The 68,392-nt window shown below is 46.4% G+C and overlaps 8 protein-coding genes across 10 annotated transcripts; 2 read left to right on the top strand and 6 right to left on the bottom strand.

Annotated features, from left to right (window-relative positions):
• The first annotated feature begins 8,525 nt into the window (after positions 1–8,525).
• On the top strand, positions 8,526–9,979 carry LOC100284907 (uncharacterized). Its single transcript, NM_001157802.1, has 3 exons — positions 8,526–8,997; positions 9,080–9,393; positions 9,485–9,979. Exons 1-3 carry the CDS (start codon positions 8,775–8,777, stop codon positions 9,725–9,727), a joined length of 780 nt encoding a protein of 259 aa, NP_001151274.1. The 5' UTR covers positions 8,526–8,774; the 3' UTR covers positions 9,728–9,979.
• LOC111589919 (uncharacterized) lies at positions 9,947–11,941 on the bottom strand. Its single transcript, XM_023300803.2, has 2 exons — positions 11,039–11,941; positions 9,947–10,927 (listed from the first exon to the last, which is right to left on the bottom strand). The coding sequence occupies exons 1-2, from the start codon at positions 11,719–11,721 to the stop codon at positions 10,846–10,848; spliced, it is 765 nt and encodes a 254-aa protein (XP_023156571.1). The 5' UTR covers positions 11,722–11,941; the 3' UTR covers positions 9,947–10,845.
• An 8,239-nt stretch (positions 11,942–20,180) lies between these two features.
• On the top strand, positions 20,181–21,213 carry LOC100275348 (uncharacterized). Its single transcript, NM_001349189.1, has 3 exons — positions 20,181–20,564; positions 20,677–20,741; positions 20,810–21,213. Exons 1-3 carry the CDS (start codon positions 20,228–20,230, stop codon positions 20,945–20,947), a joined length of 540 nt encoding a protein of 179 aa, NP_001336118.1. The 5' UTR covers positions 20,181–20,227; the 3' UTR covers positions 20,948–21,213.
• LOC103636333 (probable serine/threonine-protein kinase) lies at positions 21,188–26,265 on the bottom strand. Its single transcript, XM_008658688.4, has 7 exons — positions 25,854–26,265; positions 24,165–24,470; positions 22,774–23,091; positions 22,453–22,668; positions 22,129–22,229; positions 21,941–22,058; positions 21,188–21,722 (listed from the first exon to the last, which is right to left on the bottom strand). The coding sequence occupies exons 1-7, from the start codon at positions 26,097–26,099 to the stop codon at positions 21,348–21,350; spliced, it is 1,680 nt and encodes a 559-aa protein (XP_008656910.1). The 5' UTR covers positions 26,100–26,265; the 3' UTR covers positions 21,188–21,347.
• A 7,418-nt stretch (positions 26,266–33,683) lies between these two features.
• On the bottom strand, positions 33,684–38,422 carry LOC100283953 (ubiquitin-conjugating enzyme E2-22 kDa). 2 transcript variants are annotated; one of them, XM_035961478.1, is made up of 6 exons: positions 38,091–38,422; positions 35,588–35,636; positions 35,231–35,390; positions 34,769–34,804; positions 34,183–34,272; positions 33,684–34,091 (listed from the first exon to the last, which is right to left on the bottom strand). In XM_035961478.1, the coding sequence occupies exons 1-6, from the start codon at positions 38,269–38,271 to the stop codon at positions 33,978–33,980; spliced, it is 630 nt and encodes a 209-aa protein (XP_035817371.1). In that variant the 5' UTR covers positions 38,272–38,422; the 3' UTR covers positions 33,684–33,977.
• A 3,844-nt stretch (positions 38,423–42,266) lies between these two features.
• On the bottom strand, positions 42,267–44,926 carry LOC100284080 (uncharacterized). The gene is made up of 6 exons (NM_001156978.2): positions 44,725–44,926; positions 43,869–44,040; positions 43,438–43,788; positions 43,130–43,318; positions 42,855–43,037; positions 42,267–42,768 (listed from the first exon to the last, which is right to left on the bottom strand). Exons 1-6 carry the CDS (start codon positions 44,871–44,873, stop codon positions 42,523–42,525), a joined length of 1,290 nt encoding a protein of 429 aa, NP_001150450.1. The 5' UTR covers positions 44,874–44,926; the 3' UTR covers positions 42,267–42,522.
• A 1,799-nt stretch (positions 44,927–46,725) lies between these two features.
• LOC100384778 (putative beta-14-xylosyltransferase IRX10L) lies at positions 46,726–50,333 on the bottom strand. Of its 2 annotated transcripts, XM_008657129.4 has the most exons (4): positions 49,728–50,333; positions 49,151–49,387; positions 47,521–48,151; positions 46,726–47,439 (listed from the first exon to the last, which is right to left on the bottom strand). In XM_008657129.4, exons 2-4 carry the CDS (start codon positions 49,227–49,229, stop codon positions 46,926–46,928), a joined length of 1,224 nt encoding a protein of 407 aa, XP_008655351.1. In that variant the 5' UTR covers positions 49,230–49,387; positions 49,728–50,333; the 3' UTR covers positions 46,726–46,925.
• Positions 50,334–55,558: 5,225 nt separating this feature from the next.
• On the bottom strand, positions 55,559–63,907 carry LOC100281385 (ATP-dependent RNA helicase DHX8). Its single transcript, NM_001154303.1, has 12 exons — positions 63,593–63,907; positions 63,453–63,502; positions 63,285–63,365; positions 62,590–62,806; positions 61,438–61,813; positions 60,950–61,153; positions 59,370–59,530; positions 58,898–59,083; positions 58,283–58,514; positions 57,482–57,684; positions 56,387–56,521; positions 55,559–55,974 (listed from the first exon to the last, which is right to left on the bottom strand). Exons 1-12 carry the CDS (start codon positions 63,640–63,642, stop codon positions 55,791–55,793), a joined length of 2,079 nt encoding a protein of 692 aa, NP_001147775.1. The 5' UTR covers positions 63,643–63,907; the 3' UTR covers positions 55,559–55,790.
• Between the last annotated feature and the right edge of the window lie 4,485 nt (positions 63,908–68,392).

Genomic DNA, 68,392 nt, shown 5'->3' with positions numbered 1-68,392 from the left:
GGGTCTTCTCCTGGTCGGCTTCGATGCCCTGTTTGGAGATAATGAACTCCAAGACCATGCCCTGGGGCGCCCCGAGGACCCACCTTTCAGGGTTGAGTTTGACGCTTTTCGCTTCTTTTAGCTTGTGGATCTCCTCGCCTATCGCTCTGCGCTTCTCCCCGCTGAATCAGCGCGGAGGCTATTTGACGGGTCGGGCTCTGACCCGAATATCCAGCGAGTGCTCGGCGACATCCCTTGGTATGCCGGGCATGTCCGAGGGACTCCACGCGAAGACGTCGGCGTTCGCGCGGAGAAAGTCGACGAGCACTGCTTCCTATTTGGGGTCGAGCCCGGAACCGATCCGGATCTGCTTAGAGGCGTCGCCACTGGGGTCGAGGGGGATGGCCTTGACCGTCTCCACTGGCTCGAAGTTGCCGGCATGACGCTTCACGTCTGGCACCTCTTTGGAGAGGCTTTCCAGGTCGGCGATGAGGGCCTCAGAATCGGCGAGGGCCTCGGCGTACTCCACACACTCCACGTCGCATTCGAACGCGTGTTTGTACGTGGGGCCGACGGTGATGACCCCGTTGGGGCCCGGCATCTTGAGCTTCAGGTAGGTGTAGTTGGGGACGGCCATAAACTTCGCGTAGCATGGCCTCCCCAGTACCGCGTGGTAGGTTCCTCGGAACCCGACCACCTCGAACGTCAGAGTCTCCCTTCGGAAGTTGGAGGGCGTTCCGAAGCAGACGGGAAGGTCGAGCCGTCCGAGGGGCTGGACGCGCTTCCCGGGAATGATCCCGTGGAAGGGCGCAGCGCCTGCTCGGACGGAGGACAGATCGACGCACAGGAGCCTGAGGGTCTCGGCGTAGATGATGTTGAGGCTGCTGCCCCCGTCCATAAGGACCTTGGTGAGCCTGACGTCGCCGACGACGGGGTCGACGACGAGCGGGTATTTCCCCAGGCTCGGCACGTGGTCGGGGTGGTCAGCTTGGTCGAAGGTGATGGGCTTGTTGGACCAGTCTAGGTAGACTGGCGCTGCCACCTTCACCGAGCAGACCTCCCGGCGCTCTTGCTTGCGATGCCGAGCCGAGGCATTCGCCGCATGCCCACCGTAGATCATGAAGCAGTCGCGGACCTCGGGGAACTCTTCTGCTTGGTGATCTTCCTTTTTGTCGTCGTCGCGGGCCCTGCCACCCTCCGCGGGTGGCCCGGCCCTGTGGAAGTGGCGCCGAAGCATGACGCACTCCTCAAGGGTGTGCTTGACGGGCCCCTGATGATAGGGGCACGTCTCCTTGAGCATCTTGTCGAAGAGGTTGGCACCTCCGGGGGGCTTTCCGAGGGTTCTTGTACTCGGCGGCGGCGACAAGGTCCGCGTCGGCGGCGTCGCGTTTCGCTTGCGACTTCTTCTTGCCTTTCTTCTTGGCGCCGCGCGGAGTAGACGCCTCGGGAGCATCTTCCGATGGGCGGCCCTGGGGCTGCTTGTCCTTTCGGAAGATAGCCTCGACCGCCTCCTGGCCAGAGGCGAACTTGGTGGCGATGTCCATCAGCTCGCTCGCCCTGGTGGGGGTCTTGCGACCCAACTTACTCACCAGGTCGCGACACGTGGTGCCGTCAAGGAACGCGCCGATGACATCCGAGTCGGTGATGTTGGGAAGCTCGGTGCGCTGCTTCGAGAATCGCCGGATGTAGTCCCGGAGAGACTCTCCCGGCTGCTGCCGGCAGCTTCGGAGGTCCCAGGAATTCCCCGGGCGCACGTACGTGCCCTGGAAATTGCCGGCGAAGGCTTGGACCAGGTCATCCCAGTTGGAGATCTGCCCCGGAGGCAGGTGCTCCAACCAGGCGCGAGCGGTGTCGGAGAGGAACAGGGGGAGGTTGCGGATGATGAGGTTGTCGTCGTCCATTCCACCCAGTTGGCAGGCCAGGCGGTAGTCCGCGAGCCACAGTTCCGGTCTCGTTTCCCCCGAGTACTTTGTGATAGTAGTCGGGGGTCGGAACCGGGTCGGGAACGGCGCCCGTCGGATGGCCCGGCTGAAGGCCTGCGGACCGGGTGGTTCGGGCGAGGGACTCCGATCCTCCCCGCTGTCGTAGCGTCCCCCACGCCTGGGGTGGTAACCTCGGCGCACCCTCTCGTCGTGGTGGGCCCGACGGTCGCGATGATGGTGCTCGTTGCCGAGGTGACCCGGGGCCGCAGGCGCGGTGTTGCGCGTGCGCCCGGTGTAGACCGAGGCTTCCCGCATGAATCGGGAAGTCGCGGCATGAGGTTCCGAGGGGTACCCCTGCCTTCGGGAGGCAGAGCTCTCGGCCCGTCGGACCACTGCGCCTTCCAGGATATTCTTGAGCTCTCCCTGGATTCGCCGACCCTCGGTGGTTGATGGCTCCGGCATTGCGCGGAGAAGCATTGCTGCTGTAGCCAGGTTCTGACCGACCCCACTGGATGCGGGTGGCGGCCTGATCCTGACATCGTCGGCGACGCGGTGCTGGAGACCCTGGGGCAGGTGACGTATTTCTCCGGCCGGGGGTTGGCGCGCCCATGCCTGCCCGACGTCCCGGCAGACCGGCTCAAGCGCTCCTGCTCCCTCGTCGAGCCTGGCCTGCGCCCCGCGGACTTGCTCGAGCTGTGGGTCGTGACCCCCCGCCGGAACGGGGACCACAGCTAGCTCCCGTGGGATGTCAGCGTGAGGCACCGGCCTAGGGAGATCACCATCCTCCGGCATGCCGAGATGATTGCCTTCGGAGGGATCCCCTAGCTCGACGTGGAAACATTCGCGGCTTGGGCCGCAGTCCTCGTCGTCGAGGCTGCGGCTACCGTCGGAACAGTCGGAGAGGCAGTAGTCACATGCGGTCATGAAGTCCTGCATGGCACTGGGGTTTCCAAATCCAGAGAAACCCCAACAGACGTTGGGGTCGTCATCTTCTTCGGACCCAGAGGGCCCGTAGGTCAAGACGTCCGTCAGCCGGTCCCAAGGCGACCGCATGCGAAACCCCAGAGGGGTTGCACTCGCCTCTACGAGAGCGCCCGCCAAAGCAAGGTCGCTAGGCGGGTTGAGGCTGAGTCCAAATGACGTAGGATGGGAATCGGTCGGTACCTTTCGGTCGACGAGCAGCGACATAGTCACGTCGGGGACTGATTGCACCGTCGTCTCAGGTACGAGGGCGACGTCCTGCAAGCTCTCCGCGAGCGCACTGGCATCGTCCGCTTGCTTGCGATTGGCGTGTCGCGGGAGACGACGCTCGCCTTCGTCTCAAACGCGAGGTCGATGCCCGACGTGCCCCCCGTTGGAGCGCTGGGGACGTCGACTCGCTCGACAGCCGACGAGGCGCGGCCTCCCGCTTGGCCTTGGTTGCCCCGCCTCCTCCTCCGTTGGCGGGGGAGAGGACGGGGCGAGCTCGAATGTTGTTCTTCCACCACGCGGGGAAGACGTCGTCGATTCCGCCGCCGGCGGGCGGGCTGTCGGCCGCCATTGTCGTTGTCGCGCGGCGGTGGAAGGAGTATCATGTCATAGCTGCCGTCGAAGGACACGAATTCAAGACTCCCGAAACGGAGCACCGTCCCGGGTAGGAGAGGTTGCTGGAGACTGCCCATCTGGAGCTTGACGGGAAGCTGTTCGTCAACACGCAGCAGGCCCCTACCTGGCGCGCCAACTGTCGGCGTTTTGAGACCGGGGGGTCCCTAAGCCGACGAGTGAATGTCGCCGCGTGCCCCAGCCCAGATGGGTCGAGCGCGTGGGCGAGCGCGAAGGGGGAAGTGAGGTGGCCGGAGATGGGCGTGAGAGAGGTGGAAATCCCGCGGCCTTCGTGTTTGTCCCGCGCCCTGGTCGGGTGCGCTTGCAGTAGGGGGTTACAAGCGTCCACGCAGGAGAGGGAGCGAGCGGCCCCAAGAGAGCGCCTGTCTCGTCCTCGTCCCCGCGCGGCCAACCCTCTCTAAGAGGGCCCTGGTCCTTCCTTTTATAGGCGTAAGGAGAGGATCCAGGTGTACAATGGGGGTGTAGCAGAGCGCTACGTGTCTACGGGGGAGAGCTAGCGCCCTAAGTACATGCCGATGTGGCAGCCGGAGAGATCTTGACACCCAGTTAGTGTGATGTCGTGGCCGTCGGAGGAGCGGCGGAGCCTGGCGGAGGGACAGCTGTCGGAGCGGTTGGGTCCTTGCTGACGTCCCTCTGCTTCCGTAAGAGAGCTGAGAGCCGCCGTCGTCACAGAGCATGCGGGGCGCCATCATTGCCTATCTGGCGGAGCTAGCCAGATGGGACACCGGTCTTGTTCTCTACGGCCCGAGTCAGCTCGAGGTAGGGTGATGATGGCGCTTCCTGTTGACGTGGCTGGCCTGCGCCCTAGGTTGGGCGACGTGGAGGCTCCTCCGAAGCCGAGGTCGAGTCTGTCTTCCATGGCCGAGGCCGAGTCCGAGCCCCTGGGTCGGGCGAGGCGGAGGTCGTTCGGTAGAGGCCAGGGCGGAGTCCGAGCCCTGGGGTCGGGCGAAGCAGAGTTCGTCGTCTTCTGGGGCTGAGCCCGAGTCCGAGCCCTGGGTCGGACGGAGCGGAGTTCGCCGTCTTCCGGGACTTAGCCCGAGTCCGAGCCCTGGGTCGGGTGGAGCAGAGTTCGCCGTCTTCCGGGACTTAGCCCGAGTCCGAGCCCTGGGTCGGGCGGAGCGGAGTTCGCCGTCTTCCGGGGCTCCGAGTCCGAGCCCTGGGTCGGGCGGAGCGGAGTTCGCCGTCTTCCGGGACTTAGCCCGAGTCCGAGCCCTGGGTCGGGCGGAGCGGAGCTTCCTATGGTGCCTTTGGCAGGGCCTGACTGCCTGTCAGTCTCACTCTGTCAAGTGGCACTGCAGTCGGAGTGGCGCAGGCGGCACTATCCTTTTGTCAGGCCGGTCAGTGGAGCGACGAATTGACGGCGGTCACTTCGGCTCTGCCGGGGGGCGCGTGTCAGGATAAAGGTGTCAGGCCACCTTTGCGTTAAATGCTCCTGCGATTTGGTCGGTCGGTGCGGCGATTTAGTCAGGGTTGCTTCTTAGCGAAGGCAAGGCCTCGGGCGAGCCGGAGATGTGTCCGCCGTTGGAGGGGGGCCTCGGGCGAGACGGAAATCCCTCGGGGTCGGCTGCCCTTGTCCGAGGCTAGGCTCGAGCGAGGCATGATCGAGTCGCTCGTATGGATTGATCCCTGACTTAATCGCACCCATCAGGCCTTTGCAGCTTTATGCTGATGGGGGTTACCAGCTGAGAATTAGGAGCCTTGAGGGTACCCCTAATTATGGTCCCCGACAATACCCATACCCACTACCCATCATGGGTATAAAATTACGCCATACCCATACCCACCATGGGTAGCGGGTACCCATCGGGTACCCATACCCATTAACATTACGATAGACATGATCATTTGAATCGCAAAAATAAGTACTAGCATAATAAATGTATCGAACCCAACATAATTTTATCACATGTTCAACAATATTCAACATTAAATGACAATATCATGTCTTCAAATCACACAAAACATAGCATTGATTTTACCCGTGCCCTAATAGGGTTTTTACCCATCGGGAGCAAATTCATTTTATATGAGACATAAATCTGGACCCACATGTCATATATTAGCGGGTTCCCCATCGGGTAGCGGGTATGGGGCAACAGAGAACATACCCACGCCCACCATACCCGATGGACACAACAAATGACCCAATAAAATACTCATGGGTATCAAAATCCGCCATACCCGTGCCCTAATAGGGTTTTTACTCATCGGGTTTCGGGTACCCATTGCCATCACTAGTTGGAGCAGCTACTCGTCCTATAGTACACCGTATGTATTGTAGCCTGTAGGGTGGGAGCATACCATGCTTGCATGTAAAGCGAGGTTGACACGCGAGGGATGGGATGTACATTGGCTGGTGCCCGGTTCCCATGTAGACCGATTCAGCATCGTGAAAATAGTCGTCTACTCCTGACAGAAAGTGAGTAGCTAGGGTGGGTGCAGTTGGAGCGGCCCGGCCCGTCTCGTGCAGATACTGAACGATTGGTCAGGCTGGCCCAACACATGCGAAATGGACCCTTCGGCCTGGCTGGGAAGAAACGAGATCTGATTCCGTTTCATTATTTCATCGGGTTAATGTTATAAAAGGCCCCCAAAACATTTGTCTCTTCCCCTACCCTAGTGGAAAGTAAAGCTACCCCACTCGTGGACTGAAGCGGACCTGAGTGGAAAGTAAGCACTGTACTGTACGCAATATCCTTTCTGCGTGCCAGTCTCGCTCGACTTGGCATTCCCTACGATCCACGAAAGCCACAGGCCACAGCAAGGTGCGACGGCAACGAGACGGATTAGGGTGGCAGTACAGGCACGTCGTTCGCTTCCGTGCCAGCAAAGCAAGCAAACCACCCGGACGGACCCGAGCAGGTGCAGAGGCTTGGAGCCCTGGAGCCTGGAGGTGGAGGAGGAGGAGGCAACAAGACGTGCTCGATCTGCGTGCATGCAAACCGCGGCGTCGGGACGTGGTGGTGGCGCGCGCGGAAATGTCCATAGGCGCGTAGGAGTACGGTCTACGGACGATGCGTGCGTGCAGTGACGCGGGCGGGCATCCCTCGCCACGGCACCGTCCTCCGGCCGGGCGGCCATGCTCTGTAGCTTCCGCCACCGGACCACCCCCGCTGCCTTGCCCATGCATCCCAGCGGACAGAGCGCCACCGCCGGCGACGTGCGCCCGTGTGGGCGCTCCTGGCTCCGTATGTCGCGGGGCCGCGGGTAGCACTTGCCGGGACGGCACCGCGGTCTTGTTGGCACTTGGGCAGGAGGAGAGGATCGATCCGTCATCGGCGAGCGCAGTCAATGGGGATGGACGCACGCAGCGGCCACCGCCCAGGGCCACCAGCGCACGTGACGGCACCATGCAGTGACGGGCGGTAGTTGTCCGTCCGTCCGTGAGCGAGAACCGCAGCTGCTGCGCCTTCGCCGTTGGCCTGACGGTCGTGGCCGTGGGTGGCTTTCTTTCTGACGACGCCCGGATACGCCCACCACTAGTAGCGGAGCCAGGGCCCGGGCTCCGCCGGCGGCGGTAGGTAGTAGCGGAGCAGAGCGCGGCCGGCAGACTGAACGGGGTGGATTGGGGAGGTGGCGGGCCTAGGGGTGCAGCGACTGCCGGGGCGTGGGCGGAGGAGTCACGGAGAGCAGACTAGCAGCCAACAGGAGCGAGTCGTGGGGAGAAGACCAGCAAGCTCAGTCGCGTGGATGGCTGACAGGCTGAGCGGTGATTTCCCATCTTTTATTCCCCTCGTAAATGTAGTCAGTCACTGGTTCTTCCTCAATGACGACTTTTTTTATGTTATATCTTCTCGTGCAGAAACTAGAGGAAAAAAATTATGTACATACCGAATGTAAATATTATCTTTTACAGCTCCTCACACCCACCACTCAGAGGTCCACAAACACATATCAAAATTTACAAAATAACTCTTTAGTAATTTGTTTTTCTTCCATTTATATGAACCAGTAGCTGGTGTATATGAGGGGCTGTAAAAAAGATTCTTTATATCTAGTATGTAAATATTTTTTTTTCCAAACTAGAAAGGGGTGGAAAGCCACCCTTTCACTCTCACCCGTCGTGCCCAGGCTTCAGTTTTATCGAGGCTCTTTAGGATTTGTTTGGGTAATCTCAGATTAGAGTGTATTGAGGTGGTATGTGGTGTATTGAAGTGTAATATAAACTAAATTTTCTTTTAATCACCTTCAATACACCTTAATCAACTTCAATCCCTCTGTACCCAAACAAAGCCTTACAGTGCCGACCACGTTTCCCCGGTGGTCGGTGGACGAAGCTGCAGCTGCAGGTCAAACGCGCTGACATTTCACGGCGCGCACGCCTCGCTGTTCCTGTTCATACCGCCTGGCTTTGGCATTTCTTCATCGCTCTCGCGCGGCGTGCTAAACAAGCTTTGTAGCTAGTAGATCGCAGGGTGAAAAATGTGGGGATCCAATGTTGGTAGGCGGCGCGTCAGGTGATGGCTGAGGAGGAGGGGCGGTGGCCATGGCGTGGAAGCTTCTCCTTGTGCTTGCGAGCGAGGAAGAGAGAGAGAGAGAGACCCACGGACGAGAAGGAAAGGAATGTCGTCGGGGCGGAAAAGGCAGAGCGGACGCCGGACGGAGGCGCAGCGCTCGCGAGCAAGCAAAGCCCGGAAAGGAACCGCACCGTTGCCGTGCTTGCTGTGCCTTGGATCCCGAAACCGAGAGGGCTGGCACGGAACTCAACTCAACCACCGTCAGACACGAGACGTGACTGCCATGGATGCCCACTCCCTTTTTCGTTATCGTACTACTAGTACAGTAGAGATTCAAATTACTGCCGGTCAAACGCAAAGACAATAATTACTAGGAACAAAATTATTAATAAGTATTTGACTGGATCCAGAGTATTTGACTGCGGCCTTGTCGGAGCAGAGAAGACTGCTGGTGGTGCTAGTACTCCAGAGGCTCCACAAAGAGCGGAAAAAAGTTTTTATTTTGTGAGGAGGAGAAAAGCTGAATGAATAGGCCGGCGGGCACGAGCATGGCAGTTGATGAGAGTTTGGACGGGGTTGAGTCCATTTCACGCCACCGCCGCTGCACCTATAAAACGGCGGAGCCGACGCCCCCCTGTTTTCCGCTCCTCCCCACGACGACGAGAATCCCCCCATCCCCCACCAGGCCACAAAAACCAGGTCGCCGATGCCGCCTACCGTCTGACATCGATCACCCAGGCAGATCGCGCGCAAGCCACCCAAACAAATCCAAAACCGAATCCTGATCCGATCCCGTCGATCGGCGGCGGCGGCGATGGAGGCCCGGCCCGGCGCGTGGCGCCTGCAGCAGCGGGGCCCCGGCGCGCCCGTCGCGGGCCTGCCCATCGGCTTCCGCTTCCGCCCCACCGACGAGGAGCTGCTGCTGCACTACCTCCGCCGCAAGGCGCTGGCCTGCCCGCTCCCGGCGGGCGTCATCCCGGACGCCGACCTCGCGCGCCTCGACCCGTCGGACCTCCTCCTCCCCGCCGCCGCACCACGTACACCACCCATCCCCACCCCCACCCCCGCTCCATCCGCGTCCTTTACCTGAACGAGAGTATCGATTTCGAACCTGTGCAGCTGCGGGGGGAGCCGCCGACGACGCCAGCGGGGAGCACTTCTTCTTCCACCGCCCGGCGACGCGGTGCTGGCGCAGGGGAGGCGGCGCGGCCAGGGCGGCCGGCGCCGGCGTCTGGAGGCCGTCCGGGAAGGAGACCGTCGTCGTGTCGCCGCGCTGCAAGCGCCCCGTCGGCACCAAGCGGACGCTCGTCTTCTGCCCGCGCCGCCGTGGCGGCGGCGGCGCCCGCACCGACTGGGTCATGCACGAGTACCGCCTCCTCCCCGCCGGCCTCCACCTCCACGGCTGCGCCGCCAACGCGCCTCCGCCCACTAATGTATGTAAAGCTCGCGCTCACCGTAGCTCGTGCATCATGACCAGGCGGGCGGCTAATATGCTGTTTTGATGGTGATGAATCTGTAATCCAGGTGAGCTCCCATGGCGGTGGCGCGGCGGCGGCCGACTGGGTGGTCTGTCGCATTTTCAGGAGGGCCAGGCCAGCCCACCGCGCCCGCCTTGGTGACGCGCAAGAAGAAGAAGAAGAGCACGCGGCGGTGGAGAGCGCGTCGTCCACGTCGTCGTGCGTCACCGACGCCTCCGGGACCATCGGCCAGGACGATGACGGCGACGAAGGGATCAGTGGCAGCTGCAGCGTCGCCTCCTCTAATTGAGACCGACTAGAAGAAACAAGAGTTGGCTAGCCCGCCCGTCGACCAAATCACGGGCGCCGTGTCCTAATTGCCGTAGCACCCTCTCAGTCTCAGTCCCTAGTAGCAATCAATAGAGAGAAGAAGCTTGAGCTCCAACAAACCGACAACAACATCATAAAAAGGCTAAGCGCTTTGCTGCCATGTTATGTTGTTGCTGGAGCTCGTCGCGAATCCAGAGTGTTAATTAGCGAGAAAATCAATCAGTTCCCTTCCAGCAACCGACCGCCATTTCCTGCTGTGCCAAGGTTCTCCCACAAACGCGTTGCTCGTTCAAATCTTCTTCAATCTTGCTTTGAGAAGCAAAACACAGTCTCACTCGCTCAAACCATGTACTGTGCTTGTGATGCATTTCGCTTTGCTGATGCTCGAAACCAACCAAACCAAATGGCTTGTTGCCAACTGGCAGGCAGCGAGTGACGAAACCAAGCCAAGCAGAAACAGAAGCAAGCCAAGCTCCACAAGGAACTGATGCCCCAACAACCTGAGTGGCTTCAGCGACCGAGTGCAAGGAACAGCAGGGCAGGGCATGTACACAACGCAAGAATCACCCAGGCACGAAAGGGAAGGTCGAGCTGAGCAGTGAGCAGAGGCGTGAGGACGAGAGAAAGGCAGGCCAGAAAGAGCAGTGCACTTAGGAGGATGCAGAAAAAGGAGACGTCGATAAGGTTCCTCCTGATATACTCGCTCACTCATTGCTGCCAAGAGGGGCGGCGTAGTAGATGTAGAGCAGAGATGCCTCTCTTCTTCAGGGGCCTTTCTTCTTCCTCACCGGAATAAGGAACCTGCCGCGCGCCGCCACTGCCACTGCCAGGACTCTAGTCCATCCAAACAGACGTTCGTGCGAGAGGCATCTCGCCTGGGCTCTCGCTTTGCATCAAATCCCAGCGAATAATCCCTTCCGACGGGACGAAAGATTTGGTGGGAATTCCAATTCCACCCCGGCCGCCACGCCACTGTCCTTGAGCAAATAATAGCCGGAGGCGGATGCGTCGTTGCAGGCGTGATTCTCCGTTCCGTTACTGCTCCTCCATGTGCTGTGCGGCGAGACGCCGGCAAGTGGTCATGACGCACGGGTGAGATCACCTTTGTGTGTGCGCTGCGCACCACATGGAGGTAGCTGCTGCTCCAATTGCATTGCATCCACTAGTAGCACGTAAGCAGCTGGCGTCAAATAAACAAGAAAAAACACTGGTGGTTAGCAGCATCTGAAAAAGACTGAAGACTGGTTAGCTACCAGACAGCACCAGCAATTAGCATCGGAGGAACAGGAACCTCTCGCACTCTCGCTCCTGATTCCTGAATCCTGACAGCTCAGCTCGGAGAAACCAACCGCCGTCTCTGTTGAACGCAACCATGGAGGAGGAGGTGGTGGAGGAGGAGGAGGAGGAACTCAAAGAAGTTCGGAGTTCAGACTGGTCCCGTAGTAGAGTTGTTGGGGGGCACGGACCTTGGTGGCACGCACCGCAGCGCAGATGACAGTAACCGGACATGGTTTTATTACTAGTAGTCGCTAACAGCTCGTCAGCGTCGGGGAAGTCAAGGCCGTACTGAATGATTGGACAGTAGCAGAGCACCGTTCGTGAAGCCAAGACGCAGGGGTCGGCGTCGCCGTCGGGTCGGGCGGGGCGGGGCGGGACGGCACGGCGTCTAGGAGACAGCGGCGGCAATCGCAGTGGAGAGCAGAGAGAGAGAGAGATCGCGATCCATACCGGCCGCGGCCGGACGGGCTGATTCTGCACGCCTCCCCGGTTTGAATTGAATTGAATGCGTGTACAGCCGCGGACGCAACACGCATGGCTGGCGGGCGGCGGACGCAAAGCAAAGCAACCGGCCGGGTTGGCTGGCCTTGGCCGCCGGAGCAGATAGCAAAGCATGGACGTACGGACACGGACAGGCTTGCCTTTGCTCGCGAAGAGGAACAGCAAGCGCGGTGCCGGCTGCCGCCAGCTCGCCATGCCATGCGTGGCCGTACACCGGCCGGGGTGATGACCGCCTGGTCCTGCTGCCTGCTGGGACCTGGGAGGACGGATGGAGACATGTTGGTGACTGAGCCCCGCACGCAATTGTAAGACCGGCCGGCGGTGCGCATCGCGTCCGAGGAGGCGACACACGGGCAGATCACGTTTGCATATGCAGCAAGGCGAGATAGAAGGGTATTGAATGGAGAGGGCTTTCTCGTCAGCCAAGCTGGCAGCTAGCAAGTGTAACCATCCATGGATGGACGAAGAACGGAGAGCAGCACACGGCAGCAGCAGTGTTCTAAATACTCCATGTAGGTCACAAAAGTCAGCCGTCGTGCGTTGCGTTGGCGTTGCATTGGCTCGGTCAGTCCCTTTCCCTTCCGTGCCCAGCTAGGCCACCCCCAACCACAAAAGTCCATGGATCATGGGGCATGCATGGTCCTGCCTGCCTGCCTCCTGCTAGTCCCTGGCTAGCTTCTAGCTCTAGCTAGCTGCTGCCGCCTTGCCCAGCGACGAGTGCATTGCATTCAGCATTCAGCAACAGCAAGCAAGGGCGCCGTGTGTAGTATATATGTAGACAGACTGGAGAACTCCAGACTAGAAAACCAAAGAAGGGCTCCACCGGGAGTACAAACCAGGAAACGGCGCCGGCCAGCTGCTAGCCTGCTAGTCCTCCTCCCGGAGACGCTACCCACCGCATGGAGTAGTAGGACGGACAGATTGAAAATCTGTTGCGTAATCGATATCGATGGCCCAATGATAGGATAGGATATACATATAGCAGCAGTCTGTACGTACGTGCTTCGTCAGGTCATCAGCTGCTGCAGCACACGGCACTGTATTGTTAGTAGTATTTCCTCCCTCCGTTCATAAATATAATATATACTATTATTTTTTTTAAAAAAACGTTGATTACTCATCTTATTCAAAAAATAATATATCTGAGATGAGTGGTAAAAGTTTAAAAAAAATCAAAGGTGTGATACATCTGAGAGAACCGGATGTAGTAGTCTGTAATGCCTGGTGATGGCCATCGCATACGCATCGTTACCACTGTCCTATTCTACACTACCTATGATTAGGTGAACGAACAAACAAAAAGGAAAAGAAACACATTCGCTTCGCAAGCTATACATGGTTGGCATCAAGCAGCGGAAGCAACTCTCCCCCCGGGGGGTTGGGCTGGGTTTATTATCCTGAAGCCATGATGCAGATATCTAGCCATGAGACAGGCGGCCATACCTCTTGCATATTTGCCCCTCTTCTTCGTCTTGTTGGATCAACTCCATCCTGCCGTAGAACAAAACAAAAGATAGCTATATGGATTTGACACGCTGTTACTCCTTTCAAGTGCATCGGTTTCAACATCAACCGTAGACAACATATGTTTCATTCAGGAGCCATGCCTTCATCCTCTCGTTTGGGACAGCTTGATCGGTGTTTTCTTCACTTGTTATTGTTGAATAAATTAGACAAATTCTAAATTAAATTCCGAATATAAATCATGACCAAATCAGAAGAACTGAAATAAAAGCCAAATCAGATGATGCGTACTGATTAGACTTACTGATAGTTGGCGCGCGCCAGAATCAGCTGGGTCGACGATGTCGAAGTAGCGAATCAACAGGGTCGACGAGGTCAGAAGATCACGAGCAGTCGCGTGAAGACGCTTCCCAAAAACCTTATTCGCCCTCTCCCGGTGCAGGATCTAGAAGACGAAGGGTTCCGGAGACCTGCTCTCCTGATCGCAGATGCACCTTTGCGGTCGGGACAAAGGGAACTAAAAGGCGGCTCAGCTATGAAGAGAGGCGAAAGCGAACTGGGATCTGGGATAATTTGGAGGCTGGCTGCCGGGCTCCTTTTATAGGGCCGAGTCCGCGACCCCCCGTGCTTATCCGCCCACGAAAATCTCGCAATCAGTTGAGATTTTATAGCGATCGGTTAGGATAAGCGTAACAGCCAAGAAACCAAAAAATCAAACGGCAAAAGGTAGCCGCGCCCCCGCAAGGCGAGGGGCCGGATTTCGGCGGACCATTCACGCGCATGTCGTGCGCCCGCGCCCTTCGCCCCGCCCCGCCCCGGCCCGGCCTGGCCAGGCGAGGCGAGCGAGCGCGCGCGCGCGTGTGGCTCTCCACACTCTCTCCTCTCATCCATGACTTGGTGAGTGAGTGTGGCTTCCATATTTAAGTTAGCTCTACTCCACAAGAGCTAGCAATATGGTGCTATTGGTTCCACCTATCCCTTTGCCATCCACTTATATGGGCTTTTGAGATTTTCCTGGAATTATTAGAAATTCTTAATTGGGCCAAGCCCATAAATCCTAACAATCCCCCACCAGATCTCAAATGCCCATCTGCAGTTTTCGCCACTGTTCACTACTGTTTAATATACTAGTTTTTCAGCAGAGACTGTTAAGTTGAACTTCCGCCTAGAACTCCAAGTTACACCAACCCACAACTTGGACAATGGACTATGCCTTGAATTGCAAGTTTTGCGTGGATGGGTTTCACTTGAAGTCATGACCAGTACTTGGCTACCAGTAGTCCCCTTCTCGGGTGGAGCATATACGTCGTACTCCAAGGTCTCTTCATGAGTTTACTAGAGATCACCCAAATCTCATAGACTGCGACGTTAGACAGTCTAACTCATATAGGTGTGTTCTTTCAAAGAATGTTCTGCAGGACAACATCTTCGCTAATACAAGCCAACAGAACACATTAAGGCACAAAGCCAACCTGCCTTACAGCATTTGAGAGTATTGCATCTTTACTTAGAGAGGGTCAAAGGTTACTCTCCTCAGTTCACCAATGGCTTGTTCTTCCCAGGACCTAATTCACGGGATCTCCGATCACATAGACTGGGTTTCCACCATGGCAACTTTATTCGGGTCTCATACCCATCTCTCTCGATGCGATTTCTATCACATTACGTGGTAGTCCCTTGGTAAAAGGATCTGCCAGATTTTTATCTGTTGAAATATAAGTCACACTTATAACTCCGGAGTTTCTCAACTTTCTGACAGACTTCAATCGTCTTTTGACATGTCTTGATGACTTTCCATTATCCTTAGAACTCGTCACTTTAGCAATCACTGTCTGATTGTCACAGTTCATAAGGATAGCTGGTATTGGTTTCTCAACCACCGGCAAGTCCATCAAGAGTTCACGCAACCATTCTGCCTCAACGGTTGCTGTGTCAAGTGCAGCTAGCTCGGCTTCCATGGTTGACCTCGTCAAAATGGTCTGCTTGCATGACCTCCATGATACCGCACCTCCACCAATAGTAAAGACATAACCACTGGTGGCATAAAGCTCGTCTGCATCAGATATCCAGTTCGAATCACTATATCCTTCAAGTACTGCATGCTGACCAGAATAGTGAATTCCATAACTCATTGTACCTTGCAGGTAGCGCATAACCCGCTCAAGTGCATGCCAATGATCAGTCCCGGGGTTTGACATGAACCTACTCAATTTGCTCACAGCAAACGAGATATCGGGCCTTGTTGCACCAGCAAGATACATGAGTGAACCGACAATCTGAGAGTATCTCAATTGGTCTAAACCAATTCTCTTGTTCTTTCGCAGTGTCACACTGGGATCATAAGGTGTTGGAGAAGGTTTGCACTCAGAGAAGCCGAATCGCTTCAAAACCTTTTCAACATAGTGAGATTGCGAGAGAGTAATCCCACCATCTGCCTTAATCAGCTTGATGTTTAGAATCACATCAGCTTCTCCCAGATCTTTCATATCAAAACTCTTTGATAGAAAAGACTTGACTTCATTGATCACATCAATGTTTGTGCCAAATATCAATATATCATCAACATATAAGCACAATATAACTCCTTCTCCCCCACCACAACGATAATATACACACCTGTCTGCCTCATTAATGGCAAAGCCTGCAGACGTTAGAGTAGTGTCAAACTTCTCATGCCACTGCTTTGGTGCTTGCTTCAGACCATACAAAGATTTCAATAACTTGCACACCTTGCTTTCTTGACCCTTTACTACAAATCCATCATGTTGTTCCATATAGATTCCCTCGTCCAGCTCTCCATTAAGAAAAGCTGTCTTTACATCCATCTGATGAACAAGGAGACCATACGAGGCAGCCAAAGAAAGTAGTACTCGAATAGTGGTCATTCTAGCAACAGGTGAGTAAGTATCAAAGAAGTCTTCTCCTTCTTTCTGAGTATAGCCTTTAGCCACAAGCCTAGCCTTGTACTTTTCAATTGTACCATCAGGCTTGAGCTTCTTTTTAAACACCCACTTACAACCCACAGGTTTGCATCCATAGGGTCGATCAGTGACTTCCCACGTACCATTTGAAAGAATGGAGTCCATCTCATTATGAACTGCTTCTTTCCAATCATCTGCATCTGGAGATGCAAATGCTTCTGCAATGGTGGTAGGAGTATCATCCACAAGGTACACAATGAAATCATTACCAAAGGATTTTTCAACCCTTTGTCTCTTGCTCCTTTTAGGAGCATCATTGTCATCCTCCTCTAGGACAATTTCATGTGGCTGTTCAAAACTCTCAATAGGTGTATTATGTTCAGGAATTATCTCAGAAGAGTATCTAGAATTGCTATGAATGTCTTTCATTGGAAATATATGCTCAAAGAAAGTAGCATCACGAGATTCCATAATAGTATCAACATACACATCAGGAACTTCAGATTTAACTACTAAAAATCTATATGCTATGCTACACGAAGCATATCCAAGAAAGACACAATCCACTGTCCTTGGACCAAGCTTGCGCTTTTTATTAATTGGTACATTGACTTTCGCCATGCACCCCCAAGTGCGCAAGTATGAAAGTGATGGTTTTCTCCCAACCCACTTCTCATAAGGGGTTTTCTCTTCTTTGCCCATAGGAATTCTATTCAGAACATGACATGAAGTCAGGACTGCCTCCCCCCACCATGCCTTAGATAAACCACAAGTGTCTAACATGGCATTCACCAGGTCAGTCAACGTACGGTTTTTCCTTTCAGCAATCCCGTTTGACTCGGGTGAATAGGGAGGAGTCCTCTCATGAATAATGCCATGTTCTGCACAGAAATCGTCAAAGACTTTGGGAAAGAACTCGCCACCACGATCTGATCTAAGACGTTTGATCTTTCTCTCTAGTTGGTTTTCAACCTCAGCCTTATAGATTTTAAAGTAGTCTAAAGCCTCATCTTTAGTTTTTAGCAAGTATACATAGCAAAATCTAGACGCATCATCAATCAATGTCATGAAGTATCTCTTACCACCTTTTGTCAACACACCATTCATCTCACAAAGATCAGAATGTATGAGTTCTAGCGGTGCCAAGTGTCTCTCCTCAGCAGCCTTATGAGGCTTTCGAGGTTGCTTCGACTGCACACAACTATGGCACTTAGAACCTTTGACTATGGTGATATTCGGAATTAAACTCATGGTTGCAAGCCGAGACATAGAGCCAAAATTAATATGACACAAACGAGAATGCCAAATACTCGCAAGATCATCAACATTAGCACAAATATGGTTCACAGACTTATTATTGAAATCTAACAAAGAAAAGCGGAACAAGCCTCCGCAATCATAGCCTTTACCAATAAATTGTCCAGACTTGGACACAACTAATTTATTGGACTCCAAAACTACCTTGAACCCATCTCTACATAGAAGGGTTCCGCTAACGAGATTCTTGTGTATAGAAGGGACATGATGCACGTTCTTCAGCTGCACGATCTTTCCCGAAGTAAACTTCAGATCCACCGTGCCAGTGCCATGAACAGAAGTATGTGACCCATTCCCCATTAGCACGGAAGAATCCCGGGCGCCCTGATAAGAAGAGAACAAGTTGATGTCAGAACACACATGAACATTAGCACCAGTATCAAGCCACCAGCTAGGTGATTGAAATACTGAGAAGATGAAAGGTAAATTATCATACCCTTTGTCTTCCTCATTGCTAGCGACCACTGTGTTGACATTGCCCTTTTTGCCACGGCGATCCGCTCGATCGGGACAATCCTTGGCAAAATGACCCGCCTCGCCACATGCGAAAAATGTCAATTCAGCCTTGTTCTTCTTCTTCTTGAAGTTGGTAGTTTTGTTGGGCTTGTTAGATTTTGGCTTTCCTTTGCCCTTGTTGTGGTTCTTCTGAACCATGTTGGCGCTGGAGTGGCCCTCGCCTCCTTTAGATCCCGTGTCCTTTGCCCGAGCTTTCTCCTCAACATCCAGAGACGCTATCAGATTTTCAACTGATATCTCCTGTCTCTTATGTTTCAGAGCTGTGGCGAAGTTCCTCCATGTAGAAGGCAACTTTGCAATAATGCACCCAGCCACAAATCGGTCAGGAAGGACTATCTTAAGGTGGTCGAGCTCCTTGGCTATACACTGTATTTCATGAGCTTGCTCTACAATAGAGCGATTATCAACCATCTTATAATCATGAAAGCTCTCCATGATATACAGGTCACTGCCAGCATCTGATGCACCATACTTAGTAGTAAGTGCATCCCACAACTCTTTCCCGTCTGTGTACTGCATATTCGCATCGACCAGACGGTCAACAAGGGCGCTAAGAACGGTTCCCGTGAACATAGTATTGGCATGGTCGTACTCTTTCTCCTGTTCAGGAGTCAGTGGACCCTCAGGTCTGCCTTTACTAACATGGAAGACATTCATAGCAGTAAGCCAGAGCGTGGCCTTGACTTGCCATCTCTTAAAGTGCATACCATTAAACTTTTCTGGCTTCAGCGCGTCGGCAAAAGCAGCCATAGAAAAACTAGGAAATTGTCTACAATAAGGTTTTTGGATTGTTGAATAAATTAGACAAATTCCAAATTAAATTCTGAATATAAATCATGACCAAATCAGAAGAACTGAAATAAAAGCCAAATCAGATGATGCGTACTGATTAGACTTACTGATAGTTGGCGCGCGCCAGAATCAGCTGGGTCGACGATGTCGAAGTAGCGAATCAACAGGGTCGACGAGGTCAGAAGATCACGAGCAGTCGCGTGAAGACGCTTCCCTCTCCCGGTGCAGGATCTAGAAGACGAAGGGAACTAAAAGGCGGCTCAGCTATGAAGAGAGGCGAAAGCGAACTGGGATCTGGGATAATTTGGAGGCTGGCTGCCGGGCTCCTTTTATAGGGCCGAGTCCGCGACCCCCGTGCTCATCCGCCCACGAAAATCTCGCAATCAGTTGAGATTTGCATGTCGTGCGCCCGCGCCCTTCGCCCCGCCCCGGCCCGGCCAGGCGAGCGAGCGAGCGCGCGCGTGTGGCTCTCCACACTCCCTCCTCTCATCCATGACTTGGTGAGTGTGTGTGACTTCCATATTTAAGCTAGCTTTACTCCACAAGAGCTAGCAATATGGTGCTATTGGTTCCACCTATCCCTTTGCCATCCACTTATATGGGCTTTTGAGATTTTTTTGGAATTATTAGAAATTCTTAATTGGGCCAAGCCCATAAATCCTAACAGTTATGCTGCCACCACCAACAACAGGTGCAAGTTCCCGAGGGCCAGCGTCAACAGCCACACAGGTAACAGGTGTTCTCTCGAACTGATACTTAACCGGTTTGTTCCATAACAAGATAAGTAGACGCTTTCATAGCTATAGTATATATGTTAATGTTCCATTAATTAAAACTCATCCCCCCTGCCCTTGCGATTAAATTCATTAATACTAGAGAAGGGAAAATTGAACTCACTCGACCAAAATTTAGTGACCATTAGGCTGTAAAAGCTTTCATTGAGTTAATGTCTACGTTGAAATAATGTATGTTATCTAGCTAGTAGGAAAAAGAGATGTTATTAGCTGGTGCTAAATCCATAGGATATATATAAACATGGATGCTTATCAAGAAGACAAAACCAAAAGATGATAAGTTGTTATCTGGACTGGCTCCAAAAAAACGTTATTCTAATCAATTACAGTGTACCTAGTAAAGTAAGTATGCCAATATTTTGTATTACCGCCAACTTGCAAATAAAGATATTCAAGCTGAAAGCTGATAATTCATTCATCTCATTCTGAAGTTCACCGGTTCAAATGCTGGTGAAAGGATAACGCTTGAGTCGTCTACTCATAGAGATTTTCACAAATCCATAACAAGCATACAATGATACAAATCAGGGTTCATACAGCACAAATCTTCTTGTTGTTTCCACTGCATGCCGACACACAATTAACATGTACGCATGCGGAAATGACCTCCCACCAAATACTGACGGCACATGCACAGCGGTCAGTGCGCGCCTCCACGGTGACCTGGTCGGCGTATATGCGCCCCCGCCAAATTTGGACCCCGCTCCGAGAAGCCCGCGCCGCCGCTGGCCGGCCGCAGCGGTCGAAACTGCCTCGCGCGCGTCTCCTTACTAAGGCCGTCCGCGCGGCGCGGCATGAGACGCCATCCTTCCCGACCAACCACCCCGCGCTCCCGCCCCACGCACGCCCTCGCGCTCACCGGCGCCCCGCCCCTCCCCCACGCTGGCCGCACCCGCAATGGGGTGCGCGGCGTCGGCCGCCAACGGGGCCGGGCCCCGGCGGCGGGGGTGGGCGCGGGCGCGGATGCGGCGGTACAGCGAGGCGTCCACCTCGGGTCTGCCGCCGCCGCCGCCGCCGCCGCAGGAGGCGGCGGAGTCGTCGTCCGGGGGCAGGAGGCGAGGGCGCAAGGTGGCGCCGGAGCCCAAGGAGCCGGCGGAGGAGGGGACCGCCGCGCTGCCGCCGATGCCCGGCTCGCCCAGCTTCAGGTACTACTGCCAGAAGAAGACGGCGGCCGTCGACAGGATCGTGGCCGACGCCGACGCCGCCGACGCCGATGACTCCGTCAGGGTCAGAGGTACTTCAACTTAATTCGCACACCGCGACTAGCTTAGCTCTTCCCCTGCCTTCGTTCCTTGTCGTCTCGTGAGCTCCATTGACGCTGACAGTACTTCTCTCCTCCTCTGCAGCGACGGCGCGTCAGCTGAGCAACAGGTGCGAAATCACGGCGACCAAGGCACACGATTCTACCGAGGTACATGATATTCATATCCTTCATGGCATCCGAACATTAAGCATTTCTAATGACATGATTATTTGCAGGTTGCTCAACCTAAAGAGGGAACCAGATGGCTTAGGTTCAGTGGCCTGTCCCTCGTCGCTACCGCTTGGCACAACTTGATCAGCCGACAAAGAAGCAAACATTCGCCGCCTCCTGCTGCCGCAACCTCTCAACCATGACCAGGCAGCGCTGTACGGGATCCTCAGCTTGTAAAAAACACGCACACACACGCATGGCTCATCCATCCATCCATCCATGCTACATTTGCAGTCATTTGCTGTTATTTTCCAATCCTGGTTAGTTCTTGTAAGCTAACCCCGCATCCGATAAGCTAATCCTGTAAATGGCGCAAGGAGCATCAGCTCTGGACTGCTCCTGTTGTAGAGAAAAAAAAATACTACAGCTTAGAGTTGGGGAAGGAGGGCAATCTGGAAATTCATCCAAAGCTTTGTGGCGTAACTTGATTATATATGTACTTTTGTAAAACCTACCAGTTGTGGTTCAAATCCACCGGCTACTAACTAACTAGCCTATGCAAAACCAAAACAAAAAAAAGAGGAGTAACATGATCACAGGATGTCACTTGACTGCACCTACTGCGTTTCTCCCTTTGCTTCTGAACTGCTCCCTGTTCTTCCTCCTCACCTCCATTGACCGCCCAAAGGAGTAAGGCCGGAACGCACCGATGAGAAGGGTGGGAGGCGCCATCGCCATGTTGAGGCTTGGCTTTGCCTTGTGCACGCCCTTCCTCGGGCTACTCGCCAGGTAAGATTTCACGTGGCCGAAGATTAGGCTCGGCATTTTCTTCAGCTCAGCGGCCGACGACGAGAAGAACTCTTCCGTGGCCCCGTCGTCAACCGATGCGTCTAGACTGTAGCCGATCGACGCGTCCAGGTGAGGCGGAGGAAACCTCTCGAGCTTGGTCGTGCTCGTGCTTGTCACCAGCCTTGGTACCTGAGGATTCATTAAATCAACACATTTTTTCTCACCATTTATTTACTGGTGTTTTCTATGTCCACATATAGTTGCTTGAGTATAGCTTTTGATGCACACACACAAAAAAAAGATGTTCATGTGAACATTGCCAGGAGCGTGTGGAGATTTAAACACGACGACGTTGAGGTCTGAATCGAATTAATGCAGAGGAAAAAAGAGGCGGGAAATATACGGACCTTTGGATTTGCTTGCGGCTTGTTATTGGCATCCGGAGTGAAAACCCTGCGCCCAGGATTCTGTGATGCGTGCTGTCGGTTTCTGTGACGTTCTACTGACCCATTAACCCTGGATTTCCTGAGAAATAGCCACGCGTTGAAGCTTCCCGCGAACAAAAGGAAACAGCTGCAAAGAGTGGCGCACCAACCTCTTGTGCTTCTCGTACTTGAGCTTCACGTCTCTTTCTTTGCACGGTGGATAGCGCGGAAGGCTAGATGGCTCGCAGGCATATGGTTCTGTCCTGAAGAACTGAATCCACAGAAAACAATGGGGCTTGGTAAGCACATACAGCTGAACAAAGGACCACCTATCTGTTTCCAACTTTAAAAAAAATCCGATCTCTAGTCTCTACGATACACGAATGCCAACTACCCCGAATCCGTGCAATCATGACCAGATGCAGATCATTCTTTTTTGCATAATGTCTGCCCATAATTTATCTTTTTCTTTATTTATTCAAACTTTTATTAACCTCGCTGTTTAGAGCATCAGTCGCAGTGCCTCTCATGTCCGGGTCAATCGACAGGAGAGTCTCGAGAAGTGACAGGGTAGATGGTGCCACATCTTTGAATTTCTCAGCCAGGCACCGTTCGTACGGCCCGAACGTAGGATGAGCGAGCTTCATCTTCTCCCAGTAATCCTCCGACGGAGTCCCACACAGCTTGAAAACCTTGTGCAGCTGTTCCACCTGAACGAACCACTTGTTAACACACAAAAACCAAACGATACCCTGCATGCGTATCCAAGAGACGCGGTTTTTCAGCTAGACCGGCAAGAACCAGGTGCCTACTACCTCTGTTCTTCCGGGGAACACTGGCTCGCCGAGGAGCAGCTCTGCCAGTACGCAGCCCACGCTCCAGAGATCCACACCGACGCCGTAGTGAGTGGACCCTAGCAAGAGCTCAGGCGGACGGTACCAGAGCGTGATCACTTGGCTCGTCATGGGCCGCGCGTCCTCAGGGTCGTAAGAGGTGGCGAGCCCGAAGTCGGCTATCTTGAGGATTCCGTCGCTGCTGACAAGCAAGTTCGACGTCTTGATGTCCCGGTGCAGAACGCCGTTGTTGTGACAGTGTTCGATCCCGGAGAGTAGCTGTTTCATGTAGCACTTCACCTGCGAATGGGGAAATAGGCTTCATGAGTACAGACATGTAATTGAAAAAATAACGCATGCATTTGTCAGTAGCCGTGTAGATGGAAAAGACCTCATAGTTGGACTTGGATCCTTCCTTTCAAGAAAAGAGAGTGGCTGACAATCTTTTCACAGTTACAAATGTTATTGAGTCAGTTTTTACTGAACCAGCTTGGCCGATTTCCATTTAATCCAAACAGCAAGTGCAAAGCTCCTTTTTTTATACAGGATAAAGAGATTCAGAGACAGTTTCCAGTCAGTTAGCTGCAGCCAACGTTGACGGTTGAAATGACTCTAGTCAGTTGAAGGGATTTCCGGTAAGAAGTGCGCGCACAAAAAACACACGCCACCTGTCTCTGTCAATTGGTCTAGAGACTGTGTTCAGACGTAGGAATACTCTGCTTCACTAGCCTAACAGAATTACAGGTCCACATCATTGTGGTGTACGAATCTGATGGATTTGTCTGCTTCTTGCCAAAAGGCTCAAGCAGAATTCCACTTTGGGGTTAACTACATTTTACACTGTAAACTATGTTTTTATTTATTTTTGAATTAAAATTAATTAAGAGCTTTAACTTATAGTGAAGAAACATTTGGATTGTGATGCATTACCACCCCTAATTCCGCTGCTAATATTCAGTCAGTGACACTTCTTCCAGAACTAATGAAAGAAATTACATCAATTGCAGTACACAGCATTCGGTCTCCAAAATAGAAGACTTGTCTGAAAAAATACTGCAGTTGAATCCACAAGCACAGTAGTCCTGACCGCACTATCCTAATCAGCAGCAAGCAATCCAACTGCAAGATGCCAAATTTTCACTTCTAAATCCAGACTAGAAAGGAACCAAAAAGATTGGTTAAACCCTCCACGTCACCGGTCAGAGATCCAGAATCCTAGGTAGCCAAGCTATAAACCTTTTACCATGCATCACCAATGATTGTATATTGCTCGTTTCACACGGTGATCGATTTTACAATTCAGGGTCAGGGAGCTGCAGCGCTCAAATTTCCGTGCACGGTGACAGACAGTGACAGACAGGGACCAACCATACCTGAGGCAAGGACAAGCGGCGGGCGGAGGCAGCTGCGCAGGCGGTGAGGCCAGTCAGGTCGTGCTCCATGTACTCGAAGACGAGGTAGAGGGACGGCGCCGTGTTGAGGCGGGAGGTGACGAGGCCGTCGAGGCGGACGACGTTGGGGTGGTCGCCGAGGCGGCGGAGCAGCGCGATCTCCCGCGCCATGAACCGCGCGCTCTCGGCCTCGCCGACGCCGTCCACCCGCACCTTCTTCAGCGCCACCACGCGGCCGCTCGCCACCTCGATCGCCTTGTACACGTTGCTGTACGTGCCCGAACCGATCTGCACGAATGTAGTAGCGAGAGAAATATCGTAAATGATATATTTTTTAAATGAAAATCATCGAATTGGGCGAGGCAGCAATGATATTTACTCCAGTTCCTTTTCAGCGATTCAAAAATAATAATTAAAAAAACCACTTCTTTGAAAAGACCACGCAAGATAGCATTGACAGGTGTTCCAATTCAATACGAACGCATGCAAGTTGACTTCCTCTTCGTCCCTTATGGATTACGAGTTGTTGTGACACGGACAAGATATAAAGTATGAACATAAATGGTGGAGCTGTGAGGGCATTTTCAAAGTCAGAAGAAAAGCTCGGGAGTAGTTCATCTCTGTTTTTTTTAAGAGACACATCTACTTCTAGATAACTCAAAGCTTGTTTATGTGTTGAGATCATCATCTGCTTTATTTCCTCTCTTTCATGCCAACTATTCGTAACAGATAGTGCTGGGAATCTGGGCCGGGCTTTTCGGGCCAGCACGAGCACGACCCGAAAATAAGAGCCAAAGCACGGTCCGACACGAAATAATATGGGCCGGGCTAGCACGGCCCGAAGGCGGGCCTGGACCGGGCCTCAAATTCCGACCCGTCGGGCCCCAGCACGGCACGCATAGATGGGTCGGGCTTGGGCCGGCACGGCCCAATTAAGCCCAATCTGTTTAATCTCTTTAATTTAGTAAGATATTGACTTTATATTGTTGTTATATTTATAGTTTATGTGGTTAAATCATGCTATAATTGTTTAATATCTTTAATTTAGTAAGATATGAACTTTATATGGTTATAATATTTTGATTTTATGTGGTCAAATATACGGGCCGGGCTTGGGCCGGCACGGCCCAACGAAGGCACGGCGTGGTTTAGGGCCGGGCTGGGCCACTGTTTTTACACTTCGGGCTGGCACGGCACGGCCCAAAAATTGTTTGGACTTTCTTGGCCCGAACCCGTTTGACACGAAGCACGATGGGCTTGGGCCGGGCCGGGCCGGCACGGCCCAATTCCCAGCACTAGTAACAGAACATAAAAGAATCCATTGTTTTCTTCAACTTAGAGAAAGCAACAGAAATGAGTTCCTAGTTCCTTTTCTTCTCCTGCGAGCAGGACAGTAGGTGATATGATATAGGCTAACAACTCAATTACGACAACCAGAAAATGCAAGAGCTCAAATCACTCGCCGAATTTCGCAAGCGCAACCGACGATCGCGTACGACAAGCACGAACGAACGAACAAATCACAGCAACGGAGAAGAAAGGCAAGCCGAGATCTTTCCCCAACAACCTCCGGTTCCCAGAAAAGGCCGAGCTTCTCCTGTAATTAACTACTAGTAGGCAGTAGCAGCAATGAAGCAACGAGCAAGCACGGGCGGAAAGGATCGCCCTCACCTTCTCGAGCTTCTGGAAGGCGTCGGCACCGCGGGGCGCCCAGCCGCGGAGCGCGTCGCCGGCGGCCTCGGAGAGCCAGAGCGGCCACCCGGACGCATCCTTCTTCACCGCCGCGATGTGCTCCGGCCGCGGCGCCTGCAGCTGCACCTCCCTGTCGTCGCCTCCTCCCACAGAGGTCGCGGCGGCGGGGAAGAAGAGGGAGGACCCGGGCGCGGTGGTGGCGAGCTTACCGATGATGCAGCCCATTGCTTGGGAAACGCAGGGAGGACGCGGGAAGTGTTGGAGGAGGCGGTCTCCACTCTGTGCTATTATCTGCTGTGCTTTTGTGACGACCGTTTGGCATTTGTACCTGTCACAATATTTACGGATTTACAGAGCTTCCTTTTTTTCTTGGAATTTCGCAGTGCACTCGCCTATGCGAAATTACATGGGTAAACCATACTTCCTATGACCATTTTCGAAAGGCAGAGGCGCAGAGTGAATATATCTTAAAACTAAAGTCATCGGTGATACCACGCTTTGACGAGCACGTCACTTGGGACTGTTTGGTTTCTATGGACGGATATTTAGTTCCTTTATTTTATTTTATTTTAGTATTTAAATTGACAAATATAAAAACTAAAAGTATATTTTAATTTTTGTATATAATAATTGAGGGTCTAAAATCGAATTAAATAGATAGTCTCTATAAACAAAACACTCCCTTATATAAAAAAAAGAATATCAGTAAATCTTGAAATAATTCAAAGAAAATGCAAGGATTAGTGTGAAGTCAAGAAGAAAATGCTACGTTCAGTTTCTAATTTCCTATTATAAGTTTTTGGCAAAAATGTAAAGTGTTTTTTTTTCATAAAAACTTTTATTCGTCCACTGAACTACACGAGAGTTCGATTTGGCAACCAAACGAAAAAAGATACTTTTGACCATGGAGTTAATAAAAATAGACAAATTGGGCATTTTGTGGTTTCAGACGTGGTTTTCCTCTGTATATATATTTTTTTTAAAAAATAAAACTTAATCATTCTCTATAAATCATAACGTACCTATTTTAAGTAAAAAATATTAAACTATCATCATTTTTTTTCAAATGATATCCATTTGATAAATGATCCAAACCATTTTTATTTTTGGACTAAATACTACTTCATCCATTCTAAATTATAATATGTTTTAGTTTTCTGGATATTACAGTTTTTTATTGTATATTGCATTATGTCTAGAACTCTAGATATATGATAAAAGAGCAATTCTTAACAAAAATATAGTTAGGACTAGACATAATATAAAATGGCCGCCTTCTTAGTACCCCAATATTTATGATTTGAAGATTAAACTGTTGAGTTGATAGATATTTTTTTTAGTGGGGGGGGGGGGGGGGGGGGGAGTCCAACTGCCCGATCCGTTTGACAAGAAGAAAAACGCCCCCTAGAATTAAGAGGTTCACACTTGACACGCAAATTTCAAAAGGTCCTTTTACACCATCTCTCTATATAATTCGTTACAATAGTTGATGATTATCCACCATACAATGACTTAACAATTAATAAAGATCTGTTACGTTATTTCAAGGTGAATAATCATCGTCTAGGGTAATGAATAGTGATGGCATATAATATAGTGCCTCGTGTAGTAGCTATGGGAGAGTAGTGGAAACGAAACGGAGGAGGTATGGACGACGAACAGTAAGTCAACCAGTGAAAGTGATATTCTTTCTTTGGAAAGCAGAACTTCTTTCTCCTTTGACAGTAGTAGCCTTCTTTGGGAAGCAGAACTTCTTTCTCCTTTAGCAGTAGCCCTTTTCAGCCTTCTCCCTCTCTTTCTTTCCTGCATCGATGTCCATTTTCCCGATCCCTGATGCGTCGGGGCCTGCACTTGTGTTTCGTGTCAGTGTCAGCTACTACCAGGCAGCGGGCAGCAGGCATGGCTTGAGAGTTGAGACTCATGCGGAGCAGCATGCATGACAGTAACATCACACATCACAGTACGTAGTGTAGACAGCCGAGCCTGGCGAGAGGATGCGGCCAAACTCGAGGTCAGAGGTTAGGGAACTATTAATCAATTACATGCACTACTTTCGTACACAATATATGTATAAATTTAATCCAAGTCTTTCGTCTAACGACCTTCGGCTGAAATACGAGGGGTTTGCAAATATGTAGCTGGTGCGTCAGGCTGAAAGACGTAAAAAGCGTCAGCCAAAGGATGTTATATGAAGAATCTAGATTGAGTTTGAGGGCATTCTTAGAGTCAGTTTGGTTCTTGGCTAACTTTTTTGATTATGGAAACAAAGAGTTCCGGCTTTTGCATCAAATACGTACAGCCATTACACGTCAATTATTAACTCAATGAACATGTGCTTGAATAATAAAGCTAACTTGATAGAACTAAATATCGTGACTATGTATAACACTAGACACACTCAAGTCTTGCATTTGATCGTCATCCATGATTCGCAAAGACTTCCATCGCCACCACTTCCAAGGCTTGACACACATCGAGAATTTGTTGATGTGTTTCCTTCTTCTGTAGAAGTCTCTAAAACCTTAACCAATGAGTACCTCTGAAAATGACCTGCACAATTGATGGGATTGGTTTGTGATTAAAAGTCACCTCATTTCGAGTAAGCCAAATAGACCACAATAAAGCTGATGTTCCAGTAAGAAGTAATTTTTTGGTATCTCAGATCACTATTACTTGCCCAAGACCCGATAATATGATTAATGTTAACGGGCATTTCTATTTTTAGAGCAAAGTAAATTATTCTCCAAATATTTTTGGCAATATAGCAATAAAAAAAGGTGTTGTATACTCTCATTTCGGTTGCAAAAGCAACAAGTCAAGCTACCTTTCCATCGTCTTCTGGCTAAATTATCTTTTGTGAGGATTGCTCCTCGACCTAAATTCCACAGAAAGACTTTTATTTTCAAGGGGATCTTAAGCTTCCAAATCATCTTATTCCGATTGTTGCTAGGATTATACATCAACAAATGGTACATGGATTGGACTGAGAAAATTCCATTTTTATGCCCGTCCCAAACAAATTTGTCGCTAGATGGGTTCAAACTAACCGAACTTAGCAAATATAGCAAGTTTTGCCACTCCACTAATTTAATTCCCGTAATTGTTCTACGAAAAGATAAATTAAGGTTTGTATCTAGACAAACTTGTGCAACCAAGGCCGACTTATTACGCACTACATTAAAAAGGTTAGGGAATCGCTCACTAAGAGATCGGCTGGTTAACCATTTATCCTTCCAAAATCTGGTAGCTTGCCCATCCCTCACTTGGAAGTGGCCCCATCTAAGAAATTGATCCTTAATAGCCATTAGACCTGACCAGAAGTGGGAATCACCCGGTCTTCTGGATATTTGAGTAAGAGATTTATCTCCTAGATATTTATTTTTGAGTAATTGTTGTCACATCCCATCCTCATTAAGTAGTTTGTATAACCATTTGCTGAGTAAGCAAATATTTTTAACAGCCAGGTTAGAGACACATAAACCTCCTAGCACTTTGGGTTGACAAACAACATGCCACCTAGCTAGCCTATACTTCATTTTACTGCTCCCCCCTGCCAAAAAATCTGGACCGAATGGTATCTAGTTTCTTCAAGACGCCCACCGGTAACTCAAAGAAAGACATCATGAAGATAGGTAGACTGCTTAACACAGAATTAAGCAAGACCAACCGTCCACCTGAAGATAAAAATTTGGCCTTCCATGTACTAAGCCTCTTTTCAAACCGATCAATAACACCCTGCCAGTCACTATTTCTTAGCCTTCGATGAATCATTGGAATTCCAAGATATTTGAAAGGCAATGTTCCAATTCCACAACTAAATAGATGTGAATATTGCAATTCATATTCCTTAACCAATCCGTAGCAAAATAACTCACTTTTATGGAAGATTATTTTAAGCCCAGACATTTGTTGGCTAACTGTGATACACTTTATTTAAAATTAGTTGTCCGATATAAAAAACTAATATTATTAACAAATTAGGTAGCAAACCAAACAGACTTTTACTTTTATGTATTTGTTCTCAGGGTTAGCTGCACTGCGTTGCCGGACGAACAACGAGCAGCAGTTGCAACTGTCGGTGGTGATAATTGATAGCACAAGAGATGTCAAATCATTATGCTAGTGCTCTTCTCATCACCCACCCGCGCAGGCATTCCGGCCAAGGGAAACGAATTACATTACAAGCCGTCCGGCTTCTACTGTGTATATATTGTTTTATCTCTATAAATTATAATTGTATTAGTCTGAATAGCTGACTTTATTTTAAACGAACAACTTGTTAATCAGCCTCCTCCGTGTTTAAAATGAAAGGGATTGTTTTACATATGACAAATGCCATTTCACCGCGATCAAAAAAAGTCTGAGCAAGAATGAGACCTGCGCAGCGGCAGGCAGGCAGCGTTGACCATCAGCTGGCGGCATGTCACATGTGGCTGGATTAGGTTGCTCAAGCCGCTGACTGCTTAAAAGTAATACACGAGTTTATGGATGAAGATCCTGTTTGATTGGTCATTAGGTTGCTATCTGTATTGTTCTTTTTTTAACAAAAAAAAAACTCTAGGCGATATAAGAGCATCTGCATTAGTTCTCTAAATAAGTTCCTAAAAAATTTAAGAAGTTGTTATTAAACAGGGTTCTCCAATAGTTATATAAAAGATGTGACTAAATTTATAAAGTCTCTACCCAACTCCATATTGTTGTCAAATGTAGCAACCTCTTTTTCACTCCCGAAACACAAATGCATGGAAAAATATTTATCAACTAAAAATAGAGAACTATTGGAGAACATAAAATATTTTACTCTTTATTATCATTTAGCAACACCCTAAATATGTTTTAGGGAGTTTTTTTTTACAGAACTATTGGATATTTTCTAAACAACCTATCTTATAATTCAACTTATAGCTCAATTTAAACTATTTAATCAAACGACTTATACAATAAAAGGAAAAAAGTCTACCTAACTCCCTCAACTATCTATTTTACCCCCACACCTGTAAAACTAGATATTCTACTCCTCAAACTATTGAAAAGCGTCAAAATAACCCCACGGGCAGTTTTGAAAATGGTCTTGATGATGTGTCATGTTTAGAGTTCTATATGACCCCGTAACATATTAAGGATTGACTGTATGACCCTCACAACCATAAAATACAATATTATAACTCTTAAAATATTTAATAATGTTCGAATGGACTCCTAGACGCAAGCCTAAAAATAGTAAAGATAGGAGGGTAGATGATGGGTTTGTGCAAGCATGTGTGTGCTTACGCTATTGTGGTGGGATATTTTATTCTTCACTGTTACATGATTTTTTTTACTTTGACTTCTTCTTTTTCTTGATTATTTTTTATATTACGTATTTTTACTCCTTTTATTTTCTATATTTTAATGAGATAAATATGGTCTTCGTGTAGTATAAATGTGGTCGCTATATTTTTCTGTTAATTACATAATTACGCAGTACACGGATAATGTTCATGTAGTTTATATGCATTGATGATGTTCTACATTGTGTTTTATGTTCACGTAGTGTACACGTGTTGTTCTATAATGTTTCTTTATGATATCCAACAGTAAACATATGGTGTTCTATGATATATTTTATGATGTTTATGTAGTATACATGCGATATTCATATAATCGTATAATGAGATGTTTTATAATTATCTTTGTCTGAGATTAAACTAAAAGATCTATATATAATGTATCTGTTATGTTTCTAAAATATATAATTTTTAATTTAGCACATCGTCTGAAGAAGGAAAAAAAGACCCATGGAATAGAAGATATTCTATCTTTATAAGAAAAAGATATATTACTTAATAACTTCTTAAATGTATCTAAGTAGTCCTGCCATGCGTGATTGACCGGGTGCCATGCCACCGTCGGCACATACGAGGAGTCTCCAGCATGCAGATGGGTGGCTCGGGCTCCACCCCCGGTCGCCATGCACGGTGCACCCCACGTCGGCAGGACAAGGACAGTTGGTTGAAATTGAAACCAGCGGAGTGGTCTGCGTCGCCTGCCGAACGTGCATTGGTTTGGTCGCCCTCCACCGTGCTTGGCTGCTTCTGCTTGCTTGCTTGATATCTACACACTCTGAGTCATGGTCCGGTCGTTGATGCTCTGCGGCCCTCTCCTTCTGCTTTTGTGCGCATGGTGTTTGCGCCGCGCTCGTCCGTCACAAACACAGATCAACGGTGCGTTTGCTTTCGGGGTCAAGCAAAGCAAGCGGCCGCCCGGCCGTTGCGATCTTGATTCTTGAGGACGATCACGTGTGTGACTAATAAATTGACTGGCCGACCTGCGTGGTCATACTAGGGGTGCTTGTTTCGGCTTATTTTCAGAACGCCAAAAGCTGTGCTGCGTGCTAACAAGCGTCCACCTTTTCAACTGTATTTATGAGATCCGTTTCGGTGAAGACCATAAAAAATGACGTAAAACATAATCGATCGAGTGGTTAGAAAAGTAAAAATCTCTCAGTTTCGATATCCTAGATTCTAGGGAATACTTTATTTTTATTCGCACGTAATCGTCACAATACTGAGATTCTATACACACGGCCAGACTATCTCCAGCATCTTACACATCACTATACCTATATTTAAACTGTACTCTACGAATAGTGAAATCTACGGTGTAGAATAATGTAAAACAATGTTTTTAGTAAAACTATGAATAAACTGATAGAAACGGTTTTTCAAAAAAACCGACAGATCCTACGCGTCCCATGTGTGGCTTGGCAAAGGCTCTGTCTTGTCGTGTGGGAAAAATTATGTGCATCCCAGATGCAAACACCCTTTTTTTAGAGCCTCTCACATCTATCACTTGGAGGCTCACAAAACATTAACCCTTTATAATTTGTTTTTTCTTATAATTTATTTTTCTTCTATTTATATGGACCATCAAGTGGTGAATGTGAGAAGTTGTAAAAATGATTCTTTGCATCTCGAATGCAAAGAATTTAAAGAATTTTTTCCGCCGTGTGGACGTACATAGAGATGGCAATGGATACCCGAAACCCGATGGGTTTTACCCGATATGAAGCCGGGTATGGGATGATTTCTCTACCCGCGGGTATGTTGTGGGTAAAATCTCTAACTGTTGGATAGACGAGTACGGGCACGGGTTGGTACAACTCATAATCGTCTATCCAAGGGTAAAATATACCCGCATCAATTTCACTATAATCGTCTAATAGAGTCTATCTTAGCTAAAATAAAAACCATTATCTAGTTATCATTTGTCTAGATACCAAGTTATGTAATCATATGATTTGTTATATATGAAGTTGAATTTGTTTTTGTAAGTTTATTTAATATTTCGAGTGATTGGTATATTGGAATTTAAGACTTTTCTAGCAGGTACGGGTTACCCGACCGATAAAAATACCTGCGCAGGTATAGATATATTTATACCTGCGAGCATATATGGGTAACCGACAGGTAAATTTTTTTATAAATACGGGTATAAAATGGTACTATCCGACGAGCATGTAGTACGCCCTTGCCCTTCAACTAACAGTCAACGTCTCCCTTCTCCAGCTTTGCCAACCGCCGGAGGCTGCTTTGTTTCAACGTGTTTGACCCAACACAAGCACGAGAAGATGACGCTGCTGCACCTACACCTGCCGTCGCCCTTTGTAGCGCAACGACATGAGATTGCAGTTACCACCGTTCAGTCGTCTGATGATGCTCCTCGGATGCTGAACTCAGTCTCGGATCAGTCATTGGCAACTAATCCTACTTCCATGATAACGCAGGGAAGTAATTTATCACGCAATCTAAAAAAGAAAAAAAAACAAAGGAAGCGAAGCGTGGCATTGACATACAGGTTGCAGCTGCAGGGGGGTTTATGTCAACCTCATGTTTCCTTTGCATCAGATATTACCAGGGTTCCATGGGCAAAGAGTCGATTCAGCCTACCAGACACAACAGCAAAATAGTTTAAAGAAACGAACGAACTCTCATGTTGTCCTAGGAGAGTCTCACTCCAGTCCCATGGGCCATGGCACGGCCCCTATATGAAATGGCTGAGCAGGAGCATTAGCAGGCACTGTGAAATGTACAGCTGCTCATGTATTGGCCCCAAGAGAATGGTTCACCCAGAGCCAGAGCAGAGCTTTTCGAGAGCCATGTTCTCGTCGCCATCCACGCTCTTCAGGGCACTTCTCACCTGATCCTCTGGGAAGCCCATCTCAACCAGCTTCTGCACCTGCAGATAACAAGTGCAAACAGAGGGTGGTGACCGCCGCTGGCAAGCATGGAATGTATCACAATGGGATGATGAACAGTGCTCGCAATACCTTCTCTTCCATGCCCGTTGATGCACTCTTCGCGAAGGCCTCTGTCCAGTAGCGAGCCGTAGCGGCAAATGTTGGATAGTCACGCAGGTACTGCAGAAACAGATTGACACATATAAACTAATTGGGACAAAGCCTGCAATAGTGATTCAGCTAAGCATCATATAAGTTCATCCAGAACTCTATTACCACGCTGTTCCTATTCATCGTTCATGTAATTTCATATCTTATGCCTACATTCAATATTGCAGTGAATATCGTTTCAGTTAGTTATCTCCAAAGCTCATCTCCAGTCTATAATGCCTGCTCTGGGGCGGCCTAGTCTGGCTAGCAAAGTAACCATCAAAATGTCACTGGTACACTCCCAACAGAAAACACCTAACTGTGTTGCTGGACAATTGGCAGCTTTTATTCACTACATTTATGTTAAATATGGGGATGTGTCTATCCTTCTGTTTGGTCCAGGACATGCTTAATGGTAAACAATATAGTACAGAAGTCAGAAAATAGCTAATTAGAAACTTCTTACACCCAGATTTCCATACTAAATGAATAAGATCTTGTTGAGAAGCGAATTGAATAACCTTACATGGTTATATTTATACCCTATCTTGCCATCTAGCATCTGCAGTAACACCACAGAATATACAGGAGTAACTAAACAAAATGGGAAATCCATTATAGAGAAAAAAATATCAGTTGCCATAACCACAAACATATTCAGTGGTGTAAACAATACAACTATATAATTGCCAAGGGTCGCTAGCTCATGTGGTGGATGCTAAAAAACTCACTTTGAGTAGTTAAGTTACTTTGCTGGTATTCAACCAGAACCATACCATATGCAACCATTACTTTTTTTCCAAAAGATGATAAACAGGCATTCTGATTCAAGGGCAAGCTATGTCAATTTGGCTCCCAACCAACTCTAGCTTCACTGGTGATATTATATAAAAAAAGGGCTGCTCGGTGCATGTGCTCCCACTTGCGCGGGGTCACTGGCGATATTATAATGCACTAAAAAAATAAGTAGGCAATACTCAGTTTAGACCTGTTGTGCAACAACAGCATCCTGAGGATCATCAGGTGCAGGAGAAGAAAGCAGAGCTTGAAGGGAAAGGAGCGCAGTCTTCAAGGTAAGGGCTGGGCTCCACTGATCTTTCAGAATGTCCAAGCAAATTGCTCCATTTTGGCTGCTGATGTTAGGGTGCCTTCAAAATAGATTGGAGAAATCAGAGCTGCACTAAAAAAATTGGATAAAAAATACCCAACAGCGCTGGTTGTTCTCTGTTCATGATCAGAGGAATGTATCAACTGGCATATGTAGGTACATGACTACATTATGTAACCAGGATGATAATTCATCAGTACTAATACAAATAACGTAACAGGGAGTACACTTGCATACCATACTTTGGTGATGAACTGCATCTTCGGCGGCTCAAAGGGATATCCACCTGCCAACCAAAAACCAAAGCCAATCAGGCAGTAGCACTTTCACATTGTAATCTTTGACTTCTACTTTTGTATTCCCCAGCTATTAGCTCATGACCATACACAAGACATTCAACTCTGGGAGCAGTGACAAAAGACATTAGTTGCATCCCAACAGACAAAACTGAAATGCACGTTGAGTCGGAGCATATTAACATGTGTACACTTGGAACAGACACATACTGCTGAGATACGGCCAACAAAGGTGAGTCCATGACAAAGCCTATGGCAAAGTCAATTGGCATTTCTTATACAAAATGCTAGAGTTGAAAGGGTTTGCTGAAAAGTGGGGAGATTGGGTGATGAAAACAGTGAGAGGGGGCAAAGTGGCAGTTAGGACCAATAACATCATTGGCCCTTTCTTCTCTACTCATAAGGGGGTTAGACAAGGAGACCCTTTCTCCCCCTGCTCTTCAACATAGCAGCCGATGGTCTGTCTTGTTTGATTAAAAAAGCCCAGGAGGTGGGGCTCATAGTGGGCCTTATCCCTCACATTATTGGAAAGGGTTGTGTATGTTTACAATATGCAGATGATACAGTCTTCTTCCTTCAAGACAACCTAGAGTATGCAAAGAACCTGAAATACATTTTGGTTATCTTTGAGCAGATGTCGGGTCTCAAAATAAACATCCACAAAAGTGAGATTTTCTGTTTTGGTGATGCTGAATTGAGGAAAAACTTATACTCTAATATTTTCACCTGTCCTCTAAATAGCTTACCCATTAACTACTTGGGTATTCCTATTGATTACAAATCCCCGAATCTCCCATTAGACAAAGATTGGAGAAAAAATTGAGTGTTTGGCAAGGAAGATACCTCAGCCTAGGGGGGAAGCTGGTGCTAATCAACAGCAGCTTATCTTACATTCCTTTATATATGTTGTCCCTGTTCTTTGCACCTGTTTGTGTCCTAAAAAAATGGACATGTACAGGAAAAGGATGTTGTGGCAAGGGGGGAATAATTCCAGAAAGTCTCATCTGGTGAAGTCAGAAACTGTCTGCACACCAAAAAAACAAGGAAGTCTGGGCATCCTTGATCTTAGGTGTATGAACCTTTGCCTCCTGGCAAAATGGTGGTGGAAATTGGAGAATAAGGATGGTTTATGGCAAAAAAAAATGCAAGATTAAAATATATAAAAGAGAAACCAATGAGCCTGATAAAAAAGAGACAGAGTGACTCGCATTTCTGGAAAAGTATTTTGGAAGCGAAAGAGGTCTTTTACAGGAATTGTAAAAGAGTTGTTGGAAATAGTAAATCCACTAGTTTTTGGAAAGGCTCTTTGAATTATCCCTTAACAAAGAGATAAGGGTTGATGTCGTCTTAAACTCCAGCTTTGAATCCTAAACCTTAAGAAGGAGGCTAGTTGGAGTGGGTGCTGAAAACCTGAATGAGCTGGAATCAAGAAATTAGTTTGAATGATTCAAATGACAAAGTCGTTTGGCAACTAGATAGAAAAGGCCTCACCGTTAAATCCCTTTATCTCAAATGTCGTAGCAATTTGGATAGTGTGCCCTATATGTTCATTTGGAAAACTAAAATTCCCCAAAGAATAAAAGTTTTTCTTTGGCTCTTACTGAGAGACAGGATTCAGTCTAAGGTGAACCTTAAAAAAAAGAAGCTGGCAAGGAAATGTAAACTGCACTTGGTGTGCTTGTCCTGAAACAACCCAAGACATTTTCTTTGGCTGTCAAATCGCGAAGTTCACTTGGAGAATTATTCAGGTCGCATTGCATCCACTTTCTATTCCTAATAATCCCGAAGAGATGTTTAGTCATTGGCTCCCGCTTTTTCACAAAGATAATAGGAATATACTAACAGTTGGTTGCAGTGCTGTGCTTTGGTCTCTTTGGAATATCAGGAATGAGGCGTGCTTTTAAGGAAAAAATAGACCCAGTGCTTTAGATATCTTCATTTTGGGCTGTTTCTGGATGAACTCATGGAATATTTTACAGAAAAGGATGGCAAAAAAGAAACTGGAAGATGGAAGCAAGCTTCTCAGAAGAATTGTTAATGAAGTCTTCAACCGTGCTCTGGGTTGGACTCCAGTAGACTGAAGGGGTAAAGACGGACGCGCTTCGGGGGATCCGGTCCGGCGATGATGCTTTTCATTGTGCTTGTTCTGGTAGTAAATTGGGCTCCGGTTATTGGATGCCGTTCTGGAATTGACGCCATGGTTAAACCAGCCAGATAGCGCGGAGGTTACAAGCAGCAAACCCTAATCCGCCCTAAACCCCACTCCGAGAAAACAAATCGCGCAACACAGCAATCGGCCACGAATCGCCCGGATGAGTGAAATGGGATCCCGCGCGCGCGAGGAAGGGTAGCCGGGTAGGGCAAACAAAGGACAGAGAGGGGATTCGATGGAAGGCGCTGGAGCGGAGGAATCAGGGGAGAGGAAGGAACGGCGGGTTTCTCACCGGGCAGGCGGATATCGATGACGAACGTGCCGCCCTCGTAGGGGCTGTCGGCGGGCCCGGCGATGGTGCCGGTGAGGTGGGAGATGTTGGCGCCGTCGTGGAGCGCGATGGAGACGCCCGATACCTCCCGGTCGCGGTTGCACTCGGTGAGCTCCTTCTGCACGCGCGAGACGTCCACCATCCTCGATCGATCCCTCCTTCCTCGCGGCGCCGCCGTCACCTCCTCCTGGCTCTCCTCGGGAGCGTTGCGATTGGAGGCGAGGGTTGAGACTTGAGATGCGGCAGTTACTTCCGTCTCACTGACGCGTGGGTCCGGTCTGCGATGACCTTATAGGGCATTCTCAAGACAGTTTTATGGACAAATTTATAACATTAATTATGACATGTTTAAAGACACTAAAACTTATATCATTAACTAGTTATATGCCTGTGCATTGTTATGGTTCTTATATATAAACATAAAATAAATTTTATTTTAATAAAGCACAAAATATATGTTTTCTATTTATTAGGTGAATGTGAATATAGAGCGAACAACCAAGGTCAAACATTCACTTATACATAATTTTATCTTATTTTTTTACATAAACACTTTTATTATAGTAGTAGAGAAGAGATTATAGAAGCGTGGGATGATTCTAAAGAAATGTAGATTTTTTAAAAAATATTGACACGGAACGACCGTTGAAACCGATGATTTAATATAGAAAAGATTAGAACATGTTTGAAGACACTAAAACTAATAGTAGGTGTTAAATTTAATTGAAGACATCCACAGTAACAACTATTAGTTATTTTTAATAAATTAGTTAGTAGTTAGCCCGATATTAGTTAACTAGCTAATTTCACTAGCAATTTTTAACCAACTAACTATTAGCTCTAGTACATTTAAACACCCCTTAGCTCTATTTAAATGTATTAAGAGGATGTTTTAATGCACTAAAACTAATAGTTATTTGGCTAAAAATTGTTAATGGAATTAGCTAACTAACAAATAGCTAGCTAACTATTAATCAATTTACCAAAAATAGCTAATAGATAAACTATTAGTTATGGTGTTTAGATGTCTCAACTAATTTTAGTCACTAACTATTAGCTCTAGTGCATTCAAACATCCCTAAAGCTAATAGTTTGTTGTTAAAAGTAGCCTAAAATATTCAAACAGCCTAACTAATAGTTTAATTATTAACTATTTTAAATAAATTAGCTAATAGTTAGCTACCTACTTTTACTCGGATTTTTAGCCAACTAACTACTACCTCTAGTGCATTCAGACACGATTCAATGTGCGATATAGAATTTTTTGATGACATGACACTTCATTTATTATAAATTAGTTGACAATAGTTTCATTATCAACAACTATGTTAAGTTGTTTCCTAGATATTAGAAAGCACCACATGAAAGCACCATTCATAGCAATCTATTTCATCTTTGTTTATTTTATCTATTTCTATTGGTTATTTAGATGTAACATTTAAATCACATGATAGCCTATAAAAATTGTATCATGAAACTCTACATTTGGGAGATCATATTTTATTCCTCATTTCATCTTATTTTTATTAGTGTGGCAATATTGAAAATTGTGTGATTAAACTACCATTGAGAATAGCATGAGGATACTACTAGCATCTTCAACAAGAGGTCATATAATTGTGTCCTAAAAATTAAAATAAAATGTGATTTTAAGCGTTTAGGGTCACAAAAATATTTGCAACTATAACAGTTAAATCTTATATCATGTATTGGAGCATGTCCAACAATGTGACCTATAAAAATGTCCTATAATTTAAAAACGAGGATATTTTGTATGATTTAGGGCACCAATAAAATTTTATGTTCCAACAGTAATGGTTCAAATCTAGATTATATGATAACCCACTACGTAGCAATATATTTGGAGTAGTTTTTCTGCGTAAATCCTTATATTTTAATTTGAGAAATCAGTTTTAGACATTGTTGTTGGAGATGCTCTAATTTCACGGAAAACAACTACTTTATAAACCTAAAAGTATCAAGTTCGACAACTCAGCTTCATAAAAAATACGCCAACTTAAAAAAAAGGTGAAGCAGCTAGACGGTACTTCACAAATGGATAATTCAACTTTCTGATGAAGTTAAGATAAAATTACCCATCATTTTCATCGGTTACATACCATATGAAACGAATCTTTTTTTTTTGTTCTAGCACCCTCATCATTCGACCGCCATCTTGCCCTCATCAACATCGCGAGTGAACTTCCCTGGCCGCTCGGCCACAGGAAAAAAATAAAGAAAGATTTTGTTTTATTTATTTTTATTTTAAAATTGTATTTTTTTTAAAAAAAACTAAAGGTGATCTTTAAGTCAAATACTTTAAAAACTCTACGACTTTAAAACTAAGTTGCTATACTTTAAAGATTATGAAGTTAAGCTGGATTTTGTAAAGCAGAGTAGTGCCAAACAGGGTCTAAGGTTGTCCGCAGTGCATGCCGTGCCGTGCCTCCTCCCATTGCACTGTGTACGCGTAGGGGGCCTCTATGCGCGCAGCGGCTGCCTCCAAATGGCTCCCTACGCGCTGCAGCGCAAAGGTAGGCCCGGCCCGTCCCCTAGATCAAGGGGAGTATTGTAGTGCCCCCTTACACAGTGCTCCCCTATTTAATAGTTAGAAAAATATAGTAATAAAAGATGAATAAGATTATATAATAATATTTTATAGTTGTAGTGGGGTATAGAAGATAATATATGGGGAACCGCTGCGGGAGATGAAAAGGTAGGGAGTGAAATGTTGATGATGTGACGTAAAAAAGTAATATAAGGGAAAAATTTAGAGTTAACCACTGCCGACAGTCTAAGAAGTTCTTTGTATTTACGAAATGTCTATTTAAATTCTAAACTTAAAATGCCCTGTCCATTCGTTTTGGTGCCGTGCTGACAAACTTTTTCGTGTTTCAGATTCATCGAGGATGGTGCTTACATCAAAAGATGAACTGCCCTTTGTCCAACGCCGGAAGGAAGCGAATAATTATGTATAATGCACTCATGAATTGATGCAGAAGTTGAATTTTGGCTCCATAGCGTAGTTATGAGCCCTGAAGGATTACAACCTACAGATCCGTTGTTTCGTCCCTATAACTAGGAAACTGGATAGTGGGAGTCTATACGGTAGTTTTGTCTCCTGATTGGTTTTGCATGGGAGTTTTTATTCTTCTCAGAGCAGTAATCTAATGGTGACTCAGTTGTGTTCGTTGCCTGCAGCTTAGGGAATGTTTTCATCTCCTTCCTGCCTTCCTGGAAACATGAACTTGTTTCAATTCCATCTTTAATGCAACCATTTTCTTCTATAGAGCGCCAACAGGACTACTTCGAAGGTACTTCCTGAAGCCTTATTTCATATCCATTTAGACAGTCAGCATTATGATCACATCTTATACGTGTAAGGTACATAACTTGTTCTATGAGATTGTTTAATTGTATTCTGATAATTTGGATTTGTACATTTTCCAGTGAACTATGGGTGGGTTCTGTTGCTGCCTCAGTACTGAAGATTTTGAGGAATATGTCTATCCAAACAACCCTATCTATAGGAAATGCATATCCTTGAGGCATTTTTTCCACAATATTTTTTGGCGGGGTAATATGAACTTCTATCCTTTTTTGAACTATATTTTAAGGTTCTCTTCAGCAAATGTTGCATATGGTCGTGCAAAACACTATTTTGTACTGTAGATGGCATTGTTCATAATTTGATAATCATCTATCGTCAATTCCTAAGATGTAAATATTGTTGGACCTGATTACGCTGCAGGAAATGGAGTTTTGGGAGAGCCCATAATAGCCTTTGGATTTACATGATCTCACATCGGAGCAAGGGTAACAGTCTGTAGACTATAGTATGGAATGCTGGAGAATGGTAAATAACAACAGTTATTCCTTATGCGATGTCCAGATAGATCTCTTTATCGAGATCAGTTTCTTAATACAATTCATGCTAGAATGTGCTTGCTCAATCTTTATTATATTTGCAAATGGTAGCTCATGGATGGAAACACAGATCAACCTGATCAATAGTGATTGTCTGGTGGTGGTTGTAGCCTATGTCATGATGAATCTCAAAACCTAAGTGCCGCAGAAGTGCTATGAACATCCTATTGCAAGCCACCAATGACAGATTATTGCAGAGCACACGTAAATGCATAGCAAACCATGGCGACATTGAGTTCAAGAGTCAGGGCAAACAGGCCTCATCCACAATGACGTTATCGGATACCCCGTAGCAATTACAAGCCATGAACAGTGGCTACACAATGACGTTCTGGCAAGCCTGGGATACAAAGCCGACTCAGAAAATTGAGAGCAAAGGTACAGCGTAAAAACTAAGAGGAGAGCCAGCAAGCTAGCATTTTATTTAGTAAAATCGTTCACTCGCAGGTACCCAATCTTCTCAGCTTTACACACTCGCCATCTTGAGGCTGTTGCCCTTCTCCTGCAGGCTCACGAGTAGGCTGTCAAAGCTCTTCTTGAAGGAGTCCACGCCTTCCAGCTCAAGCTGCTTTCCAACCTCTTCCCAGTCGATGCCAAGCTTCTCCAAGGCACTGTATACACCTTCCGCCTCAGACACGTTCGCATCAACTGTCCTTGAAACGGTGCCGTGGTCTATGAATGCTTGCAAAGCTTGGTCGGGCATCGTGTTGACCTGAAAGTGCACCACTACAGAGTTATTTTTTTGTGATGATAAGAAACAATGCCAGTTCAAGTGGGAAACTCGTCGTGACAACATACCGTGTCAGGTCCGATGAGACTGTCCACATAAAGAGTGTCAGGATAAGCTGGGTTCTTGACACCGGTGGATGCCCACAACAACCTTTGTTTCTTGGCACCTTTCTTGGCCAACGCCTCCCACCTTGGGCCAGAGAATTTCTTCTGGTAGAGCCGATTTGCTAGTTTGGCCTGTGCTACTGCAGCCTGACATGATAGAGTATGGTCATATTGCATAACTTTGTGGACAGTTTAAAAGTTTCTAACATCAAGAGGCAGTTAATTATAGTTTTGTTTACCTTTCCTCTCAAGGCAAGGGCCTCAGGTGTTCCAATCTTGTCAAGCATTTTGTCAATAAGGGTGTCCACTCGGCTGACAAAGAAGGATGCAACGCTAGTAACTCGGGATAAGTCACTCAAGCCAGAAGCCTCTAGCCCATCGAGGTAAGCATCAATCACAGCCTCATATCTTGCAATTGAGAAAATAAGCTGCAGCGACAGCAACGACCAACGAATATGTGAACAATAATCTTACCACAAGCAGTTACACTATCGAGTTCAACCACAATCATATGAAAGCAGTGGGCAATGCAGAACTCAGCAATTACCGTGACGTTGACGCTAATGCCATTAGCGATAACTTCCTGGATGGAAGGAACACATTCTGCAGTAGCTGGGATCTTTATGTAGACATTGGGGCGGTTGACCACTTTGTGTAACCACTTTGCCGCTTCAACAGTTCCTTGAGTGTCATTTGCCAACCTAGGAGACACCTCTACGGAGACATACCCATCAGCCCCATCAGTCTCATCGTAGATGGGCTCAAAAAGTTTGCACGCATCTTGGATATCCTTTATAACGAGTTCCCAGTAAGCGCTCTCCGCGTCCTTTCCAGCCGAAATGAGCTGCTTGAACTGATCATCATATGCGCTGGACGATGAAATGGCCTTTTGGAAAATCTGCATCGTGTTGAGGACATGGTCAGGAATGATTGGGCAACTATGCAGATGCGAAGCAAAAGGTTGAAACGGAGGATTACCGTTGGGTTGCTGGTGACTCCACGGACGCCGCTGGCGATAATGGGCAGCAAGTCTGTGACAGGGCGGCATAGGTTGTCGTACCACGGGGACAGGCCCTGGAGCTCGTAGAGATCATGAAGCGCAGTCCTCTTGGTCGGTGCACCATTTCCTTCCTTGGCCGAAGCCATCGCACTGAAAATTGCATTCCACCAAGTAAGTTCATGTCCTCGTCCACAGGGTAGTTGAACTGTAAAAGTGCGGTGAGACGAGAGGCATTCCTTGGCAGCTAGAATTCTTTCGAAGCTAATGGAAAGCGTTGGTCTACAGTCTACTGCAGCAGCAGCAGCGAGTCAGCAACACAGGAGGAGGAGGAAGCTCCGGGCACGGCAGTGGCAGAACCCCAAACCTCGGGGGCACGGCAGTATTGCACATCTCGCACCCGCACGGCGACTGGAGAAGCCAGTATGCCAGAAAGCTCTCACGGTCTCACTCTCACCCGTCCATTTCCAAATTGAACGGCCGCAGAAACGTACAGGAGTCTCCGTCCAGTCCCGTATCGGACGGGTCTGTCCCTATCGCCACATCAGGCAGGCTACGCCTCCAATCGACGCGTCAGAACACGGAACACTAGCTAGCGATCTCGCCGAAGAAGCTCTCAATCTCCCATTCAGAGCACGCAGGGAACGAACGACACGATTCTAATTTACGAAACCTCGACAGAATCAACTACCAAGTCAAGCGCGCGCACGGATCGAAGGCCACTCCAGTCAACCGGGCCGCGAATCCAATTCCACAGACGAGATGAGAGAGAGAGAGAGAGAGAGAGAGAGAGAGAGAGAGCGGGGGCGCGGAAGAGGAGAGGGGGAAGTCACGCACATGATGGGGCTCCTGGCTCGCCCGGCGACGGAGACGCGGACCCGGCGCGCGGAGGGGGCGAAGGCGAGGGCGGCGGTGCGGAGGGACGCCGGCCGGAGCGGCGGTGCCGCCGGACGGGGCGCCGCCAGCTTAGACACCGTGCCGGTCATCGCCGCTCGTCGGGGTTGGTGGCAAATGGGGGGTTTGCTCGTTGGGGTTGTTGCGACCTGTACTAGTTCTGTTGCTCGTCGGCATCCATAAGTAGCAGACCGGATCTCCGTGTGTTTCCGCCCGCCGCTTTTACACAGGCAACCCTGGCTCGTGCGTATTTTCGTCCGTCGGCCGTTCCGCGTATCCTTGACGCCCTTGTATTCAAGACGAAGCTGATGTATAATATGCATTTAGGTCCGTGGTGTTTATTGTATTCAATTCAATGCTCAAGTCGATGCCATCGTAACGTGACGCAAGCAAACGCACGCAAATGGCGAACTTGGGCGGCCCTTGGACCAACGAAAAGTCCAGAGAGCCATGGGCCCGCTGGCGGCTGGCTTGCTACACAGGCGAGTCGCAGGCTCGCAGCCAACCCGAGAGATGCGCACAAAGGACAGACAGGAGGCGGCGCAAAAACCCGTCTAGGTTCTCAAGCGATAGGAAAGTCGGAAATACTAAAAAAAAATACAACTACCCGAAGAACTTAAAAGTATCGTACGGCGGTACGTCTAGACCACATGACTAAATGTTTGTACATGTTTTCATCGTACTTACTCTATTTTAGATTATACTACCTCTATTCTAAATTAAAATTTATTTTAATTAATTAATATATTCATACAATACCTAATGTATATATTTCGTATATATATTTAGGTTTATTTTCATACATTTGAATATAGACATAATATTTAGTTTCATTTTTATCCATTTAAATATAGACATAATAATCCAAAGCTAAACGACTAATAATCTAAGACGGATTGAGTAGATAGTTTTGAATTTTTTTATGTAACAATAATTAAAGTTAACATATTTTTTTCATCGTGTTTCTTTTAAAAACTATCGATCATTTTGATTTTTCGACCTACATAATAATAATTATTCTATTTCAAATTATAAGACATGGTGTTATATACTCCATCCGTTCGAATTTTACCGTTCATTTAACTTTTTTACACCAGCTTTGACAGGTTCATTCTTTAAAAATTTATAGTTATTATTAGTTTGTACTATGATATTGTTTAACCTATAATATACTTTATGTATGTTTTTAATTTTTTCAATTTTCCGCAAAAAATAAATAAATAAGATGAAACCATCAAACTTGATAAAAAAAGTTAAACAAATAATAAATTGGGATGAGTGGAGTATCTACTAGATATTATGTATTTAGATACAAAGATAAAATTTTATATGTTGTATAGACAGAACAGTATATAATTTGGAACAGTCGAACAGAGAAAAAGGTAGTTTTTAACCATTAGTTCTTCTATGTTATATTCTAAAATATAGTTTTGTGTAGCCTTCTTTTTTTTCCTCCACATTTAAATAATGATAATTAACATAGACATACAAATAAATTGTATTTATAGGTTATTGGATGAATGTATGCTCAGTCTAAAAACGGATTATATTTTGGAACGATAGATTATCTAAACTGAACAGTGCTGTATTGCTATGTAGCAATATTTGCAATGCCGTTGAAATCGTGGGAATTTATCGGGAGTAAGCGGCGCTGAATGGAGGAGAGAAAAATATGAAGAAAACTAGTACTAAACCGCTGGTGGATTCGTAGAACCAAATCCAACAGGCTCGCAGAAATGTCCCCGTGCTCGGGCTTCGGAGCAGGCCACGCACTGCATCGTTATCGGTGTGCTCTGTGCTGCCTGAAACTTGACCCATCCCAAGGGCCAGTTGACCCTTTGCAGGTTGCAGCAATGCAGTGACAGGCTGCCTCAAAGCCCGGCATGAGTGACTATACCAACTGGTAGACGACGCCCCTACTGACAGCTGAAAGAACACCGTTCAGATCAGGGGCGTCTGCCGGGGGTCGTCTTCCCTCCAAACAAACTTTTTCAGAGTATACAGTATAGCGCTGCTGCATGTAAACGGGCCGTAGTATACAAAAACTAATGTGTGATCCAACATCCATCGATGCCAATGCCAATCAAATCAGAGAATAAAAGAAAGAAGGAACATGAAGAAGTGAACCGCTAGGTACTGGCCCACTACCACGGCTTGAGGTCGCTCTCGAGTCCGGCGTCCCAGTCGAGCGCCTTCTCCCCGGGCTGCAGGAACACGCCCTCGCGGTGCGGCAGCTTGCGCGCCAGCCCGTTGAGCACCTGGTGGAAGGCGTCCCCGGGCCTGGCGGGCTGGTGGAACAGCAGCGCCCGCTTGACGGAGTCCCTCGCCAGCAGGCGCTGCCTCCGCAGGATGTCGGGCAGCGGGATGGAGGTGAGGATGGAGTCGAGGCGCGGCACGTCCCGCTCCGCCACGAACACGCTCATGTCCTCCCAGGGGATGGCGTCCGCGAACGGCAGCACGATGTCGTCCGCGATGATCACGGGGATGCACCCGAACACCACCGCCTCCACCAGCCGCGGGCTCCACGGCGCCCACCCCAGCGGGCACAGGCAGAAGATGGCGCGCTGCATGTCCTCGTAGTACGTCGCCGGGTGCTCCGTCGAGATGTCGAACAGCGGGTTGTCCTTGAAGTTCTCCCACACCGACGCGCGAGCGCCCCTGCATGCATTGCAATGCATGATCCATCAGCCACCAGCCCACCACCATGCAATTGCCCATGTCGCGTAGTAGCCGCCTTGCCTCGCGTAGTAGCCGCCTTCGGGGTCGTTGCCCATGTCGTAGAAGAGGCCGCGGAAGTAGACGAAGATGGAGCGCGGCGTGCCGGGTCCCACGAGGTGCGCCTGCAACCTGTGCGGGCTGGCGTAGGGCGGGACGGTGATGGACCCGTCCTGCAGGCACACGTGGTTCCGCTGCCCGAACGTCTGCACCAGCGTCGCGCGCCGGAGCAGCGGCAGGATGCCCCGCTCCACGGCGCGCTCCTCCTGGTAGTGGAAGCACGCGCCGAAGTCGTGCGGGGTCAGGAAGAAGTGGTCGGCGCCGTCCGTCCGGTTCCAGAACGGCCACGTCGCCGCCACGTACCGGATGGCGCTCCGCATCATCCGCGGCGCCCGGAACGGCAGCGGGAACCCCTGCGGCGTCAGGTCGCACGTCGTGTACACGGGCGTGTAGAACCAGTCGGCCGCCTCCGGGTCCAGCGTCCGCACCGCGCTCGACAGCAGGAACTGGTGCATGAAGATCTCCGCCGCGAACATGTGCTGAAGGCACCGGCTGTCCTTGTCCACCAGCATCTTGTTGTACTTGCGCGGCATCTCGTACACGAACACCTTCAGCTTCCCCACGGGGTCGTCGTCCAGCACGCCCACCGCGTTCCCTGCCAGACCATTGTTCATCCGTTCGCTTGTTCATTCGAAGTTTCACATTCACAACACATTAGGAGAAATCAAATTCAATCTGGGCAGTTTTGTTCGTTTGCTTGTTCATTCACATCACAATATTTAAGAACGGAGGTAGTATATACTATCAAAATATATCTGATGATGGACTTAATGTTACTTTTTTGTTATGTATAAACATTTATATTTATTTTGGAAAAAAAACGATCAAAATCAAAATGGCATGTCCAGGTTCTACGTTAGAATTGTATTCTTCTTCGGACCAAGGCATATAGCAGTTAAATCGGTGCAATGTGCTGAAATGCGCAGAAAGATGGTATCTCTGCAGAACCAGTTTCAGTACTGCTTCAAACTGGAGTTCAGATTCAAAATGGATAAACAAAAGGTGGAATGCGATTACAGTAACCTATTCCAGTACTGGTAGGGCATAAAAAGACATGAGTACCGCTGAGTACAAATCTTGGTGGAGTTGTTGCTTTCGGCAGTTCACCAACCACAAAAAATTTGAAACTTCAATCAATAGAATACTGATCCCTTTCAAGTGGCCTCTACTTTTTTTAATGATACGCTATTCTTGCACTAGTCTTGGTGGAGGTTTTTGTTTTGAAGACCATTATATCGTGTAGAATAAAACGAAACATGAATTAGAAAAAACACCCACTCTCAATAGAGAGTTTTGTTTTTATGGGTTTATAGACATTTAATTTTATAATTTATGCAGAACTGGTAATCATGTCAAGGGAGTTTTGTCCCTGTAGAATTTGTCTCTTCTCCCTTTAAAACCGTTGCTGCATTATAAAAACATTTATATGACAGCTTATTGAACAACAAAAAATAAAACCATAACATCCCCCTCCTTTCTTTATCGACGCATTATGCTCCTACTACAACCAACTACTACTTAATGAGCAAGCATGATGCAAATGTAGGGATGACGGAAAACGCTACTGCTAGTGTAGAAGCTCCGCTTCACCTACCAAACAACCGATCTCTTGTAGTTGTAGTACAAAGCAACAAGCATGCCTCATTGCTTGATGCAGTCGGGGACGGAAGCATACGTGTACTCCTTGCGGCTACTGGCTATACGATTTGCAGGAGTACAGCCGCCAGGCAGCGGCCACAAGGTGGGTCACAGGGCGCGAGCCGCACGCGCGCACACGGCTACCGTTAGAGACAGCCACGGTTGATCATGGATCCCAGAAGAGAAGAACAGGCTGCCAAATTAACCAATTTCAGTTCCAATTCCAAAGCTGCGTGCAAAACCAGGCGGAACGGGGCGAGGCGCGGCAGCGACCACGAGACCCGGGGCGGGGTAGGGGCTGTCGGGCGGCGGCGTCACGAGGCGCCGGCACCGGCACCGGCAGGCAGCGCGATCAATACTGCGGTTGGGAGGGAGCTCGCGCGGCCAAATCTGAATCTCGAGGAGGGGGGGGGGGGGGGGGGGGGGGGGGGGCATGGAGCCGGGGAGGGGGTACGAGTTCCGGCGGCGACCCTTGCGATTTCGCGGACCAATTCGAAATGGAAGAGGAGGAGGAGGCACGGCATGGCACGCACCTGAGGTCCTGCCGGGCTTGTGATGCCGCTGTAGCGGCGCCGCCGCCACGACGCAGATGGTGACGAGCAGGACAGCGGCGACGAGCGGCCTCATTGGGCTGCTGCCGCAGGCGCCCGAGAGCTGACCAAAGCTGGCAGGGGAAGCGCCCTGATCCCTCTTGCCGCTGACTGAGGAGCTGCTGGTTACTCGCTCGCTTTGCTTGCTTGAGCGCCCGTCCTCTGCTCTCCTCCTCCCCTCCCCTGTTTGTTTCTCGGCTGCCGCTGCGCTGCGTGTGCGGTAGGCTGTCGCCGTCAGGACTCAGGACCCGATGGCACGCACGGTCCTGATCCTCGGGAGAGAGAGAGATTAGGGACGAGACGAGACGAGACGAGGCGAGCTAGTCAAGGGCGCGGCGGTGGCGAGCCAATGGCGGAGAATTCGGGAGCTGCTGCTGATGCGCTCCGCTCGCACGCAGACGCAGCACTGACGGCAGCCAGCAGGGCGGCGGAGGGAGCAAGAAAGGGAAAAGGAGCGGGCGGAAGGGGTTCCCTGTAGCCCTGTACAGTTTACTACATGGCCTGCACGCGGCGGATGGCGTGACGCAGACAGGCAAGCGGGAGCGGCCGACGGACCGACCGAGTCCGGGTGCGGTGTTGTGCGGGTCCAATTGCTTGGTCGCACATGCGTGGTTTGGTTGAAGACTGGTCTCAGCTCTTCGATCGGAAATTACGCAGGGATTACGTAATTACGTAGGGCTTATTGGTTTACGTTGGATTACATCAGAAATCGTTCTAGCTAACTAAAATTTATATAAATTAGAGAAGCAATTCGGCTATGAATCGTTCTGACACATCAATCCGACACAAACAAAAAAGGCCTTCCCAACTTATAGCACCCCTAACACTGAACTAGAGCATCTCCAACAAATAGCCCTAAAATAGAGCCCTAAAATTGAAATAGAACCGTATTTAAAGTGTTTAGTACCTCAAAAGAAATTTTTACTTCAACGGTTAGGCCTTAAATTATGCTATTTAAGAAATAAAATATGTTATTAGAAAATAATTAGTTGTAGATTAAGGGTAAACCAGGATATGACTAATATATAGGGATACTATAATTAGGATCCAAGAGACCGGGTCTATATTTTTATAAAATATAAGGCTCCTATTGGAGGACATTTTATGGTCCCAAGTCCTATATTTCAAAATACAATCTTGTTTAGGACTCTCTTGAGATGCTTTAAAGACAGTCCTAGATGTGAAACCCCAAGATACTTTTCGTACTTATACTAATTAATATAGTATATGAAGTAGAGGCTATGTTTATAATCGATAATTTTTCAAATTGAGATTTATTCAACCATCCAACTTTCCTATACTACGTAGATACTTTTTAGTGTACTTTTTTCTTCTTCTGTTTTGTAGTTTAAAGAACGCAATGTAAACTTGGACGGATGCAATAAGGTGATAATGAGATCAACACAGATAAGAATCTCATCGAGAGGTTGGCCTTAGTTTTGAACAGCTAATAACTACTAGTTGCAGTGCAGGGACGTAAACAAATCCTTAATATAGTCTTACTGTATAGGCAAAAAAAAAAAAGGAAGGTTGGCAGCCCGTGTGGGAACAGCCCCTTTTCTCTGAAAGTGTATTTGATGATGATTGATTACATTGCTGTACGTTGGCGGCCTTGAATCACGCAGGCACGGGCGCACGGCGAGGAGGCGTGCCAATGCGGGTCACCTGCTCGGCTGCTCACTCCTCTCCCTCTCTCTCAACCTAGCTGTAAAGATGTTGCAGCATAGAAGGGCAGCCAACCAAGGCACCTCCGGGCACACGAGCTCGCCCACAGGCAACACGGATAAAGGGGAGTGCAGCGCCTCGTTGCGTTGGCCCACCATGCCATTAGGTAAGGTGGCTCGCCTCCATCGGCTGCTGCTGGGGGTGGTTGGCCTGCTCAGCGCTGCTCTATCTATGGAGCTATAATAGTTAGCTCCATTATACAATAATGCTTAGGGCATGTATAGTGGAGCCCATTATTATGCTTGGAGCTATAATAGTTAGCTACGTAGTACTAATAATTTATCTTACAGGACGTTTGGATCCCTTCATTTTAGAGGAATTGGAATTCACTCAATAAAGTAACTTATTTAGTTCGGAATTTAACATTCCACCACTTTCAAAAGTTCAGATATAAGTTTATCTCAAATTCATGGGGTGGAGGGTTGGAAACGATTTTATGCATTAGTAGAATTTGTTTCTACTTTGTAACTTACATGACACTCTTCGTCTCACTCATCTATAGTAAAAATGTAGCACATAAATATCTCCGATATCTTGCTAATAATAGTATACAAATATATTTTGCATAAAACCGAATTAGCTTAATTGATATATGCCTAAATTACTATTATTAGAATGGAATTTAATTCCAATGATCCAAACGGGGCGTTAAAGGAATTTTAAGATCTAGTTTGATATATGCTTAGGGCATGTATATATAGTAGAGAGACATCAAAATAGTTCTATAAACATAAGAGACAACTAAAATACTCTGTTATATAATGGAGTATCTATAAATATAATCTACTAATAAATATATAAGTAAATACGCTTGTATAGCATCGGATCAATAAAACAGACGACGAATTTATACAGTAGGAAATAGAGACGGTTCCATGATTTTTTTTGCAAAACCCCGTTTATACACTTTAAAAAGTATCTACATTAAACACCATTATACATGTCCTAACTTACTAAAAAACTGTTTTTTCTACATTCGACAAAAAAACTGTTTTTCCTTAGGGGCATGGGTCTCAAGAGTGATGGTCACGGTAGTCAGGCATTAGGCTATCCGCAACGGTTCCCTCTAAATTTTTTCACCTATATCACTTTTTTACGTCACATCATTAGCATTTCACTCATTATTTTTTCATCTCCCGTAGCGATTCCCCTAAATACTTCCCCTATACCCCACTATAACTATAAAATATCATTTTCTATACCTACTTTTTATCCACTATTAATTTTTCATCTAATAACAATTAATCGTGGGCCCACAGCTGCAGTACCAAATAGTGTTAGAGCGCGTGAACAGTGACACGCGAGTTCTCGAGGGAGAGAGAAGAGGTCCACTCGCTAGGGGGCTCAGTAGAGATAGCCGTTACAGGTGGTAGAGAGCAACGGTTGCCCCTAGCGTATGAATAGTAATAGGGAAGGAAGGGCGTAGCATGCACCGTTGCAGCAGTCAGTCTTATGGTAAGCTATACCGAAATCCTACAATGTGTTTTTTCAACATCTGGAGGTATAGTGTTTTTCAGGTGCTGATAAGTGTTTTTAAATTCCACTTCTTTAAAAGTTTGTGAAGCTATACCTTTTTTTTGGCTAAAAAACATAGAACGGATCTTAAAAGATACGTAGAGCGCACACTTTTTTATAGTAGGTAATGGGTCCGAGAAAAGCAGAGAACGACGCGATGACTGATGACATGAACATCTCCGCAGTCTCTGCACGCGCATCAACTAGAGATGTCAATGGGGACCCGATACCCGATAACCCGTGGGGAATTCCCCTATTAGGGTACGGGTATGGGACAAAAATTGTCCCCATGGGTATGGATATGGGACAAAATCTCCACCCATTGGGTAAACGGGTATGGGTTTGGGAAGCAATAATCCGAACCCGATTACCCATGGGTATTTCATACGTGTACACCTGTTCTGTTTGTATGAATGAGTTGAGGCTGAGTCGGCCATCAAACCCGACAGACTCCATTTCTTATATTGGTCCCAAGTACTGATTTCTTTTCTGATGGATGGATGAATGGATAATGGTTCATGGATGAGTGCTTGCCGATGTAGTGATGTATGAAATCTGGATAGTTTGTGCTAGATGTTAGTATGCTAGATGTTAGTACCTAGTTATTCCTTAATTGGGGATGGGGACCCATTAGGGACCCGAAACCCGAATGGGGATGGGTATGGGATGAGTTTTGTACCCATGATGGGTATGGGTATGGGGATGTATCAAACATGATGGGGATGGGTCTGGGATGCAATAACCCGATGGGGAATTACCCATTGACATCTCTAGCATCAACAAAGCTAAATACAAGTAGGCTACAAAAATGTCCGTCACAGTAGATGGTAGAGGTGACGATGCATTGATCTTCTAGCGCGCTTATTAACTACTAGTAGTACGTTTTAGAACTGTCAAGACCGTGACCACTTCCATGGAGTCAAAGAACCTGACGCGCGTACAAATGGACTTGGAATAGCATAGCTTCCGCGAGTCAAGAACTGTTATAGATAGATTGGTCCACATTAATGCAGTTTACTAGTTCAAGGGAATTACTCCGTTTCAGAACGCAACCTTTTTGGCCAGCTGCATTCGTCATCCCTTTATATCTTAGGACAAATATTTGACTTCAGCTATTTTAAACTCTCGCCTAACAACATTTACTTCAATAGTATGTTAATCAAAGCGACAAAGACAATGCTAAAATTAAGTGCTACATTTTAGATCGCTTTAGCTTTTTTATATGGTCTAATAAACTAACTACTTTTTTTTTTGTCAAGGTCGGCTAAATTTTCGACCATGTGATCCAAACATAATTAGGCTGGTTAAACTATCGGCCATATGATCCAAACAGGACCAAAGTATCAGCACATTTAGGGTGTGTTTGGTTTGGCTTTTGGCTTTTGACTTTTGCCCCATAAAAGCCAAAAGTCAAACCAAATGGCTGGATCCAGAAAGTAGCTTTTTTCTAAAAGCTGATTTTCTCGCAGTGCAAAACCGAAAGCACCCTTAGACCTGTTTTTAGTGGTTTTCGGATGGAACTGTGAAAACATATATTGAAGAAATTTTAACGGCTTTTAGTGGTTTCCATCAAACGGTTTTTTAGCTTTTTAACAGCTCACAACCCACAACAGCTTTTTCTACAGCTCACAGCCCACAACAGCTTTTTTCACCGCCACAGCTCAACCAAACAGATTAACCAAACAGATTAACGTAGCACACCAGAAGTGTGCTAAACATGTCAATTATTCCTAGCCATTTGCATAAATATTCACAGAGTAGGTGAATGGTTAAACATCGAAAAGTCCAAGCCATGAATTATTCTTCTCAAAGATAATTCTTTTCTTGGTACATGACTACATGATCCTCCGGATTCATGTTAGCTGCTTGTATTCAAGAGTGTGCATTTGTTAGAGTAAGTATAATAATGGGCTCTAAACCTACTTAGAGCACCTCCAAAAGGATATTAAAAATTTTACCCTAAAAACTAATTATTAAGAGTAGGCTAAAAAGTTTTAAGAATAAATCATGATGGATACTCCAACAATTCTCTTAAATATGACATACGGCGCAATCTGTACAGTTGTCAGAAGGTGACAAGGCTATGATGACGTTGTAAAATGGATTAGGGAGGGATGAAACACACCAAAATATGAGGAAAAAAGTTAGAGCCAACAATGAGAGAGCTATTGGAGTAAGAAAAACCACTTTCTTACTAATATCTATTTTAGGGTTAGTTTACACGTTCTTTTGGAATTGCTCTTACATGACATTTTTGTTTATGTGGAGAGACTTATGTGAAGAAGAGAGACATCAAAAAGTAGAGGGTATAGGCTCTCGTGCAAAAGCTAGGTGCTACATGCCTCCAAGACAAAAGGATGAAAGAGAGAGACAAGGGATTAATCTAAAAGCCAACCCTATAGCCAACTTTATCATATCTCATATAAGTGTGTTTATTGTTGGCTCTAGATGACGTGACAAGGAGTTAGAGCCAGCAATGGGCTCTATTATTAAACTTGCTCATAGGATAAGGACGAGACAACTAAGAAACTGCATGAAACAACCTCGAGACTCTACATCATAAATACAGTCAAGACACAATAAATATAGGGAATCGTAAAAACGGGCTCTTTACGAATAGCCCATCTCTTAAATTTTTTTCATCTACCCCCTAGAAACTCCTCGGCAATAGCACCATACTTTAATATAATAACGAATTGCATAAATATAAATAATTCGTCATCACCATAAAGTATTACTGTTGTGCCCAATGTCCACTGATCACAATTACTCTTCGGTAGCGTAGTACTGCGGGGCGAGCTCAGCCAGCCACAAGGGGTCAATACGGGTCAGGTTCTTGATATAGTTCTGTGTCGTCCGAACTAGCTCGTTGAAGATGACACAGTCGACCTTGGTCCTGAAAAGCACAGATGAAGGGTGGATCTGCACGCTCTGGCCAGTTGCAAGGGCCCTGCCAAACAACAGCTTAAAACATTAAACATGGGGGGGGGGGGGGGGGGGGGGGCGTAGTCATCATCACAATCTTAACATGCAGCATCCTTCAGGTTCTGTTTGGTGTAACCCAAGTTCCAGATTAGCTTAGGGCAAAAAATAATGGCCTGTTTGGCCAGGCTCGGGCTCCGTGCTACAGTGGCCGAGCCGGAGATAGAGGAGCCCAAAAAAATGGCTCCTCCTGAGTCCTGACACCAGGTTCGTTTGGAGAAGAGAGAAAAACGGCTTTGATGAGCAGTGCACGAGTTGGAGGAGCAAGAGCCTCCTTTAAGCCCTTCCAAGCAGCCCCTTATTCTTTGTTCAAGATGCATTGAGAAGATATCCACGAGGGCCATTCGGATTGAAAATGAATGCACAGCATAGAATGATACCTGTATGAACCATCTGGCTGTCGCATCGCTGCATTCAAGAAGAAGGCAGACGTAAGGCATCTCCGAAACAGAACCATGTCATCTCCACATGACGACATGCTCAGCCCCATTTGTTGGACATGGCCCTGAATTTGTCTGTAAAGAACAGAAATTGCAGCATAAATGATACTGAAAAACCGTAGTCTGGTTTTCGTTTTTTAAATACGTAGGAGTCTAAAACAGTCCTAAAAGTCTAAAGCGCAGTGGCTTCCATTTCATTTTTTACATAAATGACACTCAAATCTGATTTTCCTAGATCAATACCTCCAACCATAAGAAAACCAAATTACCCTCCCCTTGTTTTGCAATTCACTGTTTCATGTGTGCAGCCAGATTGAGCGAACTCACCTACACCACATCCGAAAACTTAGGGCTTAGCTCTGAGAGCTGATTCCTTCGATACAGTGATTCCGAGTGAAGTGAATCTATCTAACAAAAATTGCTTGGCAAATAGTCTGTGAAGTGATTCCCGACGGGTTGGATAATGGGAGCAGGTTGGGAGCCACGAGAAGCAGGTTTTTTTGACTCCCACTTTTTAGTACAAAATGGAGACTAGATTCACTCCGCTCCCACCATGGAGCAATTCAGTTTTTTGCCATTTGGCTGCGCGGGGATGATTCTCAGTTTCTCACTTGGAACGAAGCTATAGGAGCTCTGCCAAACGCCCCCCTAATGTTGACAAAAAAAATAATGGCAAAATTGACCATATGCCTTCTGCGGGAAAACATGGAATTTTTGTACAGCTCGCATATGATCAAGTTTATCATTTTTTGTCAGGAAGAAATGATAAGTGATTTTTTTTTGTACCTCATATATTGTCAAGTTTTTCCACCAAAACTGTGTCAACAGTATCCATGACCTAAAGACTATTTTTTCACTAGTTTGAAAATTTACAGTTGTGTTTTGAAAATGGGGTGTATCAGTGTATGTACACACAAAAGACAATACTTTATCCCTCTTTGCCAATGCTTTGCCTACGACATTTTAACTCCCTACACCTACAAGTGTTTCTGTACAAGTACTGTGAAACAGATGGAGCAGAAACTAGAAACTAACCTGTGAACATCGCGAGCATGTCTTAGAGAGCGGTAGTTGATGAAGTTTTCTCTGCACCACCTGTTCAGAGCCTTTTCCATTGTTTTTTCTTTGGCATTTGCATTTCTGCTCTTCTCCAAGCATTCTGCAGCTCCTCGATAGACATTCACCAATGTGATATGGTCTCCTTCGGAGCTTTCGAATCTCTTCCTGGCAGCTCTTGCCTATAGAACAATAAAGTAAATGGGTCAATTATTGCATTATAGAAGTGAGTAACATACTGATGTTTTACTCATTACATAACACATCACGTTTCTTTATCTCGTGTCTGGCAGGGAAATGGTAGCACAAAGGAAATGTGAGCAAAAACAGATTGAAGCATATGCTTATTTATCATTAAGCAAATGGTAAATCATGATTGAGGTCGAGAGGTATTTTTTAGCCTAAAACAAAGACCATCAATGTTCATGTACATCTTATAACAAATTTGATGGTACTAATTTTTTCACATGGCTAATCTAAATGGATGTTCACAGATTAGCGGTCATAGTTAAGTTTGACCACTCAAATTCTAGAATGCTCTATATGATATATATTTCTGAATGGAGTACATTTTTCTTATATAGTTTGCCTACTGGCACCTATCTCCCAGTTCCCACTAGCATTTAACAGAAAGTGTGCTCTGAAACTACAAAACAACCTGTTTGCAAAGCAAACACAGCCCCCTAAGATAAGTGAACCAGAGGGAATAACTCCACAATATCAGATGAGAACCCAATTGTGACATACATTCTACAAACTGCCAGTAATTCAAATGGATACCTCTTCTAACTTCTCACGCACGGAGAAGAAAATTGATTCCACCGAAAGCATAGATACAACAATGAGCATTTCTTCCAAGCACTTGAATTTGCTTGATACTATTAATGACTTAGAGTACATTGGATCCAAAGGTAGCCTAGCCATCTGATGACCAACTGGATCTGAGAGCTTATAATCATCAGTCAGAGCCCCTAGTAAGATTAACTGCTCCAGTGATTTCAAAATAGCAGTCCTGTAGTAGGGTGAACACCAATAAGAAAAAAAATCAGCACTGATATAAAACAACAAGCTATTTAACTTAATTGCTGAGAAGCCTCTAGGCAAAAACTTCGGCTTGTTTGTTTTATTAGGTGTTACAACTGCAGGAGTGTAGATCATAAAGTTCATGAAGAAGTCTAGGTAAGGGGTTTTCTTTGCGTATAAAAGTTAAAGCTGGGGTACATGGGTCAAGAATAAAATACATCAAATACAATAACAAAAAATTGCATCCTCTCATCAATGATATTGAATTTCCCCGGAGACGATCATAGTTCAGTATAATATTCAGGCACAAAAGCACACAACTAAATGATTCTGAGCATTGTCTTTTACATAGATGCAGACTTAAAAAATTACCTTGATGGTTTCTCCATAAAATCAAAACCTATGATGTCATCAATTCCAAGAGCCTTGAGTTGCAGAACAACATTTGAGAGGTTACACCGCTTAATCTCAGGCACAGTAGAATCCACCAGCTTATCAAACTCACTTTCTTGGAACAATCGGAAGCACTTCCCTGGTCCCTCACGTCCAGCACGACCACTGAGGGTAGAATGAGGATGATGTTAGAAAGGCATGCGATGAAAAGGGACAAATATTGATTTATTTGGTTGAACATCTGCAAAGTGCCCATACGACTTCTTAGCAGAACCATATGCAACAGGCAACAGCTATAAGAAATAAGATACAGAGCACTCAGTCATCACATGGAGATCCATTGATCCATTCTACCACTAACACACTAGTGTGATGACAAACGCTCCTTAATAGACTTCTTCAACTCTTTGTGACCTCGTATTTAGGAATGAAAAAAAAGAGATACATGTACCTCCTTTGAAGAGCCTGCGCTTTAGAGACTGGAATAATGATTAGTGATTCCATTCCAGTCACAGGATTGTAAGCACGAGCTTTTACCATCCCAGGATCTATAACATATTTGATGCCAGGTATTGTTACTGAAGTCTCAGCAATATTTGTAGCTAGAACTACCTAGAAGAGGCAAATCAGCAAAAAGTCAAATTTGCTTAACAGACTGGTACAGGACTTTCAAGAGTAAGTGCAACACTGAAAGTGATTACGAAGGAAAACAAATTACTAAATGAACCTTGGAGAAGATTGAATCTGCATGGGAAGAACAATAGAATATGAAAACATGACTGTTTTACTAAAAGTACAATTCTAGTCATAAGCACCAATATCCAAGAACAGTAGCTTAAAACGAAGGCAAAGAATTTCATCTGCACCTAAAAGTATGGCCTTTGTGAAAGCTAATAGAATGAGCAGAATTATTTCCCCATTGTTATATGGCTGTTCGTATACAAGTGTGAGTGTGCATGTAGGGAAAAGAATTAAAATGTTCTAATATCCTCTAATCTAGCCTATAATGGCTGAGATAAGAGGGCTAAAAATAGCGAGGATAGTGCCATTGTAACACTTTGGTTCATAGTGACCTTAGAGTTTGCTCTTTTCACATTTATTAGGGGCAATCAAAATGTTAAAATGACAGCTAATACAGTTTTCCTTTTAGTTGATCTTGATTACAACAATGTTTACTGAGAGGACCGACAATAGCAAGATGAATTCTGTATTTCACTTTATAACAGCAACATCAATTCTGTACTCGGGGTTCTACCCCTTCCTCTTCTTTTTTAATACAAAGATATGAAGTTCTCATGAGTGTTTGAGAAAAAATGGCATTATTTAACAAAAGGTCACGTAGCTAGTTTAGTAGTATCGTGTTAGCACTATAGGAACTTGTAGACATTTTTGGAATTATGAGCTTGGTTTAAATCCTGCAAAGGATTTTTAGATAGACTATCAATATATGTGGACATTACTAATCACCCGTTTCATTATAAAGAATTAAATAGACATGGTTTTTCACATATTAGATGACAACTAATTAACTGCAGAAAGGTGAAATAATTGACCTTAATCTCCTTGTAACAAGAAGGTTTCATCAATCAGAAAAACAAACCACACCAAAAGCATGTAACAATAAATTATGTTACACAATTCCTTCATAAAAAATGATTGAGTAATCCATGATACTCCCTCTAATTCCATATATAGGTCATTTTAGACTTGTGAATAAAGATTTAAGGAAGAGGATCAAACAACCTTGGTGACCTTCATTTATACTGCATTGGGAAGATGGCTTATTCATTTGTGAGAGGTAGCAACATTTATTAAGGAGGGGAAAGAAGGCAAGTAAAGGGTAAAAAGTGCAAACTATTTCTGCGATGGCTTGTATTTAGATTTTAGAGAATACTTGAGAAGGCTAAAATGACCTACATTTAGAATCTGAGGTAGTATATAAGAAGAGAAATTGAGGTATGCAATTCTTTTAAGAAGGATCTTATTAAAACATGGTGAATCCAGTCCCATCAGTACCCTATTGATGTTTACCTTGCGAGTTCCAGCTGGTGCAGGCTTAAAAGCATTCATTTGCTGTTCTGACGGGAGAGATGAATAGATAGGTGTAACACATATCTTACTACTTTCTGGTGGAAATAAACGAGCACGCTCATGAATAAGTCTCTCCAGTGATTCAATCTCCTCTTGGCCAGTTAGAAATGCCAGAATGTCTCCAGGCCCTTCCTCCAAATGGATCTATCAAATCAAACATTTAAAAGTGAAGTTTATACAGAAAAAGAAGGTTGTCACACTTGGAATTTTTTTAAGGGGATAGGCTGTAGGGTAAACCCCTACAGCACGATTTTATTGTCACAGTTGGATTATAGGTTATGCAAGATTGCAATTCTATATATTCACTCATCATGTTTTATGAAGCATTTGCTTACATTTCTTTCTGAAGTCCCATTTATATAGATTTTTATTTTCTTTCTTCGTTTGTAAGCCAGCTACAGATTGCATGGAGCGAAGGATGGTGCTACCTGAAAGATAGTAACTAGTGTGGCATCCATATAATCCGACTCAGGCTGATAAGTATATAGTATGTCAACCGGGTATTGCCGACCTTGAATATGTACAGCTTTAGCACCACCAAAATAATCAGAAAAACACTTAGCATCCAAACTAGCAGACATAATTATCAGCTTTAGTGGAGCACATCTTATTCCTTGGCATTCCTTAATAGTTACATTTTGAGAATGCCCAAGCAAGGTCTTCCCATTTTTATTGGTATTAGCTCGGGAATGTTGCACTTTTTTCAACAAACCCAACAAGACATCAGTATGAACAGTTCTTTCATGAGCCTCATCAACAACTATAACACTGTACTTAGATAAGAGTGGATCCAAAAGTGCTTCCCTGAAAATTCAAAGTAATCTTTCAATTAGAAAATGAAGCTTTGTGCATCAAACATAAGAATAGAAGTAGATTTACCGATGCCAGACCATTACCACAAACATAGATATATCAGTATATAAAATAATATAGTATAGTGAAAGGGCATCTAGCTAAGTTTGTTATGTGGTTTAAGTAGCACTCCTCGGGTCCCGAGTTCGACTCCCCGTGGGGGCGAATTTCAGGCTGGGGTTAAAAAACATCTCCTCGTCTGCCCCATGCCTGTTGTGTATGGGTGGGGCAGGTGTCGGGGATTTTCTCGACCTGCGTGAGAAGGTCTTCTTGAAGGTTTAAATGAACTCAGAAAAAAATCCACATTATGCTAAACATTTCAATGCAGGTGTATGGGCAGCTACCATGGCAAAAGGCAATATAATAGTTGCCTGAACGTTCAAAATAGAAGGGACATTATGAGAGAGAGAGAGAGAGAGAGAGAGAGATGGAATTATGTATCAATGCCTTCTGTTCTTCAGTTCCTACTTCCTAAAACAACTATAAGTGTGATTGTACATATTAAAAAGAAGGTCTGCAGACTGCACTGCATAACATGTGTACACCTTCCAAAAACATACTCATCATTCTTGGAACTTAAATTATTGAGATGGGGTGGTGGGGTTTAACAGTTGAGACAAGAAACCTAAACCTTTCGATTGCCACATCAAATAGGATCAAAATACTAGAGTATATGCCAACTAAACAATGGTTATCAAACAAGCAACAAAGCAGTAACACATCATTACCTCAGAAGCAAACCATCAGTCATGTATTTAATCCTTGTTGCATTGGATGTGGAATCATCAAATCTGATGGAGTATCCAACCTTTTTGCCAATATGGTCATTGCATTCCTCCGCTACACGCTTTGCTACTGTAACAGCTGCAACTCTCCGAGGCTGAGTGATGCCAATGACTTTACCATCCTGACAAAGCCCACCATCATACAAAAATTGTGGAAGCTCTGCATGACCAAATTAAAGAAAATATTGATTCTTCAAAGAACCAAAGTAGAAAAAAAGATATATGTTTCTGCAATTACAAATGAATATGTAAACAAACGGATTCATAACATGCTGTTTCTGAAACAATCTGTACAAAACCTAAGAATAACTTTCCTAAGAAACCAATCCCACATTCTCACTTGGAACGATATTACAATGAGGTTACAGTGGGAAGAGTCCATTTCACTTCTACAGTAGCCCTTTCGTTAATATTGTAACGCGATCGCGATTGAATACGAATGTTTCCAAACCCACAGACACAAGCAGTCCACAGCACCCACTTCCACTAATTTACGCCCAAAAGGCCAAAACATTTACATCCTAATCAGGGTCTAATCACATAATAACAACCAAAAGTTTCGGAAAGCAGCATGCTTCTATCAATTACTTCATCTAAAACAACAACTGTGAAAAGGGGGGCACAGAAACAGAACTTACGAGTAGTTTTGCCACTCCCAGTCTCACCAACAATTATCAGTGTGTCGTTATTCCTCACCTCCTCAACTAGCCTTTTCTCCACTGAACCAACAACAAACAACAAAATTCTGCTCCCTGAGCTAAGATCCCAAAAGGTATCAAAGACATATAAAAGCTCTGCAGGCAAACCTGACGCAATGGGGAGCGACTTGCGCTGTTGTCGAATCAGCTGCCTCCCTCTGCAAGCCAACCAACACGAAGGCTCAATCCCCAGGCCAACTAATGAAACAATCGGAAGAGAACAGCGTCAACAAGATAAGAGTTGGCACCTCGCGAACTGCTGCTTCTGCGATGAGGCGCCGGCAGAGAAGGATGGCATCTCGGACGACGACGCCGACTCCCGCACCCTGAATCTAGCCACCGCCGGAGCCCACGAGCCCGCGACGGAGTGTGGGGAAGCTAGAGCCGGGAGGGTCTAGAATTGGTGGTAGGGTTTTTGGTGCTGCGCGTCTGGGGGAGACGGGTTCACTGCCGCAACAAGCTTCGATGAGCTGCCGAGCACGTGGCCTAGGGCGGCGGCGGCGGTCGCCAGTAGCGGCACGAGAGCGGGTGCGCGCTCGCAGTGCGGACGGGGATTTTCTTTTATTTTTAACTTTTTCAAAATAAATTTAAAAACTAAACTCGCTGATTTTTTTCAGACCTAGAGCAGTCAAATGTTACCAGAGCAACTCCAGTAGTTTGATAAATGACTTTCTAAATCAATAATTAGATAGTTATCAAAAAAACTCTCTCCAACATCTCTCTAATTTAATAAATTTAGTCGCTTCTCATCTAACCCTATTTTGTCCATAACCATGTAGCAAGTCTCGCAACAAAAAACTGGCGCCATTTTTCCACTCGCTTCATAGCAGACGCACGGAGCAATTCACATAACAAATCATATTGCAATTCACATAACAAATTGGATTGCAATTTCATGTGTCTCTGTGAATGGTCCTCACATATCGCGCTGGCTTCCCAAACAATGGACGGGTCCTAGCTGATCGGGCTGTGCAGGCTTTGTCGTTTGGCTCAAGCGGCGTCGACCCTTGCAGATTATCCGTCGTGCTGCCCGAATTTTTTGTTTTTGAGTCCTTTTTGTGTCAAAAATTTCCAATTAGACCCCCAGAAAACTTAAATGCAATTTTAGACCCATTTCTCGGCGCCATGAGCTATGGCGCCGAGTTTACACATCTCGGCGCCATAGATCTTGGCGCCGAGCTACCTGCCGCGCTGTCGTCCACGAGCCGACGCGGCGTCGACGTGGCAACGAGCTCGGCGCCAAGATCTATGGCGCCGAGCTCGAATTTATAACCACAAAGCTTGTCTAGCTCAGTTGGCAGAGCGCAAGGCTCTTAACCTTAAGGTTGTAGGTTCGAGCCCCACCGTGAACATATTTTTTGTCTTTGTCACTGATTTGTTTTTTATTGTCCAGATTTTTTTGTTTATGCCGCTGATTTGTCCGTGCGTTCAATATTTTTTGTGACGGTGCGTGGGAGAAATACATACATATTACACACTTCCTTTCGGGCCAAAGTGGCATGCATGGCTGAAAATGCACGCACGCACGAACTTAGTGATATGGAATACTGAATTCTCATCACAAACCAAAATAAATAAATAAAAAATAAAAAGTGAATGAACTTAGTGATATGGAATACTGAATTCTCATGCAACAAGATGACCTGATGGAGTATCTCCTTGATTAACTTTGATGGCTGTGTGGTAGTAGTGGCTTCTAGAATTAAATAAAGTTGCGTTATTAATAGATGATGCGTTATGTTGGTGTAATGGTACAATCATTTATGTTGTTGAGTGTGTTTATATATGTGCGCGAGAATGGATTCCACCCGGCTTTATTAATAGGTGAGGCCGGCCAGGCTGCTTCTTTTCGCTTTTTATTTGGTGGAATGCACCTTCTGGAACAAGCAAACCGTAAGAGACAGAGCATCTCTGGGGGAGTTCAGGCGCAAGTTCGTGGCATGCATCTTGACCAGAACGCTAGCTACTTTAATTTCCGATGGTATCATCGGATGAGGGCCGTTCACGGTTTACAAAACCTTTTTAGGTTACCGGAGGTAAATCGATGGAAAATCGATAAAAACAAAAAAAATCTGGACAATAAAAAATAAATCAGTGACAAAGACAAAAAATATTGAACGCACGGACAAATCAGCGGCATAAACAAAAAAATCTGGACAATAAAAAACAAATCAGTGACAAAGATAAAAAAATATGTTCACGGTGGGGCTCGAACCCACGACCTTAAGGTTAAGAACCTTGTGCTCTGCCAACTGAGCTAGACAAGCTTTGTGGTTATATATTCGAGCTCGGCGCCATAGATCTTGGCGCCGAGCTCGGTGCCACGTTGACGCCGCGTCAGCTCGTGAACGAAAGCGCGGCAGGTAGCTCGGCGCCAAGATCTATGGCGCCGAGATGTGTAAACTCGGCGCCATAGCCCATGGCGCCGAGAAATGGGTCCAAAATTGCATTTAAGTTTTCTGGGGGTCTAATTGGAAATTTTTAACACAAAAAGGACTCAAAAACAAAAAATTCGGTCGTGCTGCTTTTGTGCTGACCCTGGCGGCGCTACAGACAAAGCACGGGAGGAGGGCGAGATGGCAATGGGTCTCGATCCCCGAATCTCCGCGGGGAATTCCTCTATTAGTGTTTGTTTGGTTATTTTCAATCCATATGGATTGGAGGGGATTGATACAGATTGGAGGGATTTTAACTTACTAGGGATTGAAACTCCTTCAATCCATATAGATTGGGATAGAACCGAACAAGCCCTTAGGGGATGGGGATAGGGAAGGTTCTCCCCCCGCGGGATGTAAACGGGGAAAAATCCTCCCCCAATGAGTAAACGGGGACGGGGATAGGGAAACATTCATCATCCCCGTTCCCCGCGGGGACCCGTTAAACTTATATATGGTGATATTTTCATGTAATATATAATGATAAAAATAAATAATTACATTGTTAAGAGATAACTCGTTGTACAAATATGTTATTTTGATGTACATATAATGAGTTCTAACATCTGACGATGTATATAAGTGACAATGTTTTGTATTAATAACAAAGAAAGTATGTCATAATTATAATTTAAGCGGGGATGAGGATCCCTGATGGGGATTTATCCCCGCGGGGAACGGGGATGGGGAAGAAATACTCCCGCAAGAGTTCGTGGGGATCCCCGCGGGGAATTTTTTTTGTCGCGGGGATAAGTACGGGAAGACAAAACCCGACGGAGATTTCCCCATTGCTATCCCTAGCCTGGCAGTGGCACAAGAGGAAACGGCCCGAAGGTGAGGAGGGATGGCAACGAAACTACCATATTAAATTATTAATTAGCCTCGGACCCAAAAAAAGATTTTAAATTCGATATACTAGCTACATATAAAGAACTGTTCGAGATCAAAGGTTTTTTACTCTCAAACCTTGTTCACCAACAACAATTTAAGGAGCTATTTTTTAAGAATTACTAGAGTTGCTCTAACGCGACAAACTGGTTGGCGGGATAGGCTTGCACCTACATCACCTGCATTCTCCACGTCAAAGTATTTTTTAAAAGCACACGATTTTTAATAAACTGATTTATAAAAATTAAGGTGTTTTCAAATATATCTTAATTTTCTACAAAACTAATAAGCAAGTTTATGGAAAATAAGGTGGTTTCAAATACCGTAAACCAGTTTTTATAACCGGTTTATGAAAACTAGAAATAAAAACCACATTTTTTAAAACTAAGTAGCTTTCAAACTACCTTATAAAGTATAAACTCAGGTGCGAACGTTGTAGTACAATTTCTACGGCTCGTCGTGTCAAAAAAACCGAGGCAGTTTGCAACGTCATACTCCTGAATTTTTTTTTTGTTAAACGGGCTGCTGGGCTAGTGTCCGAGAGGGCAGAACAAGAAGAGGTAGAACCATGGGGTGGCAGTCTAACGACAAAACTTGTTATCATCATCGGTTTGTATATGCGCAGTGCATTAGCTGGCTAACCGGTGATGCTAAATATTTTCACCGTCGGTTTGGCATACGATATGACGGTCAAGATCGGTGCTATACTCACGGCCGGATCACTGCTGCCTTTATGTGTCTGAGTATGAATTAACAACGATACATAGCACCATCGGTTCTCACGTTATGTGTCATAAAAAGTCACAGGTAAGTTTTAATAGGAGCTTCAAAGTTCAAGACTCAAAGTTACATGATCAAACATCAAGCTCACTAACCACTCTGACAGCTACGGGGTTGGGCTGCTACCCGCCTCACAGAGTCACTATTTCGACATCTCGCGAGCTGGACTATTGTCCGCCTCGTTGACTCACCGCTTCGTCAGCTCGGAGGCTAGGTTGTTGTCCGCCTTGCTGACTCATTACTTCATCAGCTCAAGGGATGAGTTGTTATCCGCCTTGCCGACTCATCGCTTCGTCCGCTTAGGGGTTGTGCTGTTGTTCGCCTTGCCGACTCGTCGCATCGTCATCTTGGGGGGCTGGACTCTTATCCGCCTCACCGACTCACTGCTTCGCCAGCTCGGGGGCTAGGCTGTTGTCCGCCTTACCGACTCGTCGCTTCGTCATCGCTGGGTTGTTGTCCGCCTTGCCGACTCGTCCCTTCGTCCGCTGAGGGGCTAGACTACCGCTCGTCTTGCCGTCGTCAGCTCGGGGGGTTGGGCTGTTGTCCGCCTTGTCGACTCATCACTTCGTCAGCTCAGGAACTAGGTTGTTGTCCGCCTTGCTGACTCGTCCCTTCGTCAGCTGTACTATTGTTCGCCTTGCCGATTCACCACTTCGTCACCTCGGGGCTGGACTGTTGTCTGTCTTGCCGACTCGCCGCTTCGTCAGCTCGGGGGGCTACACCCCAATGTGTCAAGCAAATCACGTTCAAGACGGCAAATCATAACCCTTCAAAAGCAAGACCATGAAGACATTTGAGTTGATTGATGATCAAATCAACTCAAAGCTCCACGGTGCACCTAATGGATGTAAAGGCGGAACAAAGCTGCACTCAAAAAGCATAAGACACTCAAATAACACGATTCATTTTGGAGTCTCGAGCCAATTCTCTCAAAATTTGGCTTGA

The sequence above is a fragment of the Zea mays genome, chromosome 8 (assembly GCF_902167145.1).
Source record: "Zea mays cultivar B73 chromosome 8, Zm-B73-REFERENCE-NAM-5.0, whole genome shotgun sequence".
Taxonomy (NCBI): Eukaryota; Viridiplantae; Streptophyta; class Magnoliopsida; order Poales; family Poaceae; genus Zea; species Zea mays.
Note: the sequence above shows the minus strand (reverse complement) of the source record. Positions and strands in the feature narration are given on the sequence as shown.

Excerpts from the sequence above, each read along its gene's own strand:
- LOC100281385 (NM_001154303.1), bottom strand. The coding sequence starts at position 63,642 with ATGCCATCCTTCTCTGCCGGCGCCTCATCGCAGAAGCAGCAGTTCGCG. Across the intron at positions 59,084-59,369 it reads GCGCAGGCTCTTCAAAGGAG|TGGTCGTGCTGGACGTGAGG; the intron begins GTACATGTATCT and ends TTCTACCCTCAG. Across the intron at positions 57,685-58,282 it reads TGCGTGAGAAGTTAGAAGAG|GCAAGAGCTGCCAGGAAGAG; the intron begins GTATCCATTTGA and ends ATTGTTCTATAG.
- LOC111589919 (XM_023300803.2), bottom strand. The coding sequence starts at position 11,721 with ATGGCGAGCTGGCGGCAGCCGGCACCGCGCTTGCTGTTCCTCTTCGCG. Across the intron at positions 10,928-11,038 it reads CAGGAGCGAGAGTGCGAGAG|CTGCTTACGTGCTACTAGTG; the intron begins GTTCCTGTTCCT and ends ATTTGACGCCAG.
- LOC100384778 (XM_008657129.4), bottom strand. The coding sequence starts at position 49,229 with ATGCTTCCGTCCCCGACTGCATCAAGCAATGAGGCATGCTTGTTGCTT. Across the intron at positions 48,152-49,150 it reads TACAAGAGATCGGTTGTTTG|GGAACGCGGTGGGCGTGCTG; the intron begins GTAGGTGAAGCG and ends ATGGTCTGGCAG. Across the intron at positions 47,440-47,520 it reads GAAGGCGGCTACTACGCGAG|GGGCGCTCGCGCGTCGGTGT; the intron begins GCAAGGCGGCTA and ends CAATGCATGCAG.
- LOC103636333 (XM_008658688.4), bottom strand. The coding sequence starts at position 26,099 with ATGGGCTGCATCATCGGTAAGCTCGCCACCACCGCGCCCGGGTCCTCC. Across the intron at positions 22,669-22,773 it reads TGTTCCCCGGAAGAACAGAG|GTGGAACAGCTGCACAAGGT; the intron begins GTAGTAGGCACC and ends TGGTTCGTTCAG. Across the intron at positions 21,723-21,940 it reads AGCCGCAAGCAAATCCAAAG|GTACCAAGGCTGGTGACAAG; the intron begins GTCCGTATATTT and ends ATGAATCCTCAG.
- LOC100284907 (NM_001157802.1), top strand. The coding sequence starts at position 8,775 with ATGGAGGCCCGGCCCGGCGCGTGGCGCCTGCAGCAGCGGGGCCCCGGC. Across the intron at positions 8,998-9,079 it reads CCTCCCCGCCGCCGCACCAC|CTGCGGGGGGAGCCGCCGAC; the intron begins GTACACCACCCA and ends GAACCTGTGCAG. Across the intron at positions 9,394-9,484 it reads ACGCGCCTCCGCCCACTAAT|GTGAGCTCCCATGGCGGTGG; the intron begins GTATGTAAAGCT and ends TCTGTAATCCAG.
- LOC100275348 (NM_001349189.1), top strand. The coding sequence starts at position 20,228 with ATGGGGTGCGCGGCGTCGGCCGCCAACGGGGCCGGGCCCCGGCGGCGG. Across the intron at positions 20,565-20,676 it reads TGACTCCGTCAGGGTCAGAG|CGACGGCGCGTCAGCTGAGC; the intron begins GTACTTCAACTT and ends CCTCCTCTGCAG. Across the intron at positions 20,742-20,809 it reads AGGCACACGATTCTACCGAG|GTTGCTCAACCTAAAGAGGG; the intron begins GTACATGATATT and ends GATTATTTGCAG.
- LOC100283953 (XM_035961478.1), bottom strand. The coding sequence starts at position 38,271 with ATGGTGGACGTCTCGCGCGTGCAGAAGGAGCTCACCGAGTGCAACCGC. Across the intron at positions 34,273-34,768 it reads TAGGGTATAAATATAACCAT|TACCTGCGTGACTATCCAAC; the intron begins GTAAGGTTATTC and ends CTGTTTCTGCAG. Across the intron at positions 34,092-34,182 it reads CAACGGGCATGGAAGAGAAG|GTGCAGAAGCTGGTTGAGAT; the intron begins GTATTGCGAGCA and ends TGTTATCTGCAG.
- LOC100284080 (NM_001156978.2), bottom strand. The coding sequence starts at position 44,873 with ATGACCGGCACGGTGTCTAAGCTGGCGGCGCCCCGTCCGGCGGCACCG. Across the intron at positions 43,789-43,868 it reads GAGTCACCAGCAACCCAACG|ATTTTCCAAAAGGCCATTTC; the intron begins GTAATCCTCCGT and ends AACACGATGCAG. Across the intron at positions 42,769-42,854 it reads GTCTCATCGGACCTGACACG|GTCAACACGATGCCCGACCA; the intron begins GTATGTTGTCAC and ends GTGCACTTTCAG.